The 72,089-nt window shown below is 37.3% G+C and overlaps 5 protein-coding genes and 1 pseudogene across 6 annotated transcripts in view; 1 reads left to right on the top strand and 5 right to left on the bottom strand.

The window, feature by feature from the left end:
* Positions 1–6,196, bottom strand: part of LOC139133819 (histamine N-methyltransferase-like) — a 9,358-nt gene extending 3,162 nt beyond the window's left edge. Inside the window, exons 1-3 of the mRNA XM_070700586.1 lie at positions 5,950–6,196; positions 641–840; positions 1–99 (exon numbers count right to left, since the gene is read on the bottom strand). The exon at positions 1–99 is cut by the window's left edge and continues 243 nt beyond it. Of these exons, the coding sequence (XP_070556687.1) occupies positions 1–99; positions 641–833 (292 nt within the window). The 5' untranslated portion in view covers positions 834–840; positions 5,950–6,196. The remainder of the gene's footprint in view (positions 100–640; positions 841–5,949) is intronic.
* A 4,164-nt stretch (positions 6,197–10,360) lies between these two features.
* Positions 10,361–16,340, bottom strand: LOC139133818 (uncharacterized). Its single transcript, XM_070700585.1, has 2 exons — positions 12,251–16,340; positions 10,361–11,476 (listed from the first exon to the last, which is right to left on the bottom strand). Exon 1 carries the CDS (start codon positions 16,217–16,219, stop codon positions 14,186–14,188), a length of 2,034 nt encoding a protein of 677 aa, XP_070556686.1. The 5' UTR covers positions 16,220–16,340; the 3' UTR covers positions 10,361–11,476; positions 12,251–14,185.
* Positions 16,341–18,510: 2,170 nt separating this feature from the next.
* On the bottom strand, positions 18,511–18,628 carry LOC139134169 (5S ribosomal RNA; annotated as a pseudogene).
* A 4,699-nt stretch (positions 18,629–23,327) lies between these two features.
* On the bottom strand, positions 23,328–43,379 carry LOC139133816 (transient receptor potential channel pyrexia-like). 2 transcript variants are annotated; one of them, XM_070700582.1, is made up of 21 exons: positions 43,180–43,379; positions 37,755–38,075; positions 35,986–36,209; positions 35,502–35,652; positions 34,805–34,966; positions 34,578–34,687; positions 34,071–34,161; positions 33,551–33,579; positions 33,162–33,253; positions 32,123–32,252; positions 31,525–31,602; positions 30,466–30,605; positions 29,406–29,665; positions 28,829–28,912; positions 28,432–28,541; positions 28,094–28,209; positions 27,440–27,644; positions 26,780–27,011; positions 26,256–26,316; positions 25,952–26,024; positions 23,328–25,624 (listed from the first exon to the last, which is right to left on the bottom strand). In XM_070700582.1, exons 2-21 carry the CDS (start codon positions 38,011–38,013, stop codon positions 25,535–25,537), a joined length of 2,697 nt encoding a protein of 898 aa, XP_070556683.1. In that variant the 5' UTR covers positions 38,014–38,075; positions 43,180–43,379; the 3' UTR covers positions 23,328–25,534. The 2 variants fall into 2 exon arrangements, with proteins under 2 accessions (XP_070556683.1, XP_070556684.1); XM_070700583.1 differs by lacking the exon at positions 43,180–43,379 and adding an exon at positions 40,022–40,111.
* A 1,898-nt stretch (positions 43,380–45,277) lies between these two features.
* LOC139133692 (tyrosine-protein kinase SRK3-like) lies at positions 45,278–49,813 on the top strand. Its single transcript, XM_070700452.1, has 8 exons — positions 45,278–45,398; positions 45,912–46,164; positions 46,871–46,941; positions 47,262–47,403; positions 47,934–48,086; positions 48,449–48,627; positions 49,045–49,201; positions 49,641–49,813. Exons 1-8 carry the CDS (start codon positions 45,378–45,380, stop codon positions 49,811–49,813), a joined length of 1,149 nt encoding a protein of 382 aa, XP_070556553.1. The 5' UTR covers positions 45,278–45,377.
* A 531-nt stretch (positions 49,814–50,344) lies between these two features.
* LOC139133817 (polycystin-2-like protein 1) lies at positions 50,345–70,295 on the bottom strand. The gene is made up of 21 exons (XM_070700584.1): positions 70,108–70,295; positions 68,804–69,138; positions 66,587–66,810; positions 64,767–64,917; positions 63,991–64,152; positions 62,671–62,780; positions 61,762–61,851; positions 61,092–61,120; positions 60,740–60,831; positions 60,480–60,609; positions 59,206–59,283; positions 58,374–58,513; positions 57,696–57,985; positions 56,499–56,582; positions 56,217–56,326; positions 55,774–55,889; positions 54,596–54,800; positions 53,822–54,053; positions 53,157–53,238; positions 52,694–52,778; positions 50,345–52,050 (listed from the first exon to the last, which is right to left on the bottom strand). The coding sequence occupies exons 6-20, from the start codon at positions 62,705–62,707 to the stop codon at positions 52,700–52,702; spliced, it is 1,794 nt and encodes a 597-aa protein (XP_070556685.1). The 5' UTR covers positions 62,708–62,780; positions 63,991–64,152; positions 64,767–64,917; positions 66,587–66,810; positions 68,804–69,138; positions 70,108–70,295; the 3' UTR covers positions 50,345–52,050; positions 52,694–52,699.
* Between the last annotated feature and the right edge of the window lie 1,794 nt (positions 70,296–72,089).

The raw sequence follows: 72,089 nt of genomic DNA, 5'->3' as shown, positions 1-72,089 counted from the left end.
TTTGTATTTGATCCTTAGCGGGTTCAATCACAACGTAGCTGATCTTGCGCATGCCAAACTTGTTGATCAGTTTATCAATGACTGCAATGTCGAAAAGCCCTGATGATATAAGACAAAGTACATTTCTTTTAAGTCAATTGTTTTGTTCACAATCTGAAACGTCCATTATTATATGCCCAAGCTGATCACAAAAAAGATTTTGGCGGAATTGAGTCCTTTCAAAGCATATTATTGGCGCACTGAAATAATAGCTAAATAACAAAAGCGAAATATTCTTCTTACGACCTGTGCGTAAGAAGTGTCCAGAGGTATGTGCATAAAATCTTTGCTGATTTCGCATCGATAACATCTAGTCATGTCATAAAAACAATGTTCAGGTCAGTATACAAGGCAGTAAAATCGTAGTGTATATATACGGTCTATTATGTCACAGAAATACATGTGTAATTGGTTGTAATTTGTGCCGGCGTGCTTTTGGGAGAGAGAGAGAGAGAGAGAGAGAGAGAGAGAGAGAGAGGTGTTGGGCGGACAGAGCCATGTAGGCAAACAAAATGGGATAGACAAAAGGACAGAGATATTGCTGAAGGCAGTGACCAAAAAACTTATTTACATTTATTGAGAAATCAAAGCCTATAAATACCGTCAGCTGGTCCTATGGCAAGTACTCGCAGCACATCATCCTTGTCAAGGCGGAACACAAATCTATCACAGGCATTCAGTAAATCTTGTTCACGTATACTGAAGTAATTCGATAACCCGTTCCGATAAATCGTCGAAAGTCCCTCAAAGTATTCATTTGGAAAATGAATCAGGGCCTTCATTTCTTGAGTCATTAAGGTTCTAAATTGTAAATACACAGAAAATGTCATGTATGAGTATGTTGCTCAAAGTTAGACCAGGGAAGATGAAAGTCTCCTATGTTCGAACTTCGGAATGTTTTAAGAAAGGTATTTGTAATGTGGTAACTATATGTGTATTCATCTACGTGTCCATGAAAACATGTTAAACGCTTGCTAGACTTTTTAAGGGTTTAGATCAATTTTGTACTCATATGCTGCCACTGATGATATTTCGTGCGTGAGGTAATTTTTAAGTATTTGTCGGGGGTTGGTGCAGAATCAAACTACATGCATCAGCTGTATTGGTAGGTATGTAATAATTTAGAAAAGCACACCTAAAAACATTATTCCAAAACATCAAATTCGAAGCTATAAACCAGGTTATTTCTTTAAAACAAGTGATCAAGATTCATACAAAATGTTCTTAAAATATAATGTTGCTAATTTTGTGACTTGAATTGTCTGTCACACACTGGTAAATTTATCGTACATAACAAAACAGTGGTACTTGAAATTGAATTTCAGCGTTGACGATATGTATGCACGTTCCATACGAAGATAGTGTCTTCATTTTAGCCGGCCATCACAAAACCTTACCAAGAGATCTCAATATAACAGGGCACTAATTTCAAAATGTTCATATTGCTTATACTATTGGCATTCCCATGTACACAAACTGTGCACAACTTCTTGCAGACTTATTTTCGTATTCGTATGTTGCTGAGCCTATACATGTACATGTAATAGTATCACCAAAAAGAAGAACACCTTATAAATTTGCTTATTTCAACATATTCTGGTAAATATAAGGTACTACCACTTCAAAGAACATCCATGCCAATTGTCAAAGAGGAGGTAAGTGGTTCTTTTAAAATGATTTTTTTAACAAAAAGGACAACAAACGACAAGTTAAAAGAATGTTCATTTCATTATGATTTTATCATATGGATATATAAGAACATCTGTTAGGACCTGCAAACTAAATTTCAAATCAATACGATGAAACATTTTGGAGAAAACAATTTTCTTAAAGATTGAATAAACAATGAAAAAATCACCAAACGTACAATATTGAAGATATTCCATGATTTTTTTGTAATTCACATATAACCATAGATGGTAGCTACAAGATAAAAAACACAGGAATTTGACTTGTACTATCGGAGTTCTAGGCTTTTAACCATTTTCAGTATTTTCATCCCATTTTCATTATTTTACAGGAACATATTCATTTGAATAAATTCACATACATGCATGCATGCATGCATGCATGCATGCATACATACATACAGAAAGACATACAGAAATACAGAAAGACATACAGAAAGACATACAGAAAGACATACAGAAGAGACATACATACATACATACATACATACATACATACATACATACCAGTGATCGAAATAATCGGTGGCAATGGTGGCATTTGCCACCAAAAACTGTCAATCTGCCACCAAAATTTTTTTCTGGTGGTATTTTTCTGCCACTAAATTTTGGGTCATCATGTCATCGATCCTACGGCTTGAATGAAGGAACACTGAAGGAACACGCGTTGTCTGACGGCGGAAAAACTCATTAGCCAAAAAAAACCCAAACTAATTGCGATATTTTGGCCTGAATGAAAACACAGCGTGAATCCAAACTTGTGATTGGCTAATCTCCATATCGATGACAGCAGCTTTTGTACACTTGACATGTTGTTGCCCTCTGTGATAGCCGCATATGCAGTCATACGGCACAAGATAAAAGCATGTTGTGACATTTTGAAAACAAAGCCAAACCTGCAGCCTGCATGAATTAAATAACAATAAATACTTGCAATCCATTAGCCAGTACAGGCTCAAAAATTCCTATCGCCCGACGCCCGTGGCTAGTGAATTTTGCGTTCGGGCAAGTAAAATCAATATGCTTCCCGTCCGACGGGCAAGTGCACCAGCGGTTGAATTAACTAAGCTCTGGACAATTCAAGCTTGAAAACGTATTTCATTAGGTCTGTACACGCCTACAATCATTGTAAGTCCTTCAACTCTCAGAAGTTTTTTCTGAAAACCCTTGAAAATCCGCCCGACATCGCAAAATAATCGTTCTTGCTGTTGTAAAACACAAAAAGTCGTAAAAATAGAGTTTTGCGACATGTTCTCTCCGACGACACGGAGTGAACTCACTGTTTTGTATGTGTGCCGTAAAGTGGTATGCTCTTGACAGTGGTTGCCATTCTCTTTGTGCAAGTGTATGAGTCGTATGACAGTCGATCGGCTTCACGCGATAGTGTAATTGCACCATGTGCTTGGTAAATGGATGTAAACTTATTCGAAGCCATGGATCTCGGCAATGCTTACTGTTCAACGTAAATCAACCCCCAGCTGAAAAAGTACAAGTTTACATCACAGTCGAAACGGGCTCAGTCGACCAAGGAGGCCACATACTGCAGCTACGTATTGCGTGAGATGCAGACAGTTTCAAATTACGTGACCTTGGTTGTTAGGGATCGGCTCTCACTCACAGAAAACAAATCTGCACTGAAGAGTATAACGAAAACGAAACTTGAATCTGCTCTCTTGACGAATACATTTATCAAAATAAAACTTTGAAAGACGGCTGTGCTCAGTGAGTAAACATGTAAACAAAAAAGGGTTGCAGATGTACATGTGCATATGCATTGGCAGATAAACACTAGCAGAACAGTTGTTTGTGATCTCAGCTTGATAATAAAGAGCAGCAGCCAGCCATGCATATTGTAAATCACACAATCTTATTACTCTTATGCAAAGATTTTAATTTGATTAGGTAGTGGAAAAATTCCAAATTCAAAGATGTTTTCCAGATGGCCAAATCTACAGAAAAAACTAAAGTGTTCTCACATTTCTTCTGCGACATTTCAGATTTGGTAATAGTCCTTCATTTTAACAAGAATGTAGTTCATGTTTGAATCTGTTTTTTCCCTCTTTGAATTCACTTCATATGGCCAAACTTGCTCTCTGTTACAAATTACTATTACAGTTATTAGAAATTTAGGGCAAGTAATTTTTCCTCTCGGGCAAGTAAAAATGAAATTCACGTGTCCCACGGTTAGTAAGTTTGAAAATTTTTTTTCGAGGCCTGCAGTATGGGTTGATTTTTTGTGACGTGTACTCACCATATTTTCAAGAATTTATAAATTAGAATGAGTATGTGGCAATAATGACAAAATGTTGTATTATACCGATCACATGATGTGTTAAACTGCCACCAGATTTTTCATAATTGCCACCTGATTTTATATCCGGTGGCAAACTTTTGCCACAAGAAATAAAAAAGTATTTCTATCCCTGCATACATACATACATACATACATACATACATACATACATACATACATACATACATACATACATACATACATACATACATACATACATACATACATACATACATACATACATACATACATACATACCCACATATATTTTGATCATATAAAAGGGATAAAAACCTACATACGATTGTTGTAATGTTCGACTTATGGAATATTTATTAACACAAATTAAGTTGTTATTTACAATTCTTATTAATATTGGTTTGAAATCGCACCTTTTGATTTCTTTAAAATTACAAAAACACCTTAGACCCGTCATTTCAGTCCGAACAGCCATTGCTTCCACGACTTCCACAAACAACTCGCAAATATAGTTATGCTAAAAATATTCAATTGAAAACGCATTAACTTTTTGGGGTTAAACTTAATTGTTGCCGGTTTGCCCGGGGCATGTAAAACCTGACCTCGGGCAAATAAAAATATATTGCACTTTCCTGTTCGGACAAGTGATAGACTTTGATCAAATCAACATCTTCTGGAAATAAAAGATTCAAGAAATTTTGTTAAACAACGCTCGCTGTTATCGACTTTCAAGTCACTGAAGAGGGAATTACAACAACTGGTCTGTGGGATACCAACATTCAGCTATTCACAGTGATATCCAGCTGTTGTCTTTCCTCAATCTGGAAATTTAATCTCAGTAACGTAAAACTTGCACTTGTCGCAAATGACTCCAAGAGGGGGTGGTCAGTAATTGCAACAGCCACATTTCACAAGGCGTCGGAGGCTGCGCATCCTCATGGCGAATCAAACCACCCTTTTAATGTAAATTTTTGAAATAATCCACGCCTGATAAAGTCAAAGATTCCTAGGCGGGATCTGGGTCAGGGGATACAGTAGACGTTCAACCAGCTAGACACTCAGAAATTGACGGCGATGAAGCTAATAAATAGCCCGGTCACGGTCGCTGCATTGAGTTCAGTGGAAAGTCCCGTACGTCATCAGGGAGAAATCGTTTACTCTCCACCACGCATGCGCAAAGTTATGTAAATACCCTCATGGGTTCGAAAACGGGAGCCGTACGAGAATGAGAGAGAGCGAACGCCGGTGCGAGGCATGCTGCAAGACCCTTCTCCATGGTGGTTCAGAATCACTACGGATCGGCACTATACGTGCTCACAATAACGGCCGCGGTCATATCCGATGTCGGGAAGCACAGGTCGCTCGATTGAGATTGGGAAGACCAACACTTATGGATCATGACAATTGACATGAACATCAATAGAAACAAAACAAAAAATGTAAACTGACAAAAAATTTAGGACAAGCAGGTTTACTCATTGGGCAAATAAAATTTATGGACACTTGCCCGTAGGGCAAGTAGGTAAAAAGTTAATGAGTTCGAGCCCTGACTTCCCTAAAATTATTCAAATATTGAAATCAAATTTGATTTAAACGTTCAACTAAATGTTGCAACATCTGGTCAACCAAATCCTTGGTATGTGGTGATCAGTCCATGATGTTTCAAAAGGGTGTGGAGAGGACGACGCATGACTCCCCTCATAACACGCAATGTTGGCAATGGGTATGTTTCCATATACAATACTATATACAATGAGACGAAAGACGACTAAAAGAGCTGATAGTTACTAATTAATTAGGCTACTGTCTAATCGCGTTCAAGTTGCAGACTTTGCGACGAGACATTCAAATGTGACGAAAGCTGATGGTCACTTGGAAAGACGACTAGCCCCTTCGTTCTTGTTCGATTCTTTTTCGTTCGTTCAATGAAAGATCGCTAGTTAAACTTACCGCAAACTTCACGCCACTCTCGTCCGCGAAATTATTGCTCTTAGCGCCAGCAAGTGACGGCTGAGTTACTGTGATTTACCACAGTTACTAAAAGCTACTCGAAAGCCCACTGTAAAAACATCAAACAAAGTCTCATGACTGGTAATCAGCTATTATATCGCTTCCGGGTACAAGGTCGCTCTGCTAGTGAGGGGGCACATAACAAGTACGCGCGCGCACCAGGAGTATGTCATGTGGTTGCAAACCTGTCACAGGAGTACCAGTAGGACGTACGCCCTCTATGGTTACCTCTCTCGTCGGAACATGTGATCATCTGCGTAGTTGCCTTGAACTTACAGGTATTACTGGTGAGACGTCTCGTGTCTTGCCTGAAAAATGTCAATAATTGTTCGGTTTTGGTAGAGCAATGGAGTGTGAATTTATTATAATGTCTTCTTTTTCTGATGGTGAAACAAGACAGGAACAACAGTGACACAGGATCTTGTTTACTTTCCAAGATTTTATTCATTTAAACAATTCAACATTAACACTTGTAACAGCACAATTTTACATGGTCAAACTTTCTAAGGTTAACAAAGGACGAAGAGTGAATATGATTAATGTTTTCCTGTGGTAAAAAAACTTACTTAGGGTATCGTCATTATTTACGGTCTTTGTGGGGGGAGGGGTCTGAGGAATTTCAGAACTCTGAAATTTCGAGTAAATCCCCTGCCAACCCCGATGCATTTGAGTAACCCCCGTCTCTAATACATAGATTTTGACTGACTCCCCTCCTCGACTTAGAACAGTTAAATACGAAGACATGTATTTATATAACATGTACAAAAATACAGCAATAGTACAGACCTTTCATATCCTGCTAGAATATCATCGGTTACCTCATGACGATTGAAAAAGATAAAACAGCAAAAGGAAATTTAAAGTCACAATAAAATGTAGATACAAAGCTCATGCTGTAACCACTGTCAAACCATATAGTACTGTTTAATTTGGATGGTATCATGACAAGGTTTTCACTAAGATATCTGACAGGGCAGAATTTGAAAGTACAGGGGGAGAACACGCAGGAGGCGGGGGGCAGTGTCAGAGGAGGTTGTACCCTTTCTTGTGTGGAAAATTTGAGAAATTGATGTGTGCAATAATGCAGTCTGATGCAATATGAGAGATGTTATCAATTTGTTTAAAATTATTAGAACACCCCAAAGGGGGAAAGCGTGAGAGGGTTGTCCCCTCTCCCGCATCGAAAATTTTGAGAAATTGATGAGTGCAATGATGCAGTCTGGTGCAATATGAGGTGTTTTATATTTGTTTTTACTGAGTAAAACTGTTAGAACACGCCAGGGGAAGAGAAAGTGAGAGGGGCTCCCCCTCTCGCATAGAACATTTTTAGAAATTGATGTGTGAAATGGTGCAACCTGAGAGATTTGTGAACAACATGTACAGTAAGTGTTGTCAACTTTGATGCAGTCTTGCTGATGCATTTTAAGGGGCTTGAACTCACATTATCTACAATACTCTTTCACAAAGCTTATCAGTCAGTTAAAACCCCTACAAATAGGTGTTTCAACAAGCAGCCTGGTGGCTGATGTTGCTGTGCTGTGATAATATTCAAGACAATCCATAGGATAGCTAGGTGTGTGCCTGAATCAGGCAAAACAACAATTGGCAATAGTAACATTAGTAATAAATATCAATTTCTGTAAGTCATTTAAAAAATATACCACCAAAGGCACAGTGTTGCTCCTGTCTGACAAACAAAACTAGGTATTCCTACTTCCACTTGTTCACTGAAAATGCTATTGTGTTTGCAAATAGTTTGAATTTTCAATTTTCTTAGGACGAATTCCATTTTAACAGCCACTTTTCAATTTTGTAGATCAACAGTAAAAATTTGATGGTCCTAGCTTGAAATGTTTGGATGATTTACATGGAGTTAAGTAATACACAGATGAACCAAGAATAAATGTGCAGTATACACACCAAATAAACAACTGGTGAGAAGGAAACTTGCAACAGCTCCATTAACTTTCCAATGTTGGACGTCAGAGAAAGGTTAAAAAGATTTAATTACTTCCTAGTTGTACGAGTAGTATGTGTAACATTAAATGTAAAAACTTCTTGGTTTCAGATAAAAATGTGCAACTATATTTTGACAATAAGTGCAAGCAAAATATATTGTAAGTCAACATTGTCTACAGCAAGTTCAAAGTTAAAATCAAAAGCAGACAACCACTGGTAATTGGTCGATGATAACTGATAAATTCAAACCTTGGAAGGAGTAAATATATGCAGGGTATTAATCAAAAATCAATATGGTGTCAGAGGGACAGGTAGTAACCATTTTTGTTTATTCTGTGATGATTTACTTAATTAAGTGATGACATGACATTGTTTTATGTTTACGTAACAAAATGATTGAAACTAATACAAATAAACTGGAGTCTGTATTAACGGTATGGTGCATCTTGCCATATGCCTTCTGGTGGATTAAAATCCCTCATCAGTGTTTGAGGTTTCCTCCATGAAATATTTGCTAAAGTTGGTCCACTACATAAACATTGCCTCACAACTTTTTCTTGATCAAATATCGCTACAAATTGACACCAAATAAGACTAAATTATTTTCAGTGTCTTCAAAATTGTTTTACAAGGTATTCGGGGTTACTATAGGTCATTCAAGGTTGCAGTCTAATACATTGCCTCAAAAAATAAAAAAAACCATGGGTTCCTCAAGTTTTAAAAATGATTGGCTTAGGTAGTCTCTTGGGACTTATTGACAAAAATTGCTCCAAAAATACAAAATTTTGTATTTTCTCACTATATGAAAATATCTGACTTAAGTCATCCTGAGGACCTGTATACTGAATATCAAAATGTCTGACAAGGGGTTTTGAAAAAAAATAGATCTACAATGACAAAAATAGCCTCAAAAAATATGTAACTGAAAAATTGAAAACTATAGAAGATATTACATATAACAATATGTCATTTTAAAGCAAAATAAATTGTCTTTCTAATGACAGGCCATTAGTTAGGCTATAGTGAAAAGTAAGCTCAGCAGATTACTTACACCACGACACGTTTAACAAAATATATGCGAGTCGGTAATACTGTGACTTCACTGCAACCTTCAAAACATGCCGGTAACAGCCATCCAATCCAAATATTTTGCCTGTTAAAAGTATAATTCATATTTGTGACATGTCCTTGCAGCAAATAAAATAGATTTCATACAAAGCATTGCCTTTTGTAATATGTCTAGGTAAATAATTTGTAGAACTTGAGATTAGTTTTGTCAGTTTTGCGACATAAAATTTTCGGGTATAGGGTAAGTTTTGGTCCTATTTCATGAAAGCTATAGAAAATATTGCATATTGAAATACATCATTATAAAGGAGAATAAATTACCTTTCTAATGATACCCCATAAACTAGGTCATGTTAAAAAGTAAGCTCAGCACATGACTTACAAGAAGACAGATTTGACAAAAATGCATGTCGGTCTCAAAATTGTGATTTTGCTGTATCCTTCAACACATGACCGTAAGAACTAATGAGTCCCTATATTTTTCTGTTCAAATCCCATTTCTTATTTTAGGGATCCAAAGGCTTCTGAAAATACAGGTTTGTTATCCTGTAGGGCGGGGGAGGTGCACGTAGACGCCCCTTCTAGACCATGGCCTAATGGATCGATAGTGATGCTTGCTGTATCAGTAAGACAAGGAAGAATAGAAAATTTTCAAAATAATAATTATGTCTTATCAAAATTATTTTATAAAATAGACAGTCATCAACAGTCTATTTACTTAAAGGAGAAAATGACAATATGACTATGTTGGCGCGTTTTAAAGCCTTCATTTTAAAGCTGTGCATTCGTTCATTGCATACCAATAAAATGCTCCTTCGCGATATATACCAAAATATATATAGCAAAACTTGCAAGTTTAGTGATTACTGACAATATTGCAGGGTCAATACCCAATTTTGACATTTATTTTCTTCTTCAGCAGATTGCAATTAGTAAATAACATCTATAAATCTATTTGATTTTCTTCATTGGAAGGAAACCATAGTTATCATATTTTCTTCCGCTTAAAAATACTGAATTACCAGAAAAAATTGATTTAAAGTTATCCAAAACTATGACGTCATATTCTTTAACTAAGACATTATGCACTTTAGAAAGACCAATATCTACGTTTCTAAAACTATAAGGTATATGGCATTTCAAGCCAGTTTACTTCATCAGGGAAAGAATGTTGTACCCCTACCCCCAGCTTTTGCACATTCCATACAGATACACGCAATTCAAAATTGACTCCAGAGTAGTTTGTTATTAAATGTCTAATGTTAACACTTTTTCTTGTTTAATATGTCGAAATGAATAATTTTTTTTTTTTTTTTTTTTTTTTTTTTTTTTTTTTTTTTTTTTTTAACACTTTTACTGAGGCGACCGAGTTACTCAAGGAGTAATTTCGTCGGGGCTCAAATAAAGAGCAAAAATCTCAAAAAAAAACAAAGCTAATTACTAATTACAGAGGAACATTTTCTTTTATAAATTGTTTCACTTTCACCTTACACGTTCTTATACTTGGAGCACGTCTCAATGCACTGGGTAAAGAATTCCATACTTGCGATGAACGATATTTAAAACTTCTCTGACCCATACATAAATTTGCTTTTGGAATGTTAAAATCCATTTTTTCTACAGAACGTGTATAATATTGATGAATTCTACTTCGGAAGATTAACATATCTGAAAGATATTGCGGAGCATTACCTGTCACACAGTTAAATGTTAAAATTGCAAGGAAATAATAAATTCTTTGTCTTACTGACATAACATTGAAAACAGAAAACAATTCTACAGAAGGAAAATCATAGGGCAATTCAAAAAGTACACGCAAAGCTCTCTTCTGCAGTGTAAAAAGTTTCTCTAGATTTTTCTCAGTCGTGTTACCCCATACTACGCAACAATAATCTAATGTGCTTTGAATTAAACCATAGTATAAAACGATACGATAATCAATGGGTATAAAAGAACGTACCCTGCGTAAAAGGCCAATTCTTTTGCTCAACGATGTACACATGCAATTTATATGATCATTCCAAGATAAGGTTTCATCAAGAGTTACACCTAAACCTTTGCAGATGAAACACATGTACAGAAAATCATGAATGTTTACAGATAACGATACATCTCGATCATTTAAACGATTTAACCTATAAGGAGTTGTAATCAAACTCTTGTATCAAAGACTCTTGTTTTCTTAACATTTAGGCGCATAGAATTTGCAGAAATCCAGCTCTTGATAGGTACAGCATCATTATTTATAGTATTGTTTAAATCATCTATGGATTTCCCACGTGCAAGCAACGTCTGATCGTGTGCGTACATATGTAAATGAGAAGAAACTACAGATAATGATAAATCATTAATAAAAAGTGTGAATAAGAGCGGTCCTAAAATAGAGCCTTGTGGAACGCCCGCTTGAACGAGAGCTCTCTCAGACATACCGCCCATATAGCTAACAATTAAGGTAAAGGGCGACGAATTCGGACGCGCACACGCTTTAGAACGTTTCTGCGCAGATTTAACTCCAGCCTGCCGAAAATGGGTTATTTTGTAGAGCATGTATTTAAACATCCCCTGTCTTGTTGAAATTGCGCTTTTACCTAATTTTTTGACCCAGTCTCTTGGAAATACATGTGACCTATAACCTTGTCTTATTTTGACCCCCTAGAAGCTGATTTTTATTCAATGTGAGCCAAAAATTAAATTTCTCTCCCATTTACATGGCGCACATTTCGTATTCACCTGGAGATATTGTAAAGAGTAGCATGGTGACACCCTTTTATTAAAAGTGTAAACTAAATGGTATTATGTCAGGATTTTATTCGCCAAGTTTGGTCAACATGACACCATTCAAAGCGACAGGAAGAAAGTTCAAAAATTATGTAGTGATATAATTTCGATATCGTCATTTTGTAATCGACACTTATGTTAAAATTTCTTTACAAACATCATGAAAACTATACATTCGATAGATATGAATCTTAAGTCTTGTATTTATTAAAATTAACTCATTTGCTAAGCGTTTTATAATTGCTTTCTTTAGTTTAAGTGAATTATATCATTTTTATTTATTTCTAACGACGCCATTTTAACGTCCGTTTCCATGGAAACGAGCGTGGTGACCCCATTTTTTATTTCATTTTTGCACTTGCACAACTTCCAAGAATATTTTGCAAAGTTTCAAGAAAATGACACCACAACCTAATTTTGACGTTATTCGTAGTACTTCACCTTAAATGACGATTGGAAAGATATGATTTGAACCAACTGAGAGCTTCATCACATACACGATAAACTGACAATTTCTTCAAAAGAATTTTGTGGTTAATTACATCAAAAGCCTTTGAAAGGTCAAGCAAGAGTACGCCATTTAAGTATCCGTCATCACTATTACATAAAATATCATCTGTAAGGCGTAACAAAGCAGTTTGGCACGAGAAGTTTTTCTAAAACCTGACTGGTTATCTAACAGCAAATCATTACATGTCAAATAATCATACAGAGCAACGTGAACATGTTTCTCAAGTATTTTCGAAAGAGCTGGTAAGATAGAAATAGGACGATAATTTGCAAAGTCATTGACACTTCCTGATCCTTTGTACAATGGAACCACTCTGGCACATTTAAAGGCGTTCGGAAAAACAGACTGAGATAAACTCATATTAAATAAACGTAGAAGAGAATCAGTAATTACAGGAGCAGCAATTTTCAAGAGTTTGCAATGGACATTATCTAAACCAGTACATTTCGCCTTCAATAACGAAGAAAAGACAAAGTTACTTGAAATAGGAGGGATTCTAAAAACATGCTGATTTCTGAGTAAATCATCAACAAATTCCTGTAACTTTACAAAATTACCAGAAACAGAGGAACAGTCGAGATGACTATTAATATTTGTAAAATAATTCATGAAAGCGTTGGCAATGTCAGTTGGTTTACTCAAGGACAATCCATCTTTAGAAAAAATTGGGCTCTTACAAGTATTAGAGTTCATGATACTATCATAAATTCGCCAAATAACAGCAGGATTAGAACTCTTACTACATAGGGTATTCACATAATACTTCCTTTTAGCTTGGATAATAAGGTGAACGACTTTGTTCCTTAAAACCTTATACTCAGACCAAAGATTATGAGAATCACATGATTTAGCGCGTTTAAGAGTCTTGTCACGCATTTTCATAACATCTGAAATCTCTCTAGAAAACCATTCTGGCTGTTTGAAACGTTTAACACGTCTTTTGACAAAAGGACAATGTAAGTTACAAATCTCATTGAAAATCGAAATCCATGTATCAAAAGCACCGTTGACATCAATAACTTTATCGAGTAGAAACCAAGGTGCGTTACTTAAGTCAAGCAAGAACTTCTCAGCAGAGAATGCTTTGAAAGATCTGTACATAATGGATACATGAGAACCAGAAAGTGGACGAGAAACCTTCAACTTACGCCTTGTTAAAACAGGAAGATGATCCGATAAGCCGGACTCACAAACACAAGTATTATAAAAATTGACATGATTCGAAACGTAAATATGATCTAAGCAAGACTTGGATGCAGGACGAGTTATACCCTCGACAAGTTGCACCATATTAAACAATAATAATGACTGGTGAATAAAGTGGTTAATGCCTTGATTCGACAGTAGGTCAACATTAAAGTCACCACATACAATCAATTCAGTACCTTCAAGAAAACCCCTCTCCAAATTACTCATAATATCCATATCAACATCGCGTGTGGTGTTCGGTGGTCGATACACAGAAGCAATAAGAAAGGGTTTACTCATGTGTGGTGTTATTTCTAACCACATTATCTCGAGATGATCACACTCAAGATCATAACGTCTTTTGTAAGGTAAATCAGATCTAATATAGGAAATGAGACCACCCCCAGACTTATGAGCTCTATCCTTACGTTCTAAGTTAAAATCGTCGATGGAAAATTCAGTACTGGAAACATCGTCAGATAAAAACGTTTCCACAATACACAAGACATCGACAGAGGATAATATATTTTCCTTAGTGAGGGATAAATAATGTCTGATCTGATCGATTTTGTTTGAAATATGTTGAACGTTCCAACAACAAAAAGTTAAGGCATTACTTTTCTCACTGGTACGACAAAACACATTACCGGCAAGAACTTCTTTGCCTACGACCTAGTCTCTACGCACAGTACACGACTTCTGCTTGTGACCGAGAGATCCACAGTTCCAACATCTGATGGACACGCCATGACGACATACCCGCTGGATGTGACCTTCTTCCCCACATAAATAGCATCTGACTCTTCTGTTCGTAGAAGTTGTTTGAAATTGACTATTGATGTCATGCCAGTCTCTATCAAGTGGACGGGTAGCGTAACCTGGACGCGGACCATCGTGAGGAAATCGAGTAGCGTTACCCGGACGCGGAGCATTACGAGGAAATCGAGTAGCGTAACCTGGACGCGGAGCATCAGGAGGATGTCGACGCACTTCATCTCTCTGGTCCTGACTGACGAACCGTTGTGAGCGAAACTCACCCTGCCTTTGTGACCACGGTCGCCAAGTTTGGGTGGACCCGGAATCCCTTGAGGTGAATCGGTACCTATACTTGCCCGAGTTGTACACTGGGACTGACGAAGTGGGACGGCTAGATTTCCTTTTCGTCAGAAAGAGTGATGTCAGGTTACCGTTACGTAGCAACAAGTCAACGCCAGCATATGATAGGTGCACGCCATCGCGAAGCAGGAGTGAAGATACAATCTCGTTATTTCGATAACGGAAAAACGAGTCATTGTCGATGAAACAGCACCTTTCACGTTCGCATAGAGTTGACAACAGGTGGTTAACTTCATCAACTATAGATTGCACTGCCGTGTCGTCTACTCTGGGGCATATACTCAAAACAGTCACTTTACCATTAGAAATCTGTTTAGCCTCCTTCAAAAGTAATTTGTAATCAGCAAGGATAGAATCTGGATCCTTTATCATACTGCAGTCGACAGTTCCAACTTCAATTACTATCTCGTTAGGTCGCAATTTATCCGCACATGTAGAGTGGAGATGCATACGCAACTGATCAATAGTAGTACCGGGCAAACAGATCACTTTAGAGTCCGAAGTGCCTTCTGTGACGTCACGGACAATAGAGTCTCCGATAAACAATGTGAGAGGAGGCGGTGATAATGATGAGTTCGCGTTTGTAATGGCAGCATTTGTGGAACTGGAATGTGAAACAATGCTAGCTGTGGCATCTATATTAACACGTTGAAGGCTTTTGTTATTAATACTGGCAGCATCAGGTGTCCGACCCTCCAGTGGTGCAACATATTTCTCGTTCATAGAATCCAGCTTACCACGCAGAATCATGCATTCATCTTGAAACTTCCCACACTTTTCACGCAGCATTTCGTTCTCGGAGATCTTTTCTGACAACAGTGTGTTCAAATTAACATTGGATGATCGTAGGGCGCCAATTTCAAATTTGAGCGCATCCAGTTCAGTAACAAGACTGTTGTTTTTAACCTTAAGATCAGCAACGTCATCAATTAAATGCGAGATGTTCTGTGGTAGCGCTCTACACAATAAACATGGCCAGAAATATCTGTTCGCTTCTTCTTCATTGACATCCAAGCAGTCCATATGAAACCACTTCCAACATAGGCTGCAGCGAATCATCTCTCCATCATCAGATCTGTTATGTTTACAATTCGAAATGCAGAACACTTCATTTTGCGCATGTTGAACAGACGCTGCGGAGGATCGTGGATTATGCACTTTCTTCTTTTTTGACTTTTTCTTTTTCTCGGACTTCTCTAATGATAATTTTGACAGGGGGTTATTCAAATCATCGTTGCCGGAGTTATTAACAGTAACCAATTTGCTGGAAATATATTTCAATGGCGTTGTCACCATTTTAGTGAGGAAAGACTGGTCAGGACTTTCCAATGTTATTGGAGTACTTTTCGGACAGCTAGCTCTTCTGTCAATAGCACGATTGTTCAGAGCGTTCCCTATAAAATGACATGTAGACTTGATGGTGTCTTCACTGAGATCGGGTTGTAGGATTTTGAGTTCATTCTCCATCTTATGGACGTAGGGCCATTTGGAGAAAGATTTGAGTTTTGTTGGTGGAAGATTGTCAACAATATCAAGATACTTCCGCTTCAGTTCATTTACAAGTGAGGGTGCTGGATTGCGTGTATTCATAGTCGCACTGACACTGCATTAATTACGCAGAACAAAAGACTTCAGTGACGCAGATCTGGTCGGACAAAGTTGAGAAGAAAAACACAGAGAACTACCTTCTAGACCGCCGACAATTACAATCTCCGTCACCGAGATGTAGTTGGAAACTTCATAAACGGGTCCGTTCACTCTAAGGCGATAAATCGGCACATAATTGGCGTAAATATTGAGACAAACTACAGCTCTAAAAATCCGATGTTGTCCCTACAAGAGCGCCCTCATGTCAGAATTTAAACACAGAAAGCTGTCAAAATTTTGCTGAATAAAAAGTAAAACACAATTGTTACAATGTATTTGGGTAAAACATTTCAAAATTGTCAAAAAAAATTATTTTCAAGTCATCCTATTCTATGTACACAAATTTATTTAGCTAAAATTGGTGTTTTTCAGAAAGGGCAGTATCAGAGTTTTCCAAAAATGTAAGGTTTGTGTTATTTCATGCTAGTTTATTTCATGCTAGTTTACTTAATGTAGGGGAGGATATAGTACCCCTACCCCTACCAATTTTTCGCCATTTTCGCGGTACATGCAAATCAAAAACCAGTGCAGACAGGTAGTGCATCCCAAATATCCAATGTTAACATCTATTTTCAAGCTCAGTAGATCCCAAAGAACAAAAAAATACCCATGCGATGAGGACAGCGTTGATGATGATATCATACAGTCGTTTCCAATAGTCGTGGCCAGAGATTGAACGAGCTAGAGCTAGGTCATGAAAACAATTCAAAGATACAAACTGCAAAACTTTCTGCAGATCATCTGTCTTACACATACTTTGATTGTGAATATCTTTGTGAAGAATACGACATAATTTGGAAGTTTAGAAATGTGTCCGATTTCTTGATTTACTTCTGTTTTTGATATGGGGTGTCCGAGACTGAGATACACAGAAATCATAGAGTAGAATGGTTTAAATATTTCAGAAGATGTTAGATGTTCGTCGTAATTTCCAGCGCAAAGAAACATTAGAACAAATGCAGGTCTGTACCAGATGTTAAAAAAATAACATCACTCTTGCTTCTCGTAGTTTAGAAATTATCTCCAGGGTTTGACACCTTGTCCGGGAAAACCTTTATAAAGCTGTTATGATGTATGAAAATAATTGCACGATAATGTATTGAAAAAATTAGTACATTAGGCCAGACAAAATTTACAAGATAAATTTGGCATGAACTTTGATCTGCTGGATACTTTTGTGAGTTATCTACAATTGTTGCCATGTAACAGTTCAAAGGTTATTCATGCACTTATTAATCTATGATTATACTATATTGCTTAAATACACGTCATCAAATCAAGATTCGTGCAAACACCTGATATTCGTTGAACAATAATCAATAGCATGTATGAAATAAGATATAACAGTGAAGAGTTGTAGATTAAGATACACTTGGAGTTATTATAGATTAATATCATAATAAAGTAATCACGAGAATCAAAAACTGGTAATTACTAGAATTGCATTTCTAATTAGGAGATATTTTTTCTCATAAGAATGGAACGAATACGCTACCGTAAACAACAGAAGGCATAGCTTGTTAAGAAAAGATTCCGCTTGAGGCATTAAAAAGCTCCATAAAACAACAACAAAACAGTGAACAACATAAAATAAAGCTCTCAAATCCTTTATAAACAAACAAACAACAAAAAAACTAAATCTATAAAAAGAACTTAAATTCAAGCTCTCAAATCCTTTATTATTTCGTTATCTCGAATCTATTACTTTACCGTGACCTCGACGTAATTATGTATGTTGGCAAAAGCTTTGAATATTTATAGATGACGTTAGAGTTATTTGTTGACAGCCAAGATTGCGATATTTGTGTGTGTTTAATTCAGCTTAATATCAGATCTTAATTACTTAAGGCGACACTTGACGTTACTTTTCCTACTTTCCACACCTTATTATGTATAACTACAGTCAAATTGAAGACCAATCTGTTATGGTCGATGTCTGGAGTCGTAAGTTTGGTTTTTTATTTATTTATTTATTTATTTATTTATTTATTTGCACAAAATGATACATAAAACACCACAAAATGAACAAAATTGTGCATGGATTACACAGAAAAGTCGAAAGACTTATTTCCACTGTGGTCCATATTAACAAAAGACTAACAAAAAATGGAAAAAGTACAAAGTGAGAAATCCGACAACAGAGAGTAAAACAAGCACTTCCAAAAAATAAGTTAAACGGACTAAAACCCTCTGAAAATCACACCAAAGATTAAATGAAATCTCAAAAAGGAGGAAGCCTACAACACGTGGTATTCCCAGGCGGTCACCCATCCAAGTACTAAACACGTCCGACGTAGCTTGGCTTTGGTGATCAGACGAGAACCGCACATTGTACGTGGTATGGTCGTTAGACAATTGTAATTCCATCTTTCAAAATCAAAGAGAGGCCTGCTATTACAGGCTAACATGCGACGGAGTCTGAAATATAAGCTTGGCCCGTGTACTCAATGTTAGTACAGGCTGTAAGGTCGAGTGTCAAGGGGAATGAATGAATGAAAGAAAGCAATTCAAAATCAGATTGTGTACATTATCTATTTCCAGGCGTTTCAGAAGTTTCCTTCGCTTCGCCGATAGGCATGTGCAACAAATTCAGTCAATATTGAAAAATTTCCCGAAACATGTTTCTTAAGCTGGCATACTTATTTTATATATTTTTGACCTTGACCTTACAATTTTGAGAGGGCAGTCAAGCTGTTCGCATGCAAATGCAATTCTCTTACCCATTCTGAGTCATCAGCGGGAAACTTCAAAATTGGACAGGGAGTATGAGTCGGCTGATCTCGGAACTGTGCCGGTGGGAAAAGGAAAACGTGGTAAGGTCCTGACACTGGGAACCCGCCTTTGAAGTGCAGAGACGGCATTGGGGAGATTGCTCAGGGACATCCCAGAAAAAGGGAAAGTGGGGAGAATGTCCTCTGGGGTATGGTGGAGACATGGGTGAGAGGGGAAATTTATTAAACGTACATATATGGGGCAGGAAATTACGAATAGGTAATATTCTCCCCTCGTTTTTGTTTTTTGTTGGTTTTTTGTTTTTTTGTTTTTTTGCTGCTGAGACCATTAGAATAACAAAAATATCAAAGCTGCCCCCTGACTCGCCTATTGAAAGACTATTCTGCTAATTCCCTTTGATCAGTAATGCTCATTCAAGATCAATCACACAGTGCGGCCTCAGAACTTGCACGAAGGTCATCAAGCGCGACAGCGTAATCAGCGTAATTGCAATTCTACTGGTCTCTTCGAGAAATCACAGTAGGCAATGATGCTCGACTCAGCTGTCAACAAATTAAACGTATGATAGGCAGCGGTGAAGCCTGAAGATTGAGGAATACGTGTGTACGTGTGTACGTGAGAACACCGAGGGTTGAGGGCAAAGATTTTTAGGAATCGAGAACAGTAACGTGATAAAGTGAGTTCAAATTTGTTCAAAGGAGAGATAATGGCGAGATCTAGACTAACCTTTTTGTGTCAGAGAAACAGACCAACCACACAGCAACTTGCTGGGATATAGTCACAATACGCCAAGAGCATAGAAAGCCAACCTGAGACGATGCTTAATGTCGGTCACGAGGCTACAATTTGCATGAAAAGAATGGATGTGAATTCGAAGTTGCTATAAGTGTCAACGGCAAACTTGAAAGTGAGAAGGTATGACACTGGTCGATAGTAACTGTTCATTGGTAACCATGACGTCACACAGTAGTATGTGCAGCATGATTTTTGTTTACCTTTAATATGCCTTTCTGTCATATCAAAGAAACAAATACTGTACGTTTCGGACGGTCCATCGTGTGTCAACTGGGACAGTGTCTCTGTAGAGCGTTTCTTTAATTAGGCACAATTTTAACAGCATTTCTAGTGTTAGGCTGGGTTCAAAACCGGATCACTGTGAGCATCCTACCTCAGTCGGTTAAGCTTCAGATTAGTTCAATCGGTCGGTCCTATTTGTCGATTATTGCAGGGGCCTCAATATTTTCAGGAAAAATGCCAGAAGTGAAGGGCAAAGCCCACAGTGTACTAGCAGCTACAGTGAATCGCTCCGGGACAATTGAGGCGTGTATTCAATTGCAATGTATATTGTCTGTGTCACTACTTTGATAACTCTCGCGGCAGTGAGATGTAGTGTTCCTCAAAATTATCTGTACATGTTTTTGCAGTGCCCCTCCCTGCTCGATTAATCTCACTTCTTCCCTTCTTCACGAAGTGCAGTAGGGGATTTCAAGATCTATTCAAGATCTCCATTGCATGAGAAATCTACATTTACGAATTATAAATTAAATACAAACAAGTGCAAATAAAAAAGCCCCAGTGAATTCCTCCATATCTAAACCTCCAACTCTCGCATCATTTTCCGACTCTCTCCCCTTATTCGTGCCTCTAACCATCTCGTTGTGTCTGTCTCTCTGCCTCTCTGTACTGCTGGATGGACTTGTATGTTTATGTCTTTTTAATCTTCACCGTATGTGAAAGACGGCTTTAAATCGGTACTGAACGCGAAAATTCATCAGGCATTATTACAGAAACATCAGGCATTATTACAGAAACAAACAGATGCTATGCAAAATGTGTTCCATGATTTAAAGTCATCTACAGGAATGCAAAAATACGGTTAAAATATGCAGTTGATCTCTTGGCCGTCTGAAGAACAAATTTAATCGCGTGATGGCATCTGCGCTCTCTCCACGGGTGTTTGAATGGGAATCGTCCGAGGCGTGCTCCAAGTCTGTGGGCATATAAATATCAAAACACAATAAACTGAAGGAATAAACTTTGGCAGACTGTTGCGTAAGCAGGAGGTTGTTGCGTGGCTCAGAGGGTGAACGCCTTGGCAAGCCAGAAAGTGCTGTCAAGAAAAGCCAAGCGACTGTAGGGCCACCCTATAGGATTCTCCCTTAACGCCGACATTCGGAACCATGCCTTGCGTATGAGTCGGCAGGGTACCAGTCACATTCGGCCCTGGATGATAGTGAGTTCGCGACTCAAACGATAGAGTTGTACTATTTCGTGGTTCAAAATGAGCCCATTGCCTTTGTCACGGTCATTTTTGATATATTCTTTGGACCTGGTAAATTTTATAGTTACCTTGAATGATAAAGATTATTTGACCTGATTTGATGTCTATTACAAACACTTGTTGGTATAATTTTGAGTGTGATCGGGAAGACAAAATGCCAGGGTGATGAGAATTTTCAGATTTCTTCTCTTTGAAATGAAGTCTGAGTTCTTCGCAAATTTGACCCGAGTTGCATTTTCATTACTCTAACCGTTTCGATCATAATTCCATCAATCCTCGAACATATAACGCATTGAAAATTAAACATAATAGTACTTTAGCGAGATATGTAACTCTCGGGACTTTGAGGGCGCTGATCAACCGCCAATAGGTGATCTGCCTGTACAACATTTTAACCGCGACAACTGTTCACACCGTTATGATTTATCCTCGATAGTCGAAGCTTGAATAGCCTCTTTCAAGTCCCATACTGCGTGACACTGTATGAATATCGCGGGAAAAGACCGTGAGGTGGAGGTATGTTCGACCAAGGTTATAATAACTTTAACTTACAGTAGATGTTAATAACGTTTGGCTTGCACTTGCATTATTTGGATAAAAATGGATTTTCGTAATGTACCGACGAAAAGAATGCGGGACGACTTCTAAGAAATTTCGAATCGATATTGCCCTTAAACCAAGTGTATTTCATAAAGACAGATCCAAAAGGTACGCCTAATGAGCTTTTAAATCTGTTTAAATATATGTTAGTGGCTGTTTTAATTAGTATAATGCCAACAATACATATAGATATCCTAAATCTTTTAGAAAATAATATTTGGCGACGCTTTTTTTTTGCTCATTCTCGGTCATATAAAGCTACTGAGTTAATTTTCGAGTGATTTTGTAAGCTTATGTGATGTATAGGAAGGAGAAGGGACTGACAGGGTTCATTGAAGTGCATAACTAAATAAGGAGAGCGGGTCACGCTAAATCGGCTGCAAACAAAGTGTTCTAGTACCAAACATGGGACTTGGACCTGCGCTTCAAATAATTTGTTATCTAACCAAAGATAAGTCATTTGTGAATCGTCGAAAAAAGAAGTCACACATGTACAGAGTTTTAAAACCAAACAATTGAGACGCGGACATATGAAACCAGGAGGGAGAGATGACGGTCAAAACACAGGTAAGAACTTACACCTCTGTTCACAAAATGTAAACAATGAGAAGATGACCAATTCTGGAATACATTATCATCCACGTCTTGGCCGAGCATGCGCCTTAAGATCTTGCTGCCCGTAGACCTGCATTGATAACTTAGACCATGATAAGTTGGCCCGTCTTGCTTTCTGAGATTCTGAAAATACTTTGTTTTTCAACAACAAACTTGATAAGACTTCTAGGAAAAGGTAACGCAACAAGCATACGGCTTTTTTTTTTATTGCTATGGCGTACAAACTAATAACTCAATACACAGTGCTACCTGGACTTGAAGACATGTCATCGTGTTCATGATTCTGTTATACAAGTGTTTTCGCGTTGACAAGACGTTTGATTTGTACTGCCTCTCCGTAATGCTCATACTTACAAAAAGACATAATCTTACAAAGAACATAATCAATCGATTGATGATTGAAAATTACAGTATCGTGTTACACCGTTAAGTGGAATGGAATAATTAATGTACTCTGATTTTTGTAAACCAAAATAATGCAGTATGGCACATTTGATACGGGTTTTTGACAAGCTTTCGAAAACGAAATTCCTTCAAACTTAATATTAACCACTGTATATTTTATAGGGATAGTCTAGCGTGTTATGTATTTAATGTTTGGTCAGAGAAATACCCGGTTTCTTTCATAATATATCTTTATTTACACATTTCAGTTTATTTATTTATTTATTTATTTATTTATTTATTTATTTATTTATTTATTTATTTATTTATTTATTTGTTAGTTTGTTCGTTCATTCATACATTCACACTCTAACGATTGGCAAATTTACTCGATGAGTAATATTCTCTGGGGCTATCCCAATACACAGAAAGAAAGTATAGTCTACAAGGAAAAATTTATTCTTGAAAGAATTCTAATTAATACATCAACTGTTTAAAAAATTGCTTCTAACAATTTGAAGTATTTTGACATAAAATATTCTTAAAGTAGCTGCATATTTAATGCAAATTTGAAAGATATTCCATACTTTCGTCGCAAGATAACGAAGACACATTTTGCCCCATTCAAATTACAATTTGAAATAAAGAAATTCCTAAGAGAATTCGAGAATGTGATCTCTGAGTTAGCATGTCTATAACGGCTGAATACATCACAAACTAGATGCTTTGAATGACAAACAATTATAAACAATATTTTAGTTACATACATTAAATCGTACAAAACAAAGAGTGTGGCAGAGGGAAAGTCGTAAAGCAGATCGAAAAGTATACTACAGCTATTTTTGCAAAGAAAAAATTGTCATGGCTGCGATCAGTCGTGTTCCGTGGAGGGACCGTAAGTTACCCAATAATTCAATGAAATTTAATCTAGTCATATTTAACGTAGTGCGATTGGGCATTTGGATATATTGACGAAGCCTGCAAAGAAAACTAATTCTAGAATTTAAACTCTACTATAGTATATTGTCACTGTCAACTTCAGGGATTACAGAACCTCCAATTAGCCCAGCTCTTGAAGTACCGGTGGAATCGTCAAATGGATCACGGAAGACAACTTTGAGTGAGCTCAGAGTATAGAGCCTCGGTTAATGATATGTATCTTGGACGCTTTCGTCGATGTTCATGTACCTGTGTGTCTACATTGTACACTTGGAGCAAGAAAATTCTCCAAACTCGCAACAATGCCTCGATAGAGAAATCAACCTTGTCATGGTCTTTTCTGCTATTGTATATTTTTGTTCACAATTCACTAAATGGTTTGTCAATCCAAATAATCTCCGATTATACATGTATATGTGGAGTTGCAGCGCTTTCCGGCACATTTCTGTCAATCTATACTGGAAGCTCCCATCGAACCTGATTTATCGCACAGCATGGTGGTTCAAAGATCAAGTCTGAAGAAATGGCTGACAGTCTCAAGAATATGTTAAGTTGTAAAACGGTAATGGTGGAAGGTAATTGTTAAGCTTACAAAGGCAGGTCTTACTATAGTGTATACAAAGTATAAATACCAAAACACACATTAAAATATAACACACATTACAAAAATATGTACAAATTTCCCTTGGAATAGACAATGTTGCATGCAGGTTACTGTAACATTTACCCCCACAATGCATCTCAATATATAGGGGTGTAAGTTTTGATGCAGTGTTGTTTTTGGTAAGCCTTGAAGTTTATTTAAAATCATAATGGTATCAGAGACAAGATGGATTAATCGCAACATGATAAATACGATTCATTAAAGGAATGGGAGTTTGTCCAAAATGTAGTAATTTCACATAAATGTCAAATAATTAAATGTACATACATGACAAAACAACTTGTCATTATTTATGTCAGAAAGAAAATTCAACACAAGATATTTTTTTCGAAATATTCAAATGAACTCATTGGTCAAGCAACATGACGAAGAATTTCACCGTACAGAGAATTTTCTTTAATCATCACACTTTATGTGTATGTACAATGACAAGCTTTCGCCTTGCAGCGTAATATCGGATCTAACGAAACGAGTATCTTATAGATTCAGTACTCCTCACATACCTCAAACGAGGTAAGGTTGCATTATTAAGCCAGCATGTTAGATAATTTGTAAATTGTGTTGAACTTGAAGTGCGGATTTTCGTGAAACTCGTTCAGTGGCATGCTTTTGCCGTAGAGAATGAACGCTCTCCAGTCAATTTTTATCAAATGAGAGTATACGACTGGTCAGCAATTGGCCAATTTGTCGTATTTTCCTCGGTTGTGAAACAAAAAACATAGAAAATGCAATCACAGGTTCCGTGTCGGTGATTTAATTTTACGTATGCAAGTCGTGTGCCACAAGTCTTAGACAAAATTATCACACTTTATTATCTGAGAGAAATTAATGGTCTGGAAGAAAATTTCAATGGGGGAGATCAAAAGTAAATACGCAACGCTGAACATTTCTTCTCCAACTACATGTATATCGGAAAGAAGCATGACAAATATATTGTTCTCAACGTACTTCAGAGGCGAATATTAATGGTGATTACTTTTCGGAAACCTTTTTTCCAGTTTTGGAACTGTCTGTGAAAGTCAGCCAATATAAGACAAAGAGGTCAAGCTTCGGTTGAACTTTCAACATCGTGAACAGCCTCAGCGTCATCACCTATTCTTTCCAGAGTGACAGCCGAAGGCGGATGTCTTGGCTGCAAACGAAAGACAACAAATACAAAGGAGTTAAATTTTCATCTGGTGTGTATAAAAAATTAATTAAGCTGCATCTCCGTACTGCTTCTGACTGCTAAAATTTGACAATAAAGATTGAATATGGTGGCTTTCATTGTCCCGATCATTTATTAGTCAAAACGACTAAGTTTACATAAATTTCCTATTTTTGAAAGGCAGTCGATTTGTCGAACTTTAATAATTGTTTGTGTTTTCGTAGCGCCTGACTGTGGTACATCTACAACGCCCTCTATGGCAAGTTGGACTTCCTTCAAATTAGGTTAAAATTCATTTCTTTTTCATTTTACCTGGCTTGCATTCGTGCTGCCACGACCATCTGCTGTAAATGCTTCTTTCGCATGTATTGTTGGTTTTCCTGGCCTATGTAAGAAAACAGACTTCATATGTAAAACAAACATCTGTTTATCTTGAAGAAGAATGTGCCATGCCAGTAACATACACGAATAATGATGACGTATCGCGTGCGGATGGCATTTACATAACTACTCAATGTATTGAATGGAAGGCGCTTTTTCAGATTTTTTCTGCAGGTATTTCAAAGAACATTTCAATCAAAACTCAGCGTTTATGCTGGTTTTCAATTGAACTTACCCTCTGTCTCGGTCTTTGCTATCGTCACCTTGACCACGTGACTTTGGGTCATCCCTCGGACCTGGGCCAAGCGTCAATAAAATAAAACAATCTGAACTTAGTACAGAAAAAGCAGCAGTAACATTTTCGATTCTTGCTTATCATTTGCTTGCGTTTACATTTACCGTAGTTTTTCTATTCTAACTATCATAACTTACGCATTGCTATGTTTCTTATTGTTCACTAATACAGTAAACATGAACGACTTTCTAATATGCCATGACGTACACTTGTTTCAGTAAATATGAGCAAATCATGCAATTGCCGGTTGTCTGAGAGCCATGCTATTGGTACTTTGAGTGGTCCTCTGGTAAACTTTGATAGTCTTTCATACATATTGATTCGTGTATCTTCACTGGTGTCTAAGTCAAGAAAACCACAAGAGTGGCGAATTGTCACTGGTCCTGACAAACTATTTCTGATGGTTTCTGATTTCGGTCAACAAAATTTGCATACCCTGAGTCTATTCAGATAATTCCACTCACCTTTAGGTTTTGAGATAACAAACTTTAGAAGACTTAAAATAGTCTCCATGTTGGCCTGCATTTTGTCCATGGATTCCCTCTGCTGTGATTTCAGTTGGTTGAGTTCAATGTTAATTTGATGTATCTCATGTGCATGATGTGTTTCGCGTGGTGTCATTTCACCAGGAGTGCGCATGCCTGGCTTCGTTTCAGCTTGGCGGCTGAGTAAGTCAGTAACCATCGCTAGTTGTTCCTATGAGATGAAAACACCAAAATTGGGCATTTCCGATAGATCTCGAACAGGTTGTAAATTACTGGAAACCGCAGTAGTGTATCTTTTATCTCATAAGCATGTCGTACAGTATTTGTTCAACGCTTTGCTCACTTCTATTGTCTATTCGTAAATTTATTTATTCGTTCATTCGCTCGTTCACTCATTCATCCATTTATTCATTCATCATTAATTCACTCACTCAATCGTTCGTTCGTCTATTCATTCGCTCATTCATTCAATCATTCAATTATTCCTTCATTCACTTGTTATAATTTATTAATGTTTCTGTGAAGTTTCTCAATTTTAGACTCATGAGGGCCTTCCTGGTTCACTTGTCACCAGTTAGTTCGTATTAACTATTGACGAGGTATCATTAGTTTTAATAGGGAGCCTTATTCAAGACTTACCTTAATCTGGAAAGTTACTTTCTTGACGTCATCTTCTTTGTTTTCAATTGTCATGTCGTCATCGTAATACTTCTTTCTGGGACGACATTCAGAGTGGATGTATTTGCAAAACTTATCCCTTTGCGAATCAGTCAGGTTGTCCTCCAATCCCAGGATGATTTGTGCTCTTTCCATCAGGGCGTTGGAATGCGCATTGTCATGGATACTGTAACGATGGTAACACGTGGGTTAGCGAATTAATTTTCTTCGTAAAATATTACTCAACGCGATGACCGTACAGTCTTTCCTTGACAGCAATTTTCAGGAAACTGCGGTCAGCATTAAATTTTAAAGACAGTTTTATTAAACAGCTTTTTTCCCCTTGTTCCATTTCAAGTCAAACCATCCAAGTTTGACTAGCTAAAATATCTTAGCAGGCGTAGGTATGGTGCGTCATCCTCAAATCATTACAAGCGTCGTCAAAGGCAATCACCTTTCTATGACCAAATATTATTCACGTTGTACAAACTTGTTTTTGGTAATTTACTGTCAAGAGGAATCGAGTCTAAAAATGGAGAGAGAAATTACATCGACGCAATAAGTTACATCATTTAGGTTTGTCTGTATCCTTACATTACAGAACAAATATTTAACTGAGGATAGCATTTAACTTACCGAACAAATGTCTCGCTGAGCATAGCAATGAAGAGGTTAAGCAAAACAATAGCAGAGATTGCCAGGTAGGTACCAACCAGTATATCACACATGACAGGGTTTTCTTCTTTCATTCCCTACAGTACAAATGACATTTAGGACAAAGATCATCGATGACCTCTGAGACAATATTTGTATGAAAGCGGCAAGTTTACACTTCATACTTCAAATTTTGTAGCCGAATCGATATTATGCACAAAGTCATTCTAAGGCATTATGATTCTATTGATTCATTCTCTTTCAATTTTTGTATCTTTTGACACAATTTTGAAATCGATGATTCTAATCTAGCCACTCACTTCATAGTTGTATTCGTCTACCAGTGTCATCCTGAACAAACTAAAAAGCGTCTCCGAGACAGTCTCGAACTCTTCTACGTCACCACCGAACATCATCCAGAATGCACTCGCTGAAAGTGGAGAAAAAGATGTTGTGACAGGGGTAAGTTGGATATACCATAGACGGACACAGCGTGCGAGACTGATTCGTTTATTCAACACCGGTTCTGCACACAATCAGTCAGAAACGGCAGTTTAAGAATGGTGTTCTCTGTGAGTGGAAGCCAGCAATATTACAAAGATGGCACGAAAACATAGCCGCAAAGTTTAAAAGTGAAATGCCCAGAGCGGCTGGTAACGTTACAAGACGTCTCAAGTCTTTATGCATGGTTTATAAACAGTATGCAAGTATACTTACTGTATGGGATATAGAAGATTATGTAGAGGAAACTAAACCGTGCAACGTCACCAAGAATCTTGTAACACATCACAATGAAAGGACCTAAACAAAACAAAGAGTGGTAGAATAAACTGGTACCGTATAAAGAGAAAGGCTTAGTCCAATTCGTTTCTCTTTTATACTCTCTGTCGTGTGCCAAATTGCGATAACTTAATCAACTCGATCACTAAACAATCCGTTTTAAACTCAGACAACCTGACCAATAGTAATTGTCTGGGATTTTGTGGATATAGCCGAGTGCTTTGAACACCGACTTCTTTGCAAGTGAAGTAAGGCAAGATACATTTAGGTTTTGAATCCGAATTTGGTAGAACATTTCTTAATATTCAAATTTAAGCGGCTTCTGTGACCTCGCCGAAAGACGTGGATTTCCCGCGGCAACATACTGATTCACTGTCAATATATGTAGCAGGGGTGCGGGTAGGATATAAATGACAAAAATCACCAGAAATGATTCGACTGGAGAGAGAGAATAAGAGTTCAAGTGCAGCAATGACTGTTATTGGGCACTCCTGTTTACATAAGCACTGCTTACCAAGTGTCATAAATGCTCTCGCTGATTTGAGAATTCTGACCCACACGAAGATTATTGTGATAGCAAAAACTCTAATATGCAGTCTAGATGCAAGGCTTTCTATTTCATCGTCATCCACTTTCACGGGTTCTGTTGTGGCATTCCCCGTCGTGTTGCCACTGTCCGGCCAACACAGCTCATGTGGCACGATACCAATGTCGATGAAATGCAGTACTACACATGACATCAAAAGTATGTACACAAACCAATCAAAAATATTCCTACAGGAAGAAAACAGATATTATAATAGATTTGAGGTTGTGAATTGGCCATGAATCAGCTCGTCAAGCTGATTCGCATGCAGAAATGCAAAGATATGCATTAGTAACGGTATCATTTGTTGACACTGTAATAAAAGACTCGGTGGGACAAACTATATTTAAAATTTGTATTCAAGCAGAGTCACTCATATTCACCTTGGTTTATAATTAATTTTTAGGTAATATGGTAAGTCAGGAATACAAGAGTTTGTCATTTTATTTGTCTTTCCTACTTAATTTTGCAGTCTATCAGCATGTACAGTCATGAAGAGAATAGTAATAATTTTATTTGCGGATTTTTTTTATCCAACGAAGACAACGGAAAATGTGCCTATGCCATGTCAGATTTTAAAATAATAAATTAAACTCACTTTATATTATATTATATATATATATATATATATATATATATATATATATATATATATATATATATATATATATATATATATACACGCATATATGTACATATATAATTTCTCCGAAATTTTTAAAACATTTAATTATATAGGCTGTAAAATGACGTCACTCTTAGTATTTAAATCCGAAGAATCTGTTTGATTTGGTTCTCGGATACCATTGTAATGTGGAACGTGCCAAAAGCGTGTATGTGTCGTTCGCAACTCTTCAACATCAGCTGTACTGATCACATTTGTATACACTACACATAAAAGCTAAAATGACCCACATTCATGCTTAGTGGTTGTCAAACATGCCACATCTGTCAGAAGCACGACTCGATAAAAATCATTCATATTTACCAATAATCATGGAAATAGTTAGATCTCATGTCGTTTATTTCGTCACGTTCTCGTTCCAGCCATTGCTTTTCGTGAGGCCATTTTGGATGACAATGCTCCATATCTTCTTCTAGTATATTCAATTTCCATTCTTTCCATTCCTAAAGAAGAAGAAACACAGCCACGATGGTAACTTTTCATTAAGATTAGACAAGGAAATCCTTTTAAGTATAGGATATAGCCCGAGTACGAGGGCTCTTCTGGTATATAAAGTCCAACCCAACGATAAAATGTCGAGGCCGCAGGCCGAGACATTTTATCGTTGGGTTGGACTTTATATACCAGAAGAGCCCGAGTACGAGGGTTTTATCCGACTTAAAAACTATCGCCCCTAACTGATATATTTTCGTTTTCAATGTGTTTACGTCAACCGTCCCCTTTGTCAATGTAACATGTTTAGGATATGAATTAAAACTTTTATTTGTGAAATAGCCTTCCAATGTAATGGAACATCCTATAAATGCCCTAGGGCACATTATATAAATGCCCTAGGGCACAGCAGAGTTTGTGTTGCAGCTGGTTTCCGCTGTGTTATCAAATTTGAATATTAAAACGGACCAGATGTCTACAGAATATGACATGTTCACTTTTGATTGGACAGTACTTTACTACGGCGCTGTCATTCGTTTCTGGAATTTGGTGACCAAGGCTTTATGAGTAAATAAAACTCCCTGAATTGAGCACTCTGATTGGTCAATCAACAGTAGATAGTTTTTAATTACGAATAAATTGTATTGTCATATAATCTTCTTACTGTTTGATGATATGATGCGTAAGCCGTAACAACAAACTTTAATGAAGATTCGCCACTCTGTGAACAAACTTCGACGAATAGAAATACTCGGTCCAATACAATGCCGGATATAATATTATCAAGATTACTCTATAGAGGGCGTTAACTGTTTATAAAGTGTTCATAGGATTGAGAAAACTTAACTATAGTAATATTAATTCAAAGTGATTTTACACTTTAAATTTCAAGCATGTTAAAACTTGGTCATTTATTTATTGTTTACTTACATCGAGTTCGCGTTTGGAAGTGTAGAACTCTCTAAGTTCCTGGATAATCAAGAACACTGTGTATGCTATTGCAATAATCTGCAAAAATATGGATATTGTTAAGCACCCAACTCTATTTATACACTATACTATACTATACTATACTATACTATACTATACTATACTATGCTATACTATACTATACTATACTATACTATACTATACTATACTATACTATACTATACTATGCTATACTATACTATATAAGTATGTTGTAATATATATGTAGTGTTGTTGTGATATGAATTTTTACATCTGGCAATTGCATCAGTTATCGCCAAGGTATGCGTATGCAGTTCAATGCCAACGCTTGTAGTAAATTTCCATTCTCGAAAATCGACATCAAGAACAATTCTATACATATACAATAATAGAATTCCAAGACTTTGAAGACCAAGCACTGAAACCATCACAATCAACTGTAAGGTGTTTATGTTGTCGTCGCCGTCGGAATTTATGATAAACTTGAAGGCTGTTCCTGTATCACTAACATTCCGGAAAATTAACACTGCTGCATGTTTTCAACGCTTCGATGAGGACAATTTTAAAACTCGCCTACCCATAGTATAACTCTCCAGATGTCACTAGGGAAGTAGTAGCATGCTCTAGCGTCTGGTTTTATCACAGCAAGTGCCGTCCATAGGATGATATATGTGAGATCGAGAATGAAGTGAGCCCACGCCCAGAATCTACAGGATATAAGTACAACATGATTCGACAAATAGACTTGTAGACAGACAGACATGCACACCTACCTACCTACCTACTACCTACCTACCTACCAACCTACCTACCTACATACATACATACATACTACATACATACATACATACATACATACATACATACATACATACATACATACATACATACATACTTGCGTGGCCAATTAGAATCGGACGAAACAGTGAAAGGTGCATGTACATAAACTACAAAAAGAGACCTTGAACGTTGGGGGCGCTAAGGACATAACTAAGACATATTGACAAGATTGTGGCAAAAATGAAAGAATACCAAAATATGGGCATGAACTATCAGAAATATTTCGGAAAGGATATTTCACGGAAAGACGTGTAATCAACTTAACAGAGTAAGATGGTATAAAACGGTAAACATGGCAAAATCATTTTTAATGAAAAGATAATGAAAGAGAGGTAAAGTGTGGAGCTACGAGAGAAACAAAGTAACAATATCTATTAGACGCTCGCTTGCTATAGCTTTTTATATTTCTTCACGTTGTAAAACATAATGTGTCTGTCTACTCCTTAAATCATATCCAGATACACACAACTTGCCAGCACCCCTGACAGCCCAATTGCATATCATTCACCACCTGGTATTTTTGAAAGGCTTGTAATTTGCATTTAAAGTAGATTAAAATGAAGAAATTATTTTCTTCTAGCATAAACAGTATCATCTAAATAGTTACAGCAAGTGACCCTTTTAGTGACGTCGACATAAAAATTAATTGTATTTGTTTTATAAATATGAATTTCAACACGGTTTAACAATGTATGTCATTACTCATCGAACGTTGGTAAGATAATTTTGTTCTTGCATGGTGAATTTTTATGTCATTTCATCAAAATATTACATACTTGCCAAACTGCTGCCATTTGACTTCAATTAACTCGCTGAAGATTTGATGTTCGATGTTTTCGAACTGTCGATAGTGAACTACAACGTCCATCTGCAACACACGGCGGGATAGACATCAGGTGGACAGATACAACACATACGGAATACGATAATTACACATGAAAGAAACATAGTAGTAGAGAAAGATTTGCGACATGACGGGTACCGTCAGTATTGTAGTCACATGTTTTACATAGTTAAAATGCTTAATTTAATTAAACACATCTTTAATTAGCAACTGCTCAAATTTGTGTCGGCCTATTACGTACGCTGCATCAGAATAAAAAAATAAAAAGAAAAAAGAAACATCTATATGAGTAGTAATGAAATCAGGAAACCATAACCTTACCGGCATGCGAGTCTTCATCTTTGGTTCATCTGAAGTCGAGGAAAATGAAAGCTTTCACTACTACACTATTCACGTCAATGGATTTAGATTTGCTTGTCACCAACAGGAAGCTAGCTTGCATTAACTTATTTAAAAAGCACGTTGTTCCATTTAATAAAATCAATGGATGTTTTCAGTGAATAATATCACATGTGGTAATTGCGCGCTCTTGCAATTTATTACACATGTCCCAAATTTTGTTTGCATAAGGATTCATATTTTATTAAGTTTTCCATTAACTTTTAACACTATCTTTTTTTGTGCTTACTTAAAGTTTGGTTTCATGGGCACTGTCACAAAACTAATTCCAAACAACAGAATGATAGAGTCAAGTCAAAGTACAGTCTCGAGGACTAAGGGCATCTAAGGGTCTGTATGTTGTAAATTTAATAATCATTAAACATCATTTGTAATACTTTCCTCCACACAACAATTTATCCTCTAGCAAATGTGCGATTGTAATTGTAACCTTTGAACTCACTTGCTTTCTGAGGTTCAAGGTGATGCAGATCAAAATACTGCGCTCTATTTGCACCGTCCATTCTGTGGAATTGGTTCAGCGCAACGTGAGCCTGATAGATAAAAACAGTATGACAATTACGTGATTAAAATTTTAATCATAGTATATTGAACACTGAACAAGTCCTCCGGTCTTGTGTGGTCATGAAAACCTTCGCTCTGTAGATAGTTTACGGGAAACATTTATTTTCCATGCTTATATTTTTGATAAGCCGCCTTACAATAATCATTTACTTTTTATAGTTCTGATTGCGTGATTCTTCATTTCATCCCCGTTAAAGATGGCCGCTCATATCAAGGCACTTTATAACTAAGGTCCTTGTTCAATGGATGATTATGTTGTCAGGCAAACAGATTAATCATTTTTACAACTGAGGATTGGTTGACAACGTACTATATACAGGGATTTTTACTGGAAATGACAGCATTTACCACTGATGGGAATATCAGAGCAATCTCAGTTACTTACCACTGCCGGCATCTTTGCCAACATCGTTACGATACACGGTTCACCATTACTGTCTATGACGTCTGCCTTGGCACCCAGATTCAGCAGCATTTTACAACTTTCACTGCGATCTGAAATCATAAATGAATTAGTAGACATAATTTGACGATTGGAATCGTATACAGAGTTTGCATGTGTTCAAATTGTACATTAGGTATCGAAATTACTCAGATGATTTGATAAAGTACCTCCAAGTGCCGCCACCATTAACGGAGTTCTTCCCTGTGGTCCAGTCTTGTTAATATCAGCCCCTCGATTATAAAGCGCCCCAAGTGCTTCACACGCATCATTGGCAGCGGCGAAGGTAATGGCTGTGTGACCTGTATCTTCTGTTGTGGCAGATATGTCAGCTAAAAATAAAATGTTGCTGTTTAAAAACTAATGCTGGGACTATTTGTTCTACGTATTAAATTAAAACTTGTACGCATCTTTAAAACTGTCAATGGTAATCACTTTTGTAAAAGCATGAGACATATTGAAACCTAATTCGTACTAAATGCAAATGATAATCTTCAGGTAATTCTATGGATGCTACATGTCATATGTTATATCTTTGAACATTAATCATAGATCTAGACTTCACTTTCAATGATAAGGGTAAGATCTTGACTTCAGTCTTAAATGATTACAGTAATACTACAACAATTTACAAACGTACTGTGCTGGCATCTTAACTTTCGCTGTAACTTAATCGATGATTTCCAACCAGCGCTTTCAATGGAAAGGTTAGCCCGTGCATGGGTATTTTAACATAAAATCAACATCAAGTAGATTTACAAAAGATGCTCCACTCCAATTCTTTTACCTACCGACAGTTTAGACTGCTTACTATTTCTGAAAAATCTGCTCTACTTCATAATACATGTATCACACCTCAAAATTTACCTCCATTATTCAGCAAGAATTCCACCATGTCAGCATAGTCAACCGATGCAGCGACATGCAAAGGTTGTCGGCCTCTCTTGTCACCTTGTGTCACGTTTGCGCCGTTGTCGATCATGAACTTGGCGACATCCGTGTGCCAGCATCGAGCCACCTGTAGAGGCAGATTGGAAATTAATATCAAAAAATGATGATCATTGATGCAGTTTTCGACCAAATATCTTCACATTTAAACCTGCTATAGCTTTGTGTTTTCTCCAAGCCATGATACTGAATTTGACGAAATTTAAACATATTAAGTTTCCACATGAGACCGTGTTTATCTAATTTTCCCAAAAAGTATTTATTGACAGTATATGCGACAGACATTCATAACATTTTATCACCCTATGGAGTAATTGGGAAGCTTGAAAGGAGAAAAGACGTACAGTATATCATCATTATCATTTCACAGGAGTTAAGTATTGTCACTCTGCAGGTGTATTACCTCATGTAACACGGTCTGCCCGAATATATCGCCAGCGTTTATATCGGCACCTTTCTGTAATAAATGTTCAACATAGCCGAGATTGACTCTCTCTTCGGCTTCTATGGACACTGCCAAATTGTGGAAATACAACATGAGATCCTCCGTGGCCTGGCTTCCTCTATCACAGTCACAGGGTATGTATTCGTCCAATTGGCCACCCTTAGCACCATTTTCGTAGAGAACTGCGAGACGAAAACCAGAGAGGGGTATTTTAAAATAACTGCCAACGTCCTACAATAATGTTCTGTAACAAAACGTGAACACTTTTTGCATGTGTGAAAGCACGATTTTCTTTGGTCGGTTTGACTGATATCGATGACATTTAATTTGTAAATAAAATTATTTAATTAATCATTTTTGATTTACAGTAACTGTAGAATTGTATGAGGCAGTTCAAGATGGACACTTTCAGGCAGAATGGAAATGCGTGCTTATGCCCATACTTTATGACGTTTATTTCAGATATGCTAGTGTATGGCGATCCTCAATGTACTTTTGCTGCCACTAGCTCAGATTTCATACATATAATTAATTCACTTTGACGGTAATATTCTCATTGTTTGTACGTCCCTGTATAATTGAACTTCACATTCCTGGTTCCTAATACTATGTAAGTTCCTTTTAATATAACATACTCTGAACTGTAATTTCATTACTGGGTAGAATTTGGATTTTCACAACTTTTTGCAATACAGTTTGGTCTGCAACTAATTTGGGTTCGTTTTGAACCTCATGGACTAAGTTAAGTTGTCAGCAGCTAATTTTTTGAAAATTGATTTTTTTTCACAGAGTTAAGACAGACATCGCGGCCATATTGAATTTTCATTTGTTGGTATATATCGGGTCATTTTTTTTTTTGATATCAAATTTTCCAATTGGACCATGGAAAGTTTGTCAAAAATTTTACCTTAACTTTGGGCACGCCTGAAATTAGAGGAGACATATTCGGAGTCGCCATTGAAATATAGTTTAAAACTACATTCTAGCATGCTAAAATACAGTCCCCCGCCCCATGCATATTACTGTGTACCCAATTTGAATGATACTCAGCTTTGTTTTATGGGTTGGGTGGAAGTCGTGAATATTGCATTTTCAGGTAATGAATGACAAGGTGGTACAGTTAATCCATCGCCTCATGTTACAATGTTTCAATATATCTTGTTATGCGTAGTCCACCACAGCATTACATGGTTTAAAGGTATAAACAAGGGCCATAAATTACATCTCGGTCTGGTCAACTACTTTAAGCGCTTAATCCTAGAAGCAGCATTTAGTTGTGGAATGTACGAACGTGCAATTGCATACACTCAAACTTTATTACATCTAAGTGGCCCATGAGAGAGAGAGAGAGAGAGAGAGAGAGAGAGAGAGAGAGAGAGAGAGAGAGAGAGAGAGATGGACGGAAAAAGTGGCTAGGTTATTAGTTTGCAAGGGAAGATACAAAAAAGAAGGTAATAAATTGTAGACGTCAAACGATAAATGTTAAGGATTCATGGAATGCGTGATTTTAGGTTGTTTTTGCGTATAAAAACGAAATGGCACTATGACTTTGCTTGACATGAAAGGAGCTCTTAATTTATGGAATGATCAATATTGTTTCAATGCAATTTGTTTTGAGTTTGAAGTGTTAACTTCATTTGACTCAAAGGTTTTAAAAATTAAATAATGACAGAGCGAGTTTGGAAAATGAGGGAACTATTTACATGCCGATTGCCATAGATATTTACCATTGTCTAAGACATCAAAGCCTTCCCTCCTTGAAGTAGTATATTTAGCGTATTTCCCTTCAGATAGACTCTTGATGAATGCTAATTGGTTCAAAGGGTTGGGGACAAATGATCCCCGATTGACATCGCCAAATGCTTTCTTCCTTAGTGACCTGTCCAACTCAATTCGTTCTTCCTCGAAACTTTTCCCTGACGAAGGAAATATCTTCTTCGTCTTCCGTCTCTTTTTCTTTTTGCGGTCTTCTTCTCCAGAACTCATCGCTGTCTTCAGGCAAACTCAGCAAATTATCAACGGATTTGCGAAAATGCGATCGAATACCCCTGAAATTGTAGATGAGCATTTAATTAGTTAATCATGTCTATTGTGTGATTATGCAAGAAATATGTCACATAGACGATGTAGTTGTATTTAGAGAATATATGAGTACACATTACTATGAACCAACATTACGACGTCACCATACCTCTTATGTATCAATAAGCAGTAAAGTATGCCAATTTCAACTAGAGATATCACAAGCTTACTCAAAAGAAGGTAAATTTCAAGCATCCATTTTTATTAACTTTTTAATAAATAAGGTAGAATGCCCCTCGGGGACAGATATTCAGATTCTCAAATGTTTACTTTTCTTTCTGATACCAGAGTGACTTGTTGGGGTAATTTTATGGGTGTTGGGATTAGAGAAATTTTCACCGGCTTAGTTTTTTTTCGAAATCGAATATGTTATTTTCCCCATAGAGTTTACAGGGATGACGGTCATTTTGAATTTCAAATATCAGTAAATGTTTGGTAATTTGTTTCTCTAGTACCAAACTTTGCACTGTGACCCTTGATTTGACCCTTGATTTGTATTCTTCATTTGGTAACAGAATGATTGAAAGTTTCATCGAAGAAGGTTTGAGCAAAAGTTGAAGTCTTTCACTTTCGAGGCGCATACAACCTTAATTGGATATTAATATGTTTCTGAAGATATTTCCAGAAGGTTTGTCCCTAAGAAAAAGTGCAGGACCAAAAACTTAATGATAAACAATAAAATTGGGCATTAGAAAGATACAGACTCTGCTGACAAGTTCAAAGCTTATCTGGTGGCAGTTTGTCACAGAAATAAAATACTGAAACACCTACACTTACAACTAACGGGTTTTTAAGAACCCTTCAACTTCACCAACTCGCGTCGATGTGGATCATGGTGACCCTCTTAAATTGCTGCATCACCACGCTACAACTTAGTTAATGGGCCTAGCTAAGATTATTTACTCTGGGTTCAAATAAGGACGCGTACCCTTGTGCTTTCTTAAATGGCGGTAAATGCCACCTTGATACTGAAATCAGTAAAGAAAATATTCAACTTTTCTCTTTCCAAAAGCAAGAAGACACACAGTAGATGGTCGTCATATAAGATTGATAATTAACACAATTCATATTAAATTTACAAATATCTGAGGCCAAAGTGAGTTGTTGATTTCCTTTGAATATGAAATGTCAGCAGATAAGTTCAGCCACTCAGGAGACTTGTTTTGGACAAACAAACTGCAATGTACCCCATGGGTGCAACCTAGCTTACATGTGAAATCGATGATACTTATAAATATAACGCTATAAGCGGCAATGTTCAGAAATATTTGAATCGCCGATGCTTATTGAAATTTCGGACCCACGCCAAGATAGCGTGGGTTGTCTTTGAACTCTCTTACGCCACATCACGGGCCGATGATTGCTGGTCAGATGTGCACCATACTACATGGCGACGCGTCTACTGCAAACGTAAACAAACAAACAAACAAGCACAGGCAGGTCCATGTTTCCAATGACAGCACGTAACAATCTTCAACAGAACCGTCTACATATCATGGGTAAAATTTAACATAGAACGGAAGACACTGACACACATACATACGCACCGAAAAAGAATAAAAGCCTGGTCCAAATGCTCTATGTACGGATACTGCATTTGCAATGCATGTATGATATGATTAACTTTGGAGAAGCTAACATATGCACTGTCTCTCATAGAAGGCGCTACTCTAAGTGAACGTTTATCATGGTGTTTGTTTACTGTAGTGTAAGACTGTCGGCGAAAATTGATTCAAAACTAGAAACTGTTCACAATAAATTTGAAGAGGTGATGAAATCGTCTGATGAAATGCCCAAGTTGCATTCCAGGTCGATTCATTTAATATGTAAGTGGAATGCCGGTAACTACATACGATACATGTCAAGTTGTTTTACAAAGAAAAATGCTGCAATGAAATTAATTTCTACGTACCACGATAATTCACTTTGCTATATGCCCAAATACTAGAGTGTAGGATTATGTGCTGTTCGATCTGTCCCGTGTCAATTGAAAGTCAAGACTGCCTGTTCGAAGGACGGCTTATACCGGATGTTTGTAGTGAACGTTGTCTGTCGTCTTGGTGATAACGGGTAAAATTTGATGTCGTTTATTGCTCAACAAATCAGGTTGTGCTTCCTCACGTGTCGTATATTATTTTAAAGTAGCTTTCGACTGCCAATAAATTAAATTACTTTTGTCCCTTCACTCGGATGTCACCGATGCTCCCTTGTGTATTATGCAGCTACATTGGCATTAATACAGAACGCGATATCAAATTTCGATAAGGATTTAATCATATCTGCAATGGTAAGGCGAGAATAGTACAATATTCCATCACTTTGAAATAACACTGTGAATTAAAGCTGGACAAGGGCTATCAGCGTATTCCGCACTACGTAGCCATTGACCGGAGATGAACGAGCGACATCAATGTTATGATTGTCATCTCAATAAACAAGCATCACCAGTCCCCTGCCCCCCCCCACCCATATGACCATTGTGAAAGGTGCATGTCCAATAAATGTCCATGAATGGTTTTTCGAGGAATTTCTCTCACAATCTTATCACGTGGGCAAGGGAGTGTTAACGTTCACTTCAGTAAATATAGGTATGTCGCGGAGTAAACAGTCCATAAAACATATAAACTTTCAAACGATCTCACGAGCTGTCGTACTTTTGAATTGGAGAAGCTTATGTGGACTTATTTTTAAATCTACGAATGTCATCGTCCCGGGGTTTTTTTGTGAAAAACGAAATACTGATTTTTTTATTTAAGTGTAACGGTCATTTTTAAATTTAAAATATTGGTGTATTTCGCGTAATTGCTTCTTTGGTGCTCAACGTTTAGACGGCGATCCCTAGTTTTTATCGACTTCAAGGAAAGTGGTATGAAGCTTTCTTACGGAAAATTTGAGCCAAAGTTTAAATCTTTCACTTTCAAGTGGCGTACTAGCTAAGTTTACATGAAGCACCTGTCTCATATAAATATGAATATTGTCCATACTTTGAAGAATACCCAACGACAGTGCATTTTGGGAACATTGCCAAAATTCTTTGGGGCTGGGAAATTCATCAGATATATCCCAGCAGCACTATCATTATGATGTATTACTGTTTATGAGCGTTTCGAAAAAAGAACATAGAATTCATTTAGACTTTGCCTCTTATGATCTGATCTGTCTATATGTAAAATATGTCTAGTGTGTGACGGAACGTTAAAAAGATGCCTTGCCCATGTGTGGAAATTTTACAGAATTTGTCTCTCAGCGTCACTTGGAAGAATTGTTGGATATACTGTTACAAAAGCAGTCAACCATTCTATTGAAAGTATACTTGTCTTACTCAATAAGTATTGTCTGAATTGACGTCAACAATTACGACGTTAACTTCAATTATTACTAATCTTTCCATAGAAAACAAGAGAACATGAAGTAATCATTAATGCCACTCTTGGATTATTATTTAGCGTCTCAAACGTTTAAAATATCTATCCAAAAAGTTATTGTTTCTTTTCCATAAACAAATGTGTGCAGAATGCGTATATATACTTCAAGAAAAAGCGACAATTTGGAAATGGTTTTTAATATGAGTGAGATTACACAACCTATAATACAGAAGGCTGGTTTTGCGATTGTGATTTTTCTGTCGTGTATGTTCTCCTATGTTTGAAGGGGAATGTTGGTGATGCAGATTTCATGAACTGATGAATGTGGACTCGATACTCTAAACAAATGAAACTCCTTTCTAAGATTATAATTTTATTTCAGGCACTTGAACTTTCATTAAGTCTGCGATCTGTCCGGGCCATTCTTTAATTAATTGTTCCTCAAAACCAGTTCATTATGGAAAACATCCGATATGCTTCAAACGATGTAGTCTATTTGTATTAGAGTTAGCGCAATTTCATATACTCAGCAAGATGCAACTCAGGTCATGGGGTCCTCAACCAAGGGTTAAAGTCTACCGTATTAGTAAATTGGTGTAAATATGATAAACAACCCAGTAGCAACACTTCGACACAAAGCGGATACATCTGTAAACATTGTCCGATACAAGGTGATATCAGAGACAATGACTTGAGTAACGGTATGTCCCTGATCACAATAATAACAACTTGTTCAAGGTCGTCGATTACAAGCAATAGGCCTGCACTATGCCGTGGAGCGGACACAAAATAACATGACTCACCGTTGACGAGAACACAAGATAAAACAACATGGCTGCCGACTCATGTATCATAAATGCGAACGGAAGGAAACAGAGTTCCCCTTAGGATATAGAGTATGGAAGTCGAATTTCCTACCAGAGTGAAAAAATCATAACCGTACTACGAATATCCTTAATATGTAATTTTAAAATCACAATAAAATAGTGAGCCATATGCAAATTTCTTTCGACGTCAAAGACGAAGATCTTTAGTAGTGGCTAATCCGTGTGATAGAGTACTGCATAATTTAGCCATATGCAATGAGAATTTACTTTCATGATACAAAATCAAATTTGTAACCATAATTTAGTAAATCCACAGTAAAACCTTATTATGGTCTTATAATGTGGACAGCCTTCCGCTGCCACCTGTTTATCGCCTGTGCATGATTTCTGAACGAGACTCCAAGTTTGACCAATAGCTGCACCATACTGACGTTATATCGTTATAAAGATGTTCAGGATACAGGTGCACCATTGGTTACGTTGACTGAGCTAAGCTGATCAACCTTCTCCCCACCGAGATTACACAATTACTTTCATGCAGTAAAAATGTATGAGACTGCAAAATTAAACTGTGCCATGAGACAACGTACACAACCACATTAGGGTCATCGTTCATGCGCACTGATAGAAAATCTCCATCTTTGATCAGTCAAATGTACATGTTCCCTCACAAATGACGTCATGAGACAAATACGTGGACTTCGGAGTGTACTGCAATAAATGAAAGATCCGAATAAAGTGTTGGTTTATAGGTTTTTGGCGAGCAATCTTCTTTCACTGATTGTTTTCTTCGCAAAATGTGCTGTATGAGAAGTCTGCTGTTTTCATCTGTTAACTATACCTATTGATCAAAGTAGTAATGTAGCTAGGTCGCTTACCACAATAGCAATGCCGTTTACGTCAGCTTCTATAGATAATTTTAAACTCCCGTCTCAATCTAATCGTTAATATGTCATTACGTTATAGGGTAGTGGCCATCTGTGTCCAGGTTCAGTCGTGTGAACTCCTCATTACCACCATAGTCAGTCAATACGAAAACTGTGACCTGACGCTTGAGGCCAACCTACTCTGTGGCTATGGAAACAAACTATTTGTTTACAGGCAACGTTCAATCAATTGCAACCGTTGCACATCGCGTACTTTTTTAATGATTAACAAAACGCGCTCTACTACAGTAGAAGGATTTACTATGTGATAACCCCACATTGTGCTGTTGCTAATTTGGATGGGTCACATATTTTGATAGATTCGATACGTCTGTTGCTATATGTCTGTAGAAAAAAACGTGATTTTCACCTTGCGTGACAAAGTATACATCGTGCAATTTGAAATAAGATCGGAACCAAAATTGAAGTGAAACAAAAATTCATTCAAAGATATGACGCCCTCAACGGACATATGTCGAATGGTTGCAGTTGTGAATGAGGTCGTGAAGGGAATGACCCTTGACAACGCCTCGCCTCTGTCTTTACACACATTGTTCGCGACGCCAATAACGACCTTTAAGATTAGCCAGGGGATATAATTAGAAAACACCGGGACGTACTCCATAGTTAGATGATCAGGTAAGGCAAGTTGTATAACCTACCACTTTGACTAACTTTTCAATGCAATGCACCCTTGTGACAAAACCCTTGTGACAAATTGTTGAAAGTCTTTCAAGTTAGAATACGGGGGAATAATATGTCTGCATCATGTCTTCTAAGTTCAAGACTGAGGGTATTCACTCAATTGTCAGTATGTTCGGGGCATTTCATTGAACTTGTATGAAAGTTGGATGTTATTGAAAATAATTGTGCATTTTTCATCATTATCGGAAATACATACATGTGAGGAACAATTTTGTATGCATATCGTAGGGTTATGGTGACCAAAAGTTTTCACTAGAAGTAGGTCAATGCTGAATGTGGAGCCGCAAAAATAGGTCAGTGTTAAAGGGCGACTCGGTTGCGGTGGTTTATAAAACTACCGAATGATAATCAGTGAGAATTAAATGATTACTGCAGAAATATGTGCGGACCTGTTACTCTACAAAAATACACTGTCTCTTTATTAGCTTTCTTGGGATTAATAAACTAGAAAGTCGTCAAAGTCATTCCAACTCTCAGACAATTTGTAATTGATATTTTGACCTAAAGAATGGTAAACGATATGTAAATAGCTATTAGTTGTTCACTTTCACTTTGGTTAAATATTCCAAACCATTTTTCGTAGTGGCAGTTGCGGCTTATTACAAGACAAACATAAGTTAATTTATATGGGCGTTTTCCCTGACTAACACGGGGCGAGCTCTGTAGCCTCGCAAGGAGCTACACGAATGTCACGTTGAAGCTCGCAAAATGGAACAAGATATTGGACTACTAATTCAGATGATAATAATTTATCGGCATTTAAGAAGTCTTTGTCGAGTTTAGCTTATTCAGATTTTTCTGTCGTCCTTGGATTTAAGCTGTATTGGCGATGGCTGGTTCAAAGTTCAACACATAACATTCCAACAGGGTCATCGGTGTACACGGGTCTCAATCCTCACAACTGTCGACACGTGTTGTCAAACAATAATGCTCTTGAAATTTGAATGCTGAATGGCAGGAGGCAATGTAAAATATGACATGTTACATGTGTTAGTATGTATTTAATAGTCAGGTGGCCTAACAAAAATAACGTTACACGTATGACAAAAGTGCCAAAATAAAGCTGTCTTTGACTAACTGAAATATAACATCGTAAAATATCGCGATACTACACTTTGGTACAGATTCCAAAAATAGACACATCATCATCATCATCATCATCATCATCATCATCTAAATCGTTACCAACACCACAACAGCAATCACCATCATCGTCTCCATCGTCTTGATCGCTGTCGTCGTCGTCTTCGTCGTCGTCAGCATCATCCTATCGCCATGCAGCAGATAATATACATACTATTCTCCGTCTAGTCAGCAAAGGATATTTTCGCCTTTACCTTCGCAGATTAATGCCTTCATTAGACGGAAGTATCTGTCCCGAGTCGTCATATTGAGGTGTGCACATCGAAAAGTCCCGTGACATACCTCAACGGTCTGTGTGAAGTATGGCCTGCAATATAGAAAGGGTGAGTAACTTGCAGTTTGATGACACAGTCAATGTTTGCCGCGTGATTTGAGATTTGTATAGACCGTGACTTTCAAAGATGGCAAGTTCCAATGTTACTTTTGTTTTAAAGGCGATTTTGGCATCACACATAATGCTCACGTTGATTACGACACCAGTAAAAGACGATGATATGATGAGGTTCAAAAAAACAATAATTGCAGCGAGAATATTCTAGACGAAAATAACGTTGACAACGAAGACAGCAAAGATGAAGACGGCAGTGGCGACGATTAAGAAAACGAAGAAGATGATGATGAGGATGATGAGGATGAGGATGATGATGATGATGATGATGTGTAGTCCATATGATTATCACTGAGCAAGCGTCGAACACGATTCAAATATTTAGAAAGACGACACATTCTTCTTCACAATCATATCCTTGTGACTTCGAAAAGAGAAAGCAATGTCAGCTTTCATTTACAATCCTATTGTTTTGAACATGAGGAGTATTTGTCTGTTGTTTTCACAGCATCATTGCGACAATGGAGTGAACGAATACGTCATAACTACCTACCTTGACGACCAAGGCTCCATGATTGACGAAGCAGACAGACTACTTCTTCAAGAAACTAGAGATCTCGTCTTACAGGAATCCAAATCGGTACTTTCAAATGCCTGCTTCACGGTCATTGGGAAGCGAATACGCGTCCAGTTTCACTGCGGGGACGAGCTTAATGAATGCTGTGTGCATTTGGACGGAGCTGACAAACCTAGGGGGCATTGTAAGTTAGCAAGACATGATTTTGCAGGGTCGTTATCAGAGAGACAAATTTAAAGTTCGGTAACTTATTTTGTAAGTTAAACTTTGTTAGTGTTACGAAACTACGAAGTGCCGACTCCGACCAAAAGACTCGGAGTATCTTCAAATAATAGTGTGTGGGTTCTATACAATGGAATTGCTCTTCAAGATAGTTACTGAAATTCGTCAGAGCAAGCAATATCTTATCAGAATTTATCAGACTGAGTCTTTTCTGGGAAATGCATATTTTCTTTCTCCTTTCTTTTTACTGTTCTGCCTGCCACTGTAATCAGGAGTAAAAAGTTTGCTTGTGACCACCCTAATTTCATGACTTCTCTTACGCTACTTTCAAACTAATGAATATTATTGATGAACAACATACTAAAGAACTCGACTGTGTATCAGTGGCTTTAATGTTCCCATATTCCTCGCTATTTTATCCACCAGAATATCTTTCCTAAAATATATCGGAATTTTAACTTCCAAATTTTCCTGATTATCGCACACTTTCTCCAATTGTGGCCGTATGATTCTCTCTCATATACGTCCTCGTACACTCTATATGGCTTGCTTCCCGCGTTAGGCCATATTTCAATATCACAACATCTCCATTTCCTTATTTCCATGTTCTTCCGAATGCTTTCATTTCGGTTCTACGTTATCTCTCATATCTGTACTTCCTCTTCCAGGGAGAGAGCACCAGGGTGACGCATCGGACACTTCAGACGAGGATGGCAGCGTCTCCTCAGAGGATACAGAGGTATAATACTTGTAAAAAAGTAAAATCTATGAGCAAGAAAGCAAGTTCAAAATTGTATCCACCTTGTCAAAATGGGTACCAAGTAACGGTTATCTAGAAAAGATAGATTTATGCAAGTATTTGTTGAAATACATTAAGAACGAGTGGTTATTGTTTCAACGCGCACGTGTATTTCAAATACAAGATTCCTTAAATCAATTAACACGCACACAAGTCATCTTGTCGACACCATTAAAATGTACTTCACTTTGTAAACGTGATATTGAGATAACACATGGCATATTTACGAGGAAGGATGTTTGTTTTACATATCAAACAAGGTAGCCAAGCCACCGATACAGTGGGACAAACTGAACGTTACCATTATACCGAACGATCAGCTGCAGAGAGACAGGAAACTATCGACAGGTCGATTCGATGGCAAAATGAAAGGAAAGAGAGTTTTTATCAGACAATTGATGGGTAAGTCTTTCCTTCATCATTAATACTAGGTAATCCTTAAGACATCGAACATGTTCTATGACAAAGCTGAAACGGTACAGCTATCTGACGATTTATTTCTGATTCACCTATATCGGATGAACACGTTTAATGCTGGTAATGCTTTTCTTTCTTTCATGGTATATTGTCATGATTCTTATTTTACAGTTTATAGACTATTGACATCACAGTCAGGGGCACTTTAATGCTACTGCCATTGAGGGGCTGGACATGTTACTTAATGTTCGGCGAGTAATTTATCAATAAGTCCGGCAAGAAGGTGATGTCAAATATCAATGTCAAATGTAAATATGATTAATTAGTTCAAGTCCGATTCAGGGGTAGAGGCAGAGTTATGATCCCTTGAAATTTCTGGTTCAGTTGTCCTGCCGCTCATCCACTCTAGATGTACGCCCAAAGTTCAATATAATAAAGGTTGAACGATTTTTCTCATACCGTGACACTTTACAATACATGTAAGTTATGGAATTTCTGTTTTCAATATTTTTCAGCCATCGACAACTATGAGCTCTTTAAGCGTGAAGTTACCATTCTACGAGATCTAAATCAGGACAATGTCATCAAGCTGTACGGTGTTTGCACGGAGCCACTGTGCATTGCCTATGATTACATGGAGAAAGGGACGCTGCTTGATTTCCTGAGAAGTAAGCGTGACAATCGCTTTTTTGTCAGCGATTACTTTCAGAATTATGGAGACTTTAGCACAATTATTTTGCTGATGAACCGCGTGCACTTACTCATCGATCGCCGAACACCTTCATGGTTATTTTGTTGACCTACTTGTCACGTAACGTACCTGTTAGTATCGGCATGAAAAACATAAAAAGCAAACAAAACAGACTAACGCATTGGAGAATCTTTTACTAGGGAGCGACTCAAAGAAATGACAACTGCTCTTTGTATAGTAAGTAGACAAACCAAAATGCGCGTTGACTCAAATCCACAGGTTATTCTTTGATGACTAACTATCAAAGTAGCTATATTTTCCTTTCATCTTTTTAAACAGCAAACAAGAAATTGTCTCTTGCTGACGGGATCACGATGTCAAGTCAAATCGCAAAAGGCGTGGCTTATATCGGTTCTAAAGGCTATGTACATCGTGACGTAGCGGCTCGAAATGTTCTCGTTGGCGATAACAACGTATGTAAACTGTCGGACTTCAAGATGGCTGGAAAGCTGGATAAGGTAATGTAATGTCTGTAGAACTCACTAGATAATGTATACTTTGAAGTTTACGTGATTGATTTGAATCCAAAATTCAAAATCAGCATTGATAAGTAATACCATGGCCAAAGCGGCTCCTGAGGTAAATGCATGCATAATTCATCGCCTCTATCTATCATTTACTTGGATGAAGTAGGAAAACTTTTATGTGATTATTCATGCAAAATATATATCCTCCGTGAGTACATTAAAAACAAGCAAAACCCGGACAATTGTGTATTGGGACTTCAAATCAACTACACCGATATCAATATTGAGAAACTACATTATCTTATGTTTCAATTTATACGATGCAAAGCTGGAAGAATGTAAACATTAATTTCTTCTGGTTTTTTGTTTGTTTGTTTGGGTTTTTTTTGGTTTTTTTTAATCTCTCAGAACGGGATCTACGAGATGACCGGTGATGATAAGATACCAATCAAATGGACTGCTAAGGAAGTCCTACTTGAAGTGAAGTGCACGATCAAATCCGATGTATGGTCGTTTGGAATTCTTTTATCAGAAATCGTTACCCGAGGGCAAGCACCTTACCCAGGTAGGCCTTGTTGCTTCGCGACATCTTCAGGCCATTTTCACTCTCTGATTCCGCAATAGCAGTGTTTCAATTTAATACCGGCATCTCTGATTCAAAGTGCAAGAATTACCTGAAAAAACGGCGCCAAAATCGCACACCAAAGATAGTGTACAGTTCAAGGACTTGATGCGTGTTCACATATGTGAGCGCGAGTCGTTCATAACATGTAAACGTCTTGCACACTCACCAACAAATGATAGAGTATAGGGTCAATGCACTAAAATTCTAAAATTAAAAAGAAAAAAAAATCTTATAATCGCGGAACAGATATTTTGATTAAGGATATTAAATTTTGTTTGAAAGACAATAGCGCCGACGATAAACAGTTTAGAAGGCAATTTAAAGCACCATGGGAGAATGTTCACTTTGTTTATTTCTGTCTTTCTGACAATCGTACCAGGTATGACAAACGCTGAAGTTCAGAAGTTCGTGGTTGGTGGATATCACATGCCTCGGCCTGAAAATTGTCCACGCAATCTTTACGACATCATGCTGAGCTGCTGGGAATCAGATCCGACTGACAGACCTTCATTCCAGAAACTGCAACGGGATCTCGCAGCTTTGAAACTTTAGACGAGAATTGACGGGACTCAAGGATACTGTAAATAATGCGATTTCTCTCTTTAAATAATTTTGCAAAGCGAAAAATATCATCATTATTTTATAACACAATTGTGATTGTGTTTATTTGACAGTTTACTGTCATCAAATTCGTTGTAAACTTACCACTTCAAAATAAACTTATTAATGTACTTCACTAAAGCACTGTCACAACTCAAAAATGAAAATAAACTGGGGTGCGTTAAACCTTTAATATCGTCGAATAAAATAGTATTAACTTTGTCGCCTTTTTAATTTATATAATTCAGAGCCACCATGACCTTCAGGTTTATTGCAGAACGTAACAGATCCGAACGTTGTTTATACAGCTTAAACTGAAAGTCGACATTGCATTCGACAGTCTTTTCAGCAAAGTTACAGAAGCTGCTACAGGGAGTCCAAACTACCTTTTCTACTCCATTAGGACCAGTTAAGAGTACGATGGAGAATCGATGACTGGTCTGTCTGATAAAAACAAATATCATCATCTAATGCGACATCTTTGGCATTAAAGTATGTTTATTTTGCGAGGAAATAAAAACTGAGATTCAATATCATTTGCAAAATATTTGAGAAAGATGTTTTCTAGAAGCAATAAAAACTCAGGAACCATGAATATTGGTCGAACGGATGAATATAAAATTCAAACGTTTAATGTACAACTGTCTGATTTATCAATTATTCATATATATTACCCACTATGAGTAACACATTTATTATAATATTGTATTTATAAGAACGATATTCTTCATACTGTACGTTTCATTATCAAAATACAATCGATATGAACAAAAATACAGATATATACAAGTATTCAGAACATTTGACGATAGGAACAGGAAAAAAGTACTACTTACTGACAAAAAGTACTATTCTTTCTAGCGTAGCAACTCTCATATACATATTTAACTGACGGTGTGCAGTAATCATCTTTGCGGGGACAATATCTGTATCTTTTAATATTATTTCAATTATTTTTGTCTAAAATGCAAATATCATTAACTTAGCTGTCTCTCTATAGTATGTTGACATATGACGTATCAATCTTGTAAGTGCTATCATTGTTTGCAATATGAATGTTATTGTTGACAAATAAAATCTCGTCTAGATTACAATGTCGTCGTCAAATCCAATATCGGACTTTATACACATGAATGATGTATTGATAAATTGAAAACTGGCCATTTCAACATGATTTTGGGAGTCGAACAAGAAAATATTGTAAGAATTACATGTACAATATAAATACTGGTAAAAACGTAAAAAATTACAGTCTATGAAGATTTAAAGAGACATTTGAGGATTCTAACGGCATATAAGCTATTCAGGGTACCGTAAAATGAGACTTTTCAACAAAATCGTGTCTTGCGCCTCTACAAATCAAAATATGAACGTTAAATAAACATGGAACAAAGCTTTGAAAGGTTTAATGCTTATATACAGTAACGGGGTATCAACATTTGTCATACAGAGGAGGATTCGTAACATTTTCAGAAAAAAATATGGAACAGAAAAAGCATTTGCTGAACAAATATAAAGGTTTGCTTTCTCTTTACTTCAACGTTTTCGATGATTTTTTCTCGACAGTATATTTCGTTGTACTTTACAAAACTTAACGTTCGATGTATTTTACATCGTTGTAGCTTCTGCCGTGTAATAAACTTGGAAACGACAGTGAAAAAGTGATTTTCTCTATGAAGATTGTAATTTAATGAAATAAATAACAATACTGTCTACCAAAACTTTATAAGTGAGATGTTTCCATGTTCTAGGGAACAGAAATGCCAAAACCCTTTGTAGAAATATACAGTAGTACTGTGTTTTGGTGGACAGAAATATGTCTCGTTTCTAAATAAGCGTAACTCACTTGTTCAAGGTGCAACTTTGACTTGATAAATTATCGATGTTACAGATAGATATATTTAATTGATATCGATGTTATCATGCTTGTAAGGTTTTGTATATGCTAATAAAATATGCTTTTAAAACAAACTATAAACTGATTGGTGTACATTTTGAGAGGAAGAGTTTAGAAATATCATAAAGCAAAGATAATCTATACATTGTAACAAAGAAAATATCACGAATAGCGGATAACCTGTCGGTAGATGTTGACGTGTGACGTCAGCAGTCTGTCATGGATACGCTTCAAACTTGGCCAATATCTTCTTAGTCCACACCACCACCGACATCTTGTCTTTACCTGTAGTCTGCCAAAGAAGGAAACCTATCAGTGTTTTAATTTAAAGACAGGAAAGATGAAAAGATGCAAGTCAAACATTTCTTCCGATACATGCAGACTTTCGATTTGTCTGTTCACTCACCTGCCTGCGAGACTACAGTATATGTACGCCTGCCTTCAGTCAGTCTGTCAGTCAGTCTGTCAGTCAGTCTGTCAGTCAGTCTTTCTGTATGTATGTATGCATGCATGCATGGGTATGTATGTATGTATGTATGTATGTATGTATGTATGTATGTATGTATGTATGTATGTATGTATGTATGTATGTATGTATGTATGTATGTATGTATGTATGTATGTATGTATGTATGTATGTATGTATGTATGTATGTATGTATGTATGTATGTATGTATGTATGTATGTATCTATCTATCTATCTATCTATCTATCTATCTATCTATCTATCTATCTATCTATCTATCTATCTATCTATGTACGTCTACCCGTGTGTCAGTCCGAGGTCAGATGTTCGTTCATTGAAGCAACGAAATATACGGCATCGAATCTTTCGGCTTTAATATCTGATTATTCTGGATATCGAGAAATTTAATTACTTGAGATATTTTAGTGTGTGAGAGTTTAGATGAAGACTTGAAATTGGAAGTAATACCTTTCTTTATTTGCCATCACGATCAGAGCCAAAAGACTGAAATTCGTCCTTGTGTCTTCCTCGTTTCGGGTGATGTCTGTCTTGCCTGTAATCATAACACAGGATAGTCTTTCTACATCAATTATAGGATACAACCAATCATATTATTGTTCACAAAGACATGGAACACATTAATCGATTCGTTACTGACTTTGCTTTGTTTTTGTGAATTTCAGAATATATTTGGTGACATTTCTGTTGATTGTCAATTCGTTTATAGAACAATCAGACTTCATAGTTTCTTAAGAAAACTGGTAACAAAAGGCGATAAAGACTTCAAATTTTCTTCCGAGGCATTTTGCTGTTTCATGATATAAGTCGTAGACAGCGTTGAGTTCATTGATACTAAAATCGTTTTCGGGCAATCGTCAGTAGACATCCTTAGTGATGTTTAAGTTTTTTATCGCTTATCATTGACTCTCACCTGCTTCTGTCGGGGTCGTCATCTCCGTATTCGTCATGAATGGCAGTGAGGGCAGCACGTGGGTTTCCTAGCACGGGACTCCCTGTCAAACATTGCGTATGAAAGAATAAAATCAACATGGCTTCTGATAATAACACGTGACATCAAGAGGCACAATGATGTTTCTGGGATTTGCACTTTTTTATTGATTTCGGGACATGCGTAAAGGCTGCTTTGCTTTACCTCAATCGTTGCGCGCGACTTCAGTCAATGCTGATATGTAAGTGAAGCTATCAAAATAAACGGTGGTGGACAAAATTAAAAAAAAGCTCATTACAGAGCTCGTGTGCACCTGTTTTGCATATTTGCACTTTTCTCAGCTGTAGCGAAAAACATACTGTGAATTTCCTGAGCACACAGATACTGCAGTGTGTTTTGTTAGTCTCTACGGACAAACTCCGGGGAAGGGTTGTAGATTTGGTCGTGCCAGTTCTTCCGTGCGCGTCCGTTCACGAAAATTTCTCAGAGATACCTGTAGCGATTTCTTTCAAACTTGGTACAAGGATTACACTCCATATGCACATTAGTTTATTTTGTGATACAATCCAATATCACCATAATTTCTGGCAATGGTTTCAAAATTTATGAACCAAGTGGGGACTATGTAATTGATAATGACTTGTTACCTCTAGATTGTGAAGCGATTTCATTCAAGACGTTCAGAATGATTTCCATGTTTTTTTGCGTCTTGTCAAGAGACTCCATCTGGTGCATCTTTATCTGGTTTAATTCAAGATGGATCTGTCGGATTTCATGTGCTTGGCTTGCCTCACGTGCAGTCATATCTCCAGGCGCGCGCGAGCTAGCATTTCCGTCAGCCTGGTTGTTGATTGTCTCAATCAGAGTAGTCATTTGATCCTGCGAAACAAGAGATATCAGTGAAAATCTTGGTGACATAAGACAGCATTTCGTCATCATGTTCTCACGGAAGGGGCAATATGGCTATCTTTTGTCATCCTAATATCAAATTTTATTTATTTATTTTTGCATCCTAGGTTGGCACGATCAAACTTCCACGCCGTTTGTAAATGACAGTGCAATACCTTCAGGAGCTCATGTCTTGCGGCAAATCACACAACATGTAAAACCTGGTTCTGTACAGAACAGCCAGTAACACGAGCGTATCTAAGAGATGCAGCATTCGACTATTTGTCGACGGAACAGCATTGAGATATGTCGAAGCGACGATTTGAATCACACATATCACGGCAACAGGTGAATTCTGACGTCCCTAACATGCCGCGAGAGTGAGATTGACTTATTGGATCGGTGTGTGCCGTCGTCACTTTCTGTATCATTTACATCTGATGGATGTTTCTTAATAATCCCTAACCTACATCACGTCCAGTGAAACTGGAAATGCAATGCTGGAAGATACTTAGATATAAAGATTCATTGACCTTGATGTGGAACGTTATTTTCCTGACATCATCGTCTTCGCCAACTGTTACCATATCGTCGTCATAGTACTTCTTCCTCGGTGAGCATTCTCCATGGATAAATTTATAGTATTCTTCCTTCTTCTTGTCGGATAAGTTGTCCTCCAAGCCCAGCACGATAGCCGCCCTTTCCATCAGTGCATTGGAATGAGCATTGTCGTGGACACTAGAATGGCCAGAAAAACATAATTTTCAGAGCGATATCTATTACGGGAAAAGGCATCCGATAGTATCAGGAGTAAACGACTACTATTATCTCAACGTGATAACATAACCTGCAGCCGTCAACCTTTCCTGTCATTTCACCAGATAGATGAATACCATATGATGTCGTTCTATTCGTTGACTTCCTAGCATATTGGGTTAAATACCAACGTTCCTGTTGAAACTAGTCCGATACTTTATAAGACACAGCCTTTCATTCGCACTCTAACCCTAATTATCAATCTGAATTGTCATGTCATGCGCAGTGGCCTAAATTGAATTATCGTTAAAATGTCTCACTCAGCAAAGGACCCTTAATTTGAGGAACAAAAAGTCCATTTTTAGTATTATCATATAATATCAAATATTCCAATATCTATACTTCTTTACATATATTTATATACATATATTTATTTACTTATTTTTTGTTATGGCTTTATTTTTCGGCAGTGTCCTTTTTACAGACAGTTAGTAGAGAACTTTATTCTGACTGAAATCCAGATCAAGTAAGGAGTGCGATTTCAATAAAGGACGTCATGACATGACATGACATGATTACATGATTGTGGACTTGAAAAATGTAGAAATTCTTGATAGGGATCCCCGATACTTCGAAAGGGGTGTCAAGGAGGCGATATTTATCCGAGTTAACCAGCCATCCCTTAATAGAGACAGTGGAAGGTATAAATTACCAAAAGTCCATGACCCGATTTTGATGTCACGTGTCCAAAAGGTCACGACATTGAGATCGGGTTATTCTGCTGACGTAGGTTGTAGTGCTGCAACCGAAAATTTCAGTGACTAAAATCCAGCATGTTGAAATCAAAAGTTCAATTGACTGTAATTGGCTACCAACACAGATATATTTCCATGCAAAAATGACATGATATTAAATTACATGACATATATCTCTGTGGATAGTATCCTTAACTTACCGAACAAATGTCTCGCTAAGCATAGCAATGAAGAGGTTAAGTAAAACAATAGCGGAGATAGCCAGGTAGGTACCAACCAGGATATCACACATAACAGGGTTTTCTTCTTTCAGTCCCTGCAGTACAAATGACATTTTAATGGGACAAGGATAACAGTGAATGACAAGGATACGGAAAACATTTGCTAACGGACACGTGGCAGCGAAATCTCCAAATAAAGCAACTTAAAATTATTTTTTGTAAAAGTAGTCTTGTGACTCAATGACTAAGGGATGAATAAAATAGTTCATGGTCTACATATTTGTAGTATTTGGATTGCGCATAACATGATCCTTAAAGATACTGATGGTTCTGGTTTACATCTTGGTTAGATCAACAGATTTGATTTTCTCTCAGTTACCATGCCATGTGGAATGGGTTTGGATATTTTTTTAATTACTCACATCATAGTTGTATTCGTCGACTAGTGTGAGTCTGAACAAACTAAAGAGCGTCTCCGAGACAGTCTCGAACTCTTCTACGTCACCACCGAACATCATCCAGAATGCACTCGCTGAAAGGGGAGAAGATGCGAGAAATGCACTTGGACCAATATCACGTTCGTAAAATAAAGTAGAATACGATATAAAGGGGCAGGCAGGCATGTATCACCAAGATATCTTTTCGTTACAAACTATTATGTTGACAATGCTTAAATCAGCGATTACATTTTATCAAGCACTTACTGTATGGGATGTAGAAGACCATGTACAGGAAACTAAACCGTGCAACGTCACCCAGGATCTTGTAACACATCACGATAAAGGGACCTAAATAATAAATAACAAGAAGGAAAAATAATCATCTGTACATATATATTTAAAAACTATCTACTGTTGATTGACCAATCAGAGTGCTCAATTCAGGGTGTTTTATCTACTCGTAAAGCCTTAGTCACCAAATTCCAGAAACGAATGACAGCGCCATAGTAAAGTACTGTCCAATCAAAAGTGAACATGTCATATTCTGTAGACATCTGGTACGTTTTAATATTCAAATTTGGTAACACAGCGGAAACCAGCTGCAACACAAAATCTGCTGTGGTACAAACATAAACTAATGTGCCCTAGGGCATTTAAACTAATGTGCCCTAGGGCATTTATAGGATGTTCCATTATATTGGAAGGCTATTTCACAAATAAATGTTTTAATTCATATCCTAAACATGTTACATTGACAAAGGGGACGGTTGACGTAAACACATTGAAAACGAAAATATATCAGTTAGGGGCGATAGTTTTTAAGTCGGATAAAGCCCGAGTACGAGGGCTCTTCTGGTATATAAAGTCCAACCCTACGATAAAATGTCTCGGCCTGCGGCCTCGACATTTTATCTTGGGTTGGACTTCATATACCAGAAGAGCCCTCGTACTCGGGCTTTATCCTATACATACATACACACACACACACACACACACACACACACACACACACACACACACACACACATATATATTATATATATATATATATATATATACACACACAATATATATATATATATATATATATATATATATATATATATATATATATATATATATATATATATATATATATATATATGGTACATCCCTACTATATAAATGATTGTATTACAATGAGTGTATTAAAATGAGTGTATTACAATATCACTAAGGAATTTTTCAACCATTCTCTTTCAGAGAAACAAATAACCAATGATTTACCGATATTAAAAATTCTAAATGGCTGCTATCCCTGTGTTACCTTTATGGAGAAAAATAAGATATTTCGAATTTCGAAAAAGTAGGCTGGTGAAAATTGTTCTTACACCAAGAGCTTTAAAATGAACCCCCAACAAGTGGTAGATCAGAAGAGAGAGTCCGAGGCGCGTTCTACCTTAAAAAGTCTATGTAACTCACCGAGTGTCATGAATGCCCGAGTAGGTTTCAAAAGTCTGATCCAAACAAAGATAATGGTGATTGCAAAAAGTCTTATGTGGATCATCGAGGCAACACTTTCAAGATCTTCGTCACCTTGGTCCTCCGATATTCGGATCCCTGAGTTAATCTTGGCAGACAGGTCGCCATCAGCGGTAGCATTCACATCATCTTCCGGCCAACACAGTTCATCGGACACTACCCCGATGTCAATTAAATGAAATATGACACAAAACACCAACAAGATGTAGACACACCAATCGAAAATATTCCTGTGAAATGTTCGACATAAATAAAGAAAGGAGAGAGGTTGAACAAACGTAACGACGATGGATTGAGTGGGCAACGAAACTTTCCATTTTTTAAATTTTTCTCACGTACCTTTGACAACTTTCATTTTAATTGGCAAATTTTTAAACTAATAAATTCACTGCAACAACGTTACGGCATAATTTAACCAAGTTAGATCGTTAGGCAGGTTAGAGTACCGTCAAAGATGCGACCTGAACAAAAGATTCAGGGTCACCACCGTCTTGATGAAATAGGATTCTTACATATACATGGCTAACTCATCAAGTTTACGATTACAATATTACAACACTGTGACTACACAGATTCTTGGGTAAAATATCATTTGCAAATTATTCTAATTGTATTTACCAGTAATCATGGAAATAAGAAGCCTTCACATTATTGGTCTCCTCTAGTTCCCTATCCAGCCAAATCTTTTCATGTGGCCATTTCGGGTGACAGTATTTCATGTCATCTGATATTATGGATCGTTTCCATTCTTTCCATTCCTGGAGGAACAAAACACAATTTTGTGTAAATTATATTTTCTGATATATGCTCAGATCTTTTGAACTATTTGAGATCATTTGGAATGGCTATAAGTGCATTTATAAACAGCGAATTAAACTAAGCAGTAAAATGTCTTGAACATTGAAATGGTTGAATTGAGCAAAGGCAAAGGATTGAAAAAAAGAGAATGCATCTCTCGACAAGATTCATTAAGAAGAGCTGGGGCAGCTAACGCGACCCTTTTGTAAAATTATTTTCTTGTTTGTATTTGCTGACTAAGGCATGCTCAGTGGACCTAGACTCATCGTGCATTGCGTTCAATATGCGAATACACTTTTGAAAATACGAGGTCATTAAAAGTTTATTTTACTATAATGTTTCCCATTGCGCAGAGTAATCATGCTTGCCGACGATATAGTAGATTTTCCAAGCAGCAGAAGACATCTAAGCAACGAAATGATGTTAAAAATTTCTTCGTCTTTTTAAAATAACATTAATATTCGATTGCGTTGTTCTTAAAAACAAGAGACTCAGTGCATGTACTCACACACTCGGCATCCGACATGCTGTTGTTTATTCGTTTGGATTTGGATTTGAAATGCAGTGGCAATGGCCGAATCGTTGTTGACGAAAAACGATAAGCATATTTTATGCAAATTTCATAATAGTAACAGCCAGAACTATAACTTACGTTAAATTCACTTTTGGAAACAAAGTACTCCATCAGTTCTTGGATAATTAAGAATACGGTGTACGAAATCGCCAAAGCCTAGAAATAAATAGAACTACTTGTATTAGGGTGGAATTCGCCTCGGGGACAGATATTTGGAATCTCAAACTTTGCCATTGTTTTATGGTCTACCACTCTTCGAGTAAGAAAAACTATGACCATCCTAATTAGTTTTTTATGAAAATCGAAAATTTTATTTTACTCGATATAGTAAAAAAAGGGATGGCGTCCATTTTGAATATCATATATGATCGGTAAATTCTTGGTAATTTATTTCTCTGTGTACTGAAATTTGTACTTCGTTTACTCTTTATCTTGAAAGAGAACGTTTAAAAGATTCTTTGAGGAAAGTTTTAGCAAAAGTTAAAACCTTTCAAGGCACATACTTCAATAAATATATTAAGTTTTGAAACGCAATACGTAGACATTTTCACACCACGTAAATTTATTTTGGCTATGCAGAGGTGTTCAATCGACCTTGTATGAAATGTACATTGCTGCATGGTGGTGTGCCTAAAACGAATGAACTTATGAATTCTAAGCGGTCGTTGATCATGAAAGTGTACCCACTGAAAACATTCCTAATGGTTTGGTTTAAGTCACCTTCACCCTCGAAACGAAAATTCCTCGGTGCGAAATGGCGTTCTTAATTGTGCGCCGAAATATAACCTGTCTTGAACATACACGTTATGCAAAGTCTATACATATAATATAAATATAAACTAACAAACTTTGTCGGTGTACACTTTGTAAACGTACCAAAAAGAGTGGTTTGGCCACGAATACGAATGGTTTTCATCATGTCAGGACATAACACGCGCAAATCGCGTCAGTCTATCATGATTTTTCCTGCTTCAAGCGTTCAAATGTATCAAAAAATCTCAAAAGACGCATTTCATAATTGTGCTATAGACAGGTCATTACTCGGCGTCATGACTTTTAGCGATTTCATAAGTGGCAATTAAAATTCGTATTTGTTATGGAAATTTGTTTTCGTTACAGTCGAATCTATAATTCGATTTTGATGCACGCAAAACGAATTGGAGTCTTATCGCCTCCCCGTAAACTAAGGAATAATATTTCCAGTGTGTGTGCTTTCATGATCGGAAAATGTGCACCATTTATAGGTTCTGATACTTCAAAGGTTGAAATGTGTTATCGAACGAAATGAGAACACAATGAATATAAAAAAAATCGTCGTATTTGTGTTCGGGAGTTCGAAAACACTGCCTTACCCAGAGAATTACCCTCCAAACATCTCCTGGAAAATAGTAACATCCCCTTCCATCCGGTTTTATCACAGCAAGTGCCGTCCACAATAAAATGTATATTAGGTCGATGCAAAAGTCAATTATGGCCGCTCGTCTGTCGCAAAATAACACGAAATACAGAGAATTACAAACTTATAACTTGGCATTAGGTGATATAAGTTATAGAGAGTACCCGGTACGTCTTGAGGTGAGTGAGAGGGGATATTATCTCAAAGGATACTTACTTGCCGAACCTTTGCCATTTAACGTCCAGCAGTTCACGGAAGACTTCATGGTCGATGTTATCAAATTGTCGGTAATGGACAACAACTTCCATCTGCAAGATACAGAAACTAGTTCATAGATTGGGGACACTAACCGCGGATATCAAACTTAGACGTGACCTATTAAAGAAACTGTCAGATGTATAAATTGATATCATATGAAAGAAAAATAGGTTGATGAGGTTATCGTAACTTGGTGTTAGTATTTATCATACCATTATAAGTTTAATCGTTTATTATGACATTGTCTCATATGATAATTTTTGGTAGAACAACACTTAAAATAAGAAACTAGGCTTAGCCTTGGCCTTACCGGCATCCGTGTCCTCATTTTCTCCTCACCTGGGAATTTAGCAAATGAAGTATTCCATTAAAATGTTGCTTTCTTCCCGATACTTTTGTCTGTGGTTAGTTCATTATCATAGATTTATCAGAAACATTTGAAGGTTTTCCTAAGTTTTACAAACTTTTATGAGAATTCCTTGAGCTAAGATGTATCATATTTAACGCTCATAATTTCTCTCTTCGGTTGAGCAACACTGAGAAGCGATTCGCTGATTGTAGAAGAAACGTTGCGACATATTAGCCAAGATGCATGTAGAATTCAAAGTCATCAATTTTCATTAATTTAACAAACAGATGCTAAATTTAGGAAAAAGCGTGGATATTGATATTGGAATGTTCGTCAGAATTCAGATGTTGACACAAATTCAAGCATACGTCATCATAGAAGCATGCAAAATGTTTAAGAAAGATAGTGTACTTAAACAAAACAATAATCGCCATAGTGAACCTTATATTCACCACCCACCACCACCACATCACCACCACCACATCATCATCATCATTCTCTCTCTCTCTCTCTCTCTCTCTCTCTCTCTCTCTCTCTCTCTCCTCTCTCTCTCTCTCTCTCTCTCTCTCTCTCTCTCTCTCTCTCTCATAAACATACAGTCAGTCGTCAGTAAAATGAAATTTGAACTCACCTGGTTTCTGTGGTTCGAGATAATGTAGATCGTAGTACTGGGCCCTATTTGCCCCATCCGTTCTATGGAACTGTTTAAAGCAGCACCAGCCTGACAGTTAACAAACAAAAGTTAGTTTATAAACAGCGAGGAGAGAACCTGGTGTGCGTTTTTCATACATGATTCTCATTGTTAAATAAAATTATTAATTATCTCTACAATACATTGCGTTCTTTCCAGGACTTTATTGTAGATAGCGAAAAACGTTTTACCCTCTGCGTATTTTAAAGGTTAATTCACACAACCAGAACACACAAGTTCATAGGCCACTTTGAGCCAGAAGGTGACCTCCGGCTCTTTGAAAAGTGAGCATCCTTCCCAAGATGTAGCATTATTTGCATTCATTTAGCCAAGTGCTGATGTAGTAATGCCGAAGGAAAAACTCTCCTTAGCTGCCTGAACTTGTGATGAGACTAGGGAACAGGGAGATCGTAATGATGTATATGGACCTTATTTTTCATTCCTTTTGAGATGTGATATTCCCAATAAAACGTGTTATTGTAACCCACGTTCTTATCTCTGACTTGACACTGAATTGCAACCTTTGATCATAGTCTGTCTTTTAGCTGTAATCTGTCTGTAAACGTTGCCAGGTGTGTTCAGTCTTTCAGCTCAGTTACAATGATCTCTTAACATTACCGGAGATACACAGTAACCCGGGTAGCCGTGCGCTGTGTAGTAATGTTAGACGACATTCTCATAATTTATAAATGTAATCCTCAAATAAAGTGGACACATAGAGCAATGTGGGCTGGCATACTGTATCAGGGTGTGGACAATGTGATCAAAGGTTTGCCCTTTGTGCGAAACCTAGATGGATAAGCCGGTGTTGACTGAAAATTAAAACAATAAACACGAAAGCTTACTTACCACTGCTGGCATCTTGGATAACATAGTCACAATGCATGGTTCTCCATTCTCGTCTATAAGGTCTGCCTTCGCGCCTAGACTGAGAAGCAGCTTACAGGTCTCGCTTCGGTCTGTTAAACGAACGAATTTAGGACTTATGATTACATCATGATATCTTTCCAAATACAGACCTTAAGTATTATTAGGTCATTCGAAACTCGAGGAAGACAGCAGAGATATGGCAAATATCAGGTCTTCGGATGATATTATCAATCACAGAATGCTGTGCATTTAAGGTCATAATAACCGTAAGTTTGTAAAGTTTCTTATTACATTTGGTCTGGAAAAAGAATTATATTTGGTTTTCCTTCTCGCTGTGGTATATTAAAATACAAATATTTAGCATTGAAAAAACAACGAATTATTTACAGTATTAAATTTTATTGTTGAGAGGTCACGGTGAAAAAATTTAAATAATTTTAATGAATTCTAATCCGAAATATAATTTACTTGCTAACAATTACGTTGGGCATTGCTTACATTCAGGCTGTGCTGAAAATTTGAAAACTGAGCACTTCGCCATGCTACTGATATTTAACCATAAACTTGTTTTAAAAACCCAGAAAATGAAAACGCCATCGTAAGTCACAACCGGTACCAATGAAACTTTACGGATTTGGCTTTTGACACTGTTTGTGTCGCTCGTTTTAATCTCCACCAGGTTGTGGTATATAAAGCATTGAGCTCCATCAAAGTCATGGCTAAATGATTATCCAATAGGAGACCAGTGAACGACCATATAATATGTAATTGCGCAGTTCCCCTTAACCCTTTGAATGCTGTAATGTTTCCTAACAAAATTTTAGTGCAACATTTTACCATTTTCTATGAATTTTTCCGTAATATTTTTGATACTTTTGTATCAAATGTACATCACATTCAATTGACTACAATTTTTTTTTATCAAAAGTTTGGCTAAAATTAAAAAAAATACTTGACTGGGGTTTAGTTTACAAAGGTGACAAAAATTTACTTTGGCGCTGAAGGGTTAGGATCGTGACCATCCGCTTTATGGGGGGGATATGTGAAATAACATGACGTACAAACAGGTAAATATAAAGAGGGACTGAAAATATACTAAAAGAGCTGTTCGGTTACGGCGAATTGTGATATGCTCTTAGGCCTATATGGTAAACACTTATGTCATCCATGCTGTGTATGGAGCATGCGTGGCACAATATAGTTTTTGTGGTGAACATCTTTGCGCGGCCCAACGTGTACTCAGTAAGGCAATGATTGCATACTGTCGTACAAGTTCCCGAATTCCTGTAAGAGTCATACCTCCAAGTGCTGCAACCATAAGTGGAGTTCGTCCCTTGGGATCTTTCTGGTGAATATCAGCGCCTCGTTGATAGAGTACCGTCAACGCATCACATGCATCGTTTGCAGCTGCGCAGGTAATCGCGGTAAAACCGTTGCCATCAGCTGCAGCTTCGATCTCCGCTAGCGAAAAATAATGTGGGTGCATGTTGATATATGGTCCTATGTTGTGTTAACTGTACTGTTACTTTAGGGATTAGGATATTTCTTACTGATATTAAGTTAATCGCAACTCGGTGTTTTGCTAAATTTCGGTGAAGTTCTACAAAGGACCTGGCCTCCATACTAATTCGTAGGGGCAAATTCAGTGACGCAAAGTTGGATTGCATAATAAATTTTGTGAACTGCACGTAAGTTACGTTAGGTGATACTAACACAAGTCAATGATACACTTATAATGCATTGTCCTGCCAATATCCGGCCAGTGAAATGTTTGGCTACAGGTTGAATTGACATAATTCCGATGTTACTGCTGATGTTTGCACAACGCGACGAGTATAATGTAATCCATTATTGCATCTACGTTCCTACCGTAATTGTTTTGGTTATTTTAGGAATGCCCTACTTGCTTTGTTTATACGTGTAGATCGAATTTAACCGAGCAATGTATGGAACAGTGCCAAAGTCTAATTGATTGTTGGTAAAACCGTATTTTCTCTGATATTACAGGATATTACCCTGAATAAAGCAGCAAATCTAATACCATATATATAGGGGAGAAAATAGAAAATATTTACCTCCGCTATCAAGCAGAAACGAGACCATTTCTGGGTAGTTGACAGCCGCGGCTACGTGCAAGGGTCTACGATCCTTGTTATCACCTTGATTGACCTTTGCGCCATTCTCGATCATGAATTTGGCAACGTCAGTGTGCCAGCATCGAGCCATCTACACGAAATTTGCAAAAAATGTTAAATTAACTTTAGAGGCGGCACTACGTGGTTTTATTTTTTACATCAAGTTACAAATGAAAATGTATGTATATGTGTATGTGTGTCCATGTAAATGTCTGTCTGTCTGTCTGTCTGTCTGTCTGTCTGTCTGTCTGTCTGTATGTATGTCTGTATGTAGTATGTATGTATGTATGTATGTATGTATGTATGTATGTATGTATGTATGTATGTATGTATGTATGTATGTATGTATGTATGTATGTATGTATGTATGTATGTATGTATGTATGTATGTATGTATGTATGCGTTTACCCTCCGCTCATATCGCGAACAGGACGTATGTATGTATGTATGTATGTATGTATGTATGTATGTATGTATGTATGTATGTATGTATGTATGTATGTATGTATGTAGGTAGGTAGGTAGGTAGGTAGGTAGGTAGGTAGGTAGGTAGGTAGGTAGGTAGGTAGGTAGGTAGGTATGTATGTAGGTATGTATGTAGGTATGTATGTGTCAGGGGCCGCCAACTGGTAAATTTCAGCAATTTCGCAAAATCATCACAAAACGTGTTTTGAAGGCTGATATGCCGATTTCACTTATTTTTGACCTTGACTTAAAATTTGGAGGGAAATGTAGAGTTGTTCGTAACTGCCCTCCCACTGGCATACACGGAAAATATGCCCTCCCGCTGAATTTTGATGCCCACTGCCCTCAAGTATCTATAGTCTGCCCGCTCCCCACTCCCCACAACAATTCAAGCTCCCTACTGCCCTCTCCCCATTACTGAAATTCTCTGTTGCCCACTAGATGCTCACAAGGCAACCCAGATCAACACAAAACCATGGCAGTAGCTAGCGGTATACCTTTGAACATTACTCCCCTCTAAGTTAGACGCTTAATCTCCCCTCAAGTTCTATCATCAACCACGGCTTTCCCCTGGCCCTCCCTCTACGTATTTTCCAGCACCCACTGTCAAAAGTTTTCTCCTCGCCACTGAAAATAATAAAATTTCTTCCCCGCCCACAGTAAATATTGATTTTTCCTCCCCTCCCGCTGATTAGTTTTGAAATTTGCCCGCCCGCTAAAAAATGCGCACGAACACCTTTTTGCACGAACAGCTTAGTTGGCGGCACCTGATGTATGTATGTTTGCACAGTACAAAACGCAACCTTACGTTTTCGCAAGGCTATATAGCTTCTGATAGCGTGCCGAATTGTCTCACAGTTTCAAATGTAAATGTAAGGGTCAAAGTTAATTCCTGTGCAGATTCACACCATATGTGAATGATCAAACTTAATGAGCATTGCATTTTGATTCAAGTAATATCTTGTCAAATTCAACATCCTAAATTTAGCACGTATACATGATAGTCGGCGACACTATTCATGAGATACAGCAAACAGTACTCACAGTAGTACTGTCATCACTAATTAGCATGATTCAAAACAGCTTAATAGACCGGAGATATTGGCTGACGTGCATATGTCGTCACAAAAATTATATTTTACGAGAACAATTTATTTAAAAAATTTCACGCAATGCATGACGAATTCTGGTCAGGATTTCTTGAGATGCTCCAGTTAAGACAAAAATATAAGTATTATGGTCATCTATGGAAACTGAAATAAAAAGTCAATGAAAACTGTAATCTTCGACTTACCTCATGGAAGACTGTCTGGCCATACTTGTCCCCTGCATTGATGTCGGCGCCCCTTTGGAGCAGTTTTTCAAGGTAGTATAGGTCGATAGTATCGTTTTCGTCGATAGATGTCGCTAGATCTTTGAAATATACCATCATATCTTTAGTAGCCAAGCTTTCGTCACTGTCGTCAGGTGTTTCGAAATCATCTAGTTGGCCACCTTTGGCGCCATTTTCGTACATTTCTTTTTTAAGGGAAAAATGCAATTCATCAATATAAAAAGCTGGCATACGAATCATCTTAACATTAAAATAGTCTTTTGATAATTTGAATCGATTTCCAATCTCTGTATTCTACTTTGTTTTGGGGGTTTTGTTTTGTTTTGTTTTTTCATTTCGGACGTGATTTATAGTCCTAAAAGTGAGGTACATTGAAACTTCCCAGCCATGAGGCTTTTAAAGTTTCACAAGGAACCACGCCACTTTTAAAGAAAATCATTTTGACATTTGAATGGCTCTGTTAAAAATTGGCCAAGTTTACACCTATTCTATTCAAATATTTTGTGAAGACTGATGTATTAATCTTTAAATATTAAACAAGTTTAGTGCCATGAAGTGTGTGCTTGGGCTTGACTCTAACTGATATAAGGCAAATATTGGGGAAAAGCTTATTGCAAACTCTCGTTAAGCAGTTCGCGCGTCAAAATTGGAGACTAAACTTTTGCTCAAACACTTCGCAAGAAAGCTTGAAATCAAGATTAAAATCAATGTCATCCTACAAAATTTGGTACTGGGGATGCAAATTATCAAACATTTCCCGCCACATGAACTTCAAAATGGCCGCCACCTCTGTAACTTTGTGGGGAAAAATATAATGTATATTTTCACAAAAATAAGTGTTATTTATATTGTAGCTCGATGAGCTGCAAAATGAGCCGCCACACGCGGTAGACCAGCAAGGATAGTGAAAGTTTGAGAGTCCGGCGAATATTTGTCCCCGAAAAGCATTCCCCCTTAAATTGGAATGTCAGTGAAGACTACAAATGAAGGTAACTAAACTGTGAAATTTAATGTTTTTGATGGAACAGAGGGGAAGGGAGAAGTTAAGAGTCTTTAGGAGTGTCCATCTCTGCCACAGAAATTCTTGCTTGTTTGTTCTCAGGAGTTCTTAGACTTTGAGCGATCTTGGGTTGAATTTTAACATCCAGCCCATGCATTTATGGCCAAGCGCTGATAATCTGCGGCTTTTTACCGAGTTGCATTGTGTCACAAAGAGTCGGCAATAAAATGCCCCACTACAAAATATTGACTAAACCTTGTCTACGTGTGACAGATTTAGGGCAGTGGGATTCGTTATCTGTTGACTCTACATTAATTCTCGTCTACGTCTTCGGCAAATTTGCGTTCACTGTCAGCTCTGTTGTGTGTGCATCATGGTATTCGTGTCCATCAGTTTCAACTTGTCTGTATTGTCATTCGTGTCGCTGTTACTTCAAACGCAATTGTACTCCAGTCTCTCCCTCAACCCCTCTGTCTTTTCGTATCTTAGGCCTTTCTCATGCCACCATATGAATTAAGGTAGTATGCGCCTCGAAGGTTAAAGACTCAAACTTTTGCTAAAACTTATTTCTTAAGAGAAACGTTCAACCATTTTCTCATTCGGGTATCACCGTACGTGCAAATGTTAGTACCAAAGCAGAGGAACAAACTACCTTAAGTTTACCAATATTTGAAATGCTAAATGGCCGTCATGTTTGTGTTAACTTTAAGGGAAAAATAAGATTGTGCTTTAATTTCGAAAGAGTAGCCGATGAAACGATTTCTTACACCGAGTGGTAGACCAGAATGTATTGATAAAATAATGAAAGCCCACATATCTGTCGCCGAGGCCAGTTCTACTTTAGCAAGATAATGGAGATATTGGGAATGTTCCGTTGAGCAAGGAAGAAACCGAATAACATCAGATAGGTGGAATGAGGGTACCACAATCTTAATCAATACTCATACGGGCCGGGTATTGCAACTTCAATCCTAAGATTGAATGACTTTATGCTATGCTGCTGCCAAGCTTCCATGTTATTAGAGTTTATTGATGGAGCAGTCATATCGGACTCAGTTCACCGCAGTCACATGTACTAAAATTAATAAGAAACTTCCTCTTTCCCAAATTTCGAAAATTAAGTGAAATTCTACAGATGGATGAAAACGAATCTGATAAAGAAACTGCGTCGAACTTACCATTGTCGTGAGTGTCGAAACCATCTCTCCTCGTGGTCCGATAATTACCGTACTTCCCCAGCTTCATGTTATTTATGGGACCAAGTGGTTGTCCTACGCCTGCCACCGCTGTTCTTTGCCTGAGCTCATTCAGAGCTTGGTTGTTGGGCTTCTCGCCTAACTCGAAAGCCTCGTTGTTGAACCCTCTCCCCTCCGTTGGATGTATCTTCTTGGATCGCTTCTTCTTTTTCTTAATGTCCTCATCCGTCAAACTCATTTCCCTTCAGGGTGGGGTTGATCGGACAGTTGAGTTTGCCGCAACAGGTCACAGTTGCTCGAACTTTTATGAAATAGTTCTGAAGAAAATGCGTATAACAAAGCGACGTAACAGTTAATTCTGTCAATCATTCACACATAAGTGGCATAAATGAATAAATAATAAAAAACATGATAAAATATTGTGACGGGGGAGGGAACTACCTACTCGCTTGCTTTTCTAAGGTAAAAGATAACAAACAGTAGTTATATGAGCAATGTTTTGTTGTCAAAGTGACAAACTTAAGTCCAATTTTATCTTTATTTTAACATAAGTGTTTAAAAAATATCATTTTAATACTTTGGGCAACCCTGATAAAAATGCAAAGAATATACAGCAGGCGCTAGGCCCCCGATTATATCATACATAAAATCAGTTTCGAAGTAATTTTAGGCCGTGAGCACTGACATAAGTACGAATGGTACACGACATCTTATTGGAATGTACGTAAGGAGTTTCCAGTACCAGTTCATTCAGTATTCGCTTGGGCCGACCTGGGTCGAATGAGGAGTCACGGGGTCAATTAGAACTGTCAACTGACGCGCTGTAAATTAATTGCATAGCGACCACCGTATGACATTCGCAAACACACAAGTGAAGTGCTCAGTGCTGTACCTTTGGTCTTCACAAATACGCCGTGAGTGACACATTTTTGATCAGAATAGTGTAATGCTGTATTAGAATAAATCGCTGTCGATACAAGAAATTCTCGTTGACCCCGTCCGGTGATTCGGCTTGTTGAAATATTACAATAATGATTAAGTCTGGCAGCATCAGATAAGTGTCACCGTGTACGTTGACATCAATCGATGTAAACGTACGCTTTATGATTCATGGAAGCAAACAATGAAAGCTATAAACGTGTCCGTACAAATCATATAATAACTCCAACGACAGACACTAGCAACGTCAACGTCATCCATGTACTGGACATTTAAACTGTCAATGTCCCCGGTTATTTCTGTTATCTGTCGCTTACTGACAGCAATGTATCGATCCTGTAACTTACCTAGACAAGGCTGCTTAATCCGAACACACGAAAAATATTGTGTGTTTCTGCTAGGTGCCAAATATTCAGTCTGTTAAAATAAGTTCCACAAAATGCCAACTTTTAAACAGAATTCACAAGGATTTTTTCCGGAGGTGATCTAGCTTGCCAAACTGACGCACAGTGTATACTGCCTCTGGTTGTGACTTAAGCTTGCTTGTATGTGTGGTTGTCATTGCAACAAATATCAGATTAATTTACAACCACCGTCTCTGCAAATGGTACAGATATGTACACCATGCTTTAATGTTTAACCCCAAATGGACTTTATCACAGAGGATAACCTCACCGAGATGCTTAACCCTGCGTATTTTCGTTTCCCATGGTTTCTATTATAAAGACATATATTGTGATCGAATTATTCATATCCGATATTTTTGTCGCTATAGGTCTTGTCCCGCGGAGGATATATCTCATTCTGGGCTTGTAAAGTTCACTGGAAGCCAAATCCGATATAAGATAAGACATAGATACGGCAATATCTCAACGGTGATTGTATAAATTGCGCTCGTTGAGTGTTGGTTAGAGCGCCCTCATGGTAGAGGGCATCCTTGTATTGCCCAATCGAGAAGTACGTAAAATGGTGAAGAATTCATGGCCTTTTATTCACCGTTTAACTTAAATTTTGTGCCTGTCGAAAAACACACTGCATCTCCAATGCGGATTTCAAGAGAAAATTACCTTGTGGAGTACATGCAGTCGTAAGCCTAATAAATGACAGGACACTACCAATCAAAAGCTGAGGAAAACTCCCTTAGCAACCAATTTGATTGGCACAAGTTGAAATAGCATTCGTCTCTTTGTGGCAGTGCTCGGTCACAGCTATCCATTAACCTGTACAAGTTTGTCATTAAAAACATGCTGGCTCTTTAGTCGAACATCCCACGGTTCAATGCATAGTGACAAAGTCAGTTATTCTATAGCAATGTGAGACATCTTACACTTTGCACCTTCAACCACCGACTTTTTATTTGTGTTCCACCCGCGTTTATTGCTTTGCCATTCTTCATCAACTTCTCTTCGCCAACATCATCTCTTCTTATTAGAAGCAGAGCTGGTTTTGGAAATCATCAAATCAATCGCAGACTTGACTTCAAGCATTTCAAGCATAACGTAGACGATGATTATCATCTCTTGAATGGCGTTGATCTCGAAAGGTGCGGGCGGGGGAATCCGCCGTTTATCATGCCGGTCTTATACCAACCCACACACCTGTCAACTCAGCTTGACCGTACTAAGAGCATTAAACAAACAAACATGGTTTATTTACAAAACTATTCTGAAGATGTTCAGTCGGTGGCTGACAAAATGCACTTCATTTACCGGGTGACACTTGTTGATTTGTCAATGAAATCGTATTTTGTATATTTTGTTGAATTTAAGGGACCGTCTCAGATTGACGCATTAGCTCAAAAAGCGAAATTCGGTCGTTTATGGGGGAGGGGGTTTGACTTCCATTGAATTAGTGAACTTCACTTTCGCACTTTTATTTTGTGATTACAAGTACTCTTTACATTGTGTGTAAAAATAAACAAAAACTGCACACTTGTACAAACAAATTTTGCTGTAACTATTTCCAACTCGTTCTTATGCGTGTCATGCTATGGTAAGTACTCAAATTCGATCGATTACTTGACGATGTAATGTGCTCAGTGGATACATAACATATTCTTCAGTAGCTATAGCAAAATGCTACATTGAACTCTAAGGCAAACAGCAACATTTCGCACTTTTGAACTTTCATTTAAGGGGGAGGCGGGTTTATGTAAACGATGAAATTTCGTTTCTTGAACTTATGCGACAATCTGAGACGATCCCTGAGGTTAAAAGAAATGTCTCGATTTTGTGCAGTTGTAGAATGCATGTTTCTTTCTTTTTCAGGCAATAAGGCTGTTTACGAAGATCTTGATTAGGACGTTACAGAAATGACCATGACAAAACCA

Source organism: Ptychodera flava, chromosome 5 (assembly GCF_041260155.1).
Source record: "Ptychodera flava strain L36383 chromosome 5, AS_Pfla_20210202, whole genome shotgun sequence".
Classification (NCBI taxonomy): domain Eukaryota; kingdom Metazoa; phylum Hemichordata; class Enteropneusta; family Ptychoderidae; genus Ptychodera; species Ptychodera flava.
This window is presented reverse-complemented; position numbering and strand designations above follow the sequence as displayed.

What these genes read in the sequence shown, in the direction of transcription:
- LOC139133816 (XM_070700582.1), bottom strand. Translation starts at nt 38,013, where the DNA reads ATGAGTTCTGGAGAAGAAGACCGCAAAAAGAAAAAGAGACGGAAGACG. An exon ending in AAATGGCAGCAGTTTGGCAA is followed by an intron (nt 32,253 to 33,161) that starts GTATGTAATATT and finishes TATATCCTGTAG; the next exon opens with ATTCTGGGCGTGGGCTCACT. An exon ending in AATCTTCTATATCCCATACA is followed by an intron (nt 28,542 to 28,828) that starts GTAAGTATACTT and finishes CTCCACTTTCAG; the next exon opens with CGAGTGCATTCTGGATGATG.
- LOC139133692 (XM_070700452.1), top strand. Translation starts at nt 45,378, where the DNA reads ATGGCCTGCAATATAGAAAGG. An exon ending in TTTTATCAGACAATTGATGG is followed by an intron (nt 47,404 to 47,933) that starts GTAAGTCTTTCC and finishes AATATTTTTCAG; the next exon opens with CCATCGACAACTATGAGCTC. An exon ending in GCTGCTTGATTTCCTGAGAA is followed by an intron (nt 48,087 to 48,448) that starts GTAAGCGTGACA and finishes CTTTTTAAACAG; the next exon opens with CAAACAAGAAATTGTCTCTT.
- LOC139133818 (XM_070700585.1), bottom strand. Translation starts at nt 16,219, where the DNA reads ATGAATACACGCAATCCAGCACCCTCACTTGTAAATGAACTGAAGCGG.
- LOC139133817 (XM_070700584.1), bottom strand. Translation starts at nt 62,707, where the DNA reads ATGCATTGTGACTATGTTATCCAAGATGCCAGCAGTG. An exon ending in AAATGAGGACACGGATGCCG is followed by an intron (nt 60,832 to 61,091) that starts GTAAGGCCAAGG and finishes TGTATCTTGCAG; the next exon opens with ATGGAAGTTGTTGTCCATTA. An exon ending in CTTAGCGAGACATTTGTTCG is followed by an intron (nt 54,801 to 55,773) that starts GTAAGTTAAGGA and finishes TGGCCATTCTAG; the next exon opens with TGTCCACGACAATGCTCATT.